This window comes from Arachis stenosperma, chromosome 1 (genome assembly GCF_014773155.1).
Source record: "Arachis stenosperma cultivar V10309 chromosome 1, arast.V10309.gnm1.PFL2, whole genome shotgun sequence".
NCBI lineage: Eukaryota > Viridiplantae > Streptophyta > Magnoliopsida > Fabales > Fabaceae > Arachis > Arachis stenosperma.
In genome coordinates this window covers 2,646,774-2,716,859 of record NC_080377.1, presented here as the reverse complement: position 1 = coordinate 2,716,859, position 70,086 = coordinate 2,646,774, and the positions used below count along the sequence as shown (strand labels likewise).

Genomic DNA, 70,086 nt, shown 5'->3' with positions numbered 1-70,086 from the left:
AGTTATTTTTCGGAGTGGATCATCGATTCTATCCCAGATATTTATATTCTAACTTCAAAGAACAAATTTTTAAAACTCAAACTAAAGCGTTCATAATGTATAATTGACGACAGGATAACATTGAATCACTTTTACAAACGTTAGGGATACAAATAGGACGATTTAAACGTTAGGGACACAAATAGGATTTACCCCAAACGTTGGGGACAAAAACGATACTTTACTCTTAATTTATACCGATTTAAAATTTAATTTATTAATTTTTTTGTTAAATTGATTTGTTCGGTCTAATTTTAATAAAAATAATACAATTTAATTAATTATATGTATTAAATTTTAATTTAAAAAAAATATTTTTAATATCTTTATCTAAGTGACTCCCTATTATTTATCATTATAAGAAATGTGCTCAAAATCATCGAATTTACTCTCAGATATTATTTGACAGTGTATGTGTAATGAGAAATCAAAAAACAAAAAGAAAATAGTAACATAAATAAATTTATAATACTAAATTATTCTTAAAATATATTTATCTATGTTTATCACTCGATTTTTTTTATACTTTTTGACATATTATTAAAATTGAGTTTGTATTAAAATCTAAGTTTAAAAAGCAGATGATTCGAGTGACTTCGATCTAAAAATTATTTTATTTATTTATTTAAAAAAATTTTACACAAGCAATTTTTTTGTTTAGAGAACTACTTAAGTAAAGATATTTTTAATAATTAAAATTTAATACATATAACTGATTAAATCATATTATTTTTGTCAAAATTAGATCAAATAAATTAATTTGACTAAAAAAATTGATAAATTAAATCTTAAATAAATTTAAATAATATTTTTTATAAAAAAATATTACAATATACATCTATTATAAAAAAATAACTAAAATATTCGTTATATATCAAATTCTTTATAATAATCAGTCAAGTTGTGCAACAACTTGAACTACCTACGCTGCAAGTAGTAACTATACCACCAATAATAATCACTTTGTTCTTGTAAGAGTATTAATTGTAGGATACCATGGTGTAGCATTATTATTATTATTATTGTTATTGCTGTTCTGATCCAATAATCCAATAATTCAGTATTGATTAATATTAGAGCCGCCTGTGACATCATCTTGATTATTGTTGTTCTTATTACATCGATTTTATTGTCAGATATTATTTGACATTGTATGTGTAAATGAGAAATGAAAAAGCAAAAAGAAAATATTAACCTACATAAATTTGTAAATGCTAAATTATTGTTAAAATATATTTATCTAAAAAAAGTATTTTACTTTAAAAAAGAGAAAACTAAAAAACATTGTTAGTTAAAATAAAAAGGCTCATTTTTCTGTGTTCTTAAATAATTATTTAACTATTCATTATTTTTTATTCATTTGTAAAATTTTACTTATTATAATATGTGGTGTAAATATTTTTTTTAACCAAAATAATTATCAATATAGACAAGATTATTTTAATAAAGAATCTTAATATATTAATATATAGATAATATACATTTTTATCTTAACAACTTTTAGAACACTAATAATTTTAGTTATATTTAAAAAATTAAGTTTAATTTGATTATTAACTACTTAACTAATTACTTAACTAGTGTTAAAAGTTAACTATAATTATTTATTAATTTTTATTGAGTTGATTTTTTATTTCTTTTTAGTTTCTATGTCAAAAAACAAATTTAACAAAATAATTATAACTTTTTATTATAAACTCAATATTTTATCTATAATTTTAAATTTTTTAAAACAGATAAATAATACATAAATATTTTAATAACGATGTCTTTATATAAAAAAATATTGTGAATTATTATTAAATAATTCAATCAAATATATTTATTTAGTCAAATATGTCAATCCGATATATAACATGATTTTCATACAAAAGCGTTATATTAAAATATCTAACTAAATAATATAATAGCCAACAAACTATAACTTAAATATTTTCATAAGAGACATTTGACCTTTTTTTTGCCTATAAAAATCCATGTAGAATCTATCACCCATTCTACACCGAAGACTAGTAGGCATGCATATAATAATTGACAAATTATAGGAAGAGTTTTAAATATATCAAGAATATCAGTGTTCTAATTATTTTAATTATTGATCTAAATTATAAAAAATATATATAATATAAAAAAATTTAATTGTACTGAAAACACAATTCTTCCAATTATTTTAATTATTGATTTCAATTAATATATATTATTGTTACGGATCTGACCCACGGATCCCGGACCCATGTCCGAACCCGAACCCGGCTTACCGGGTCAACCCATTCTCATCTCTCTAGAAAGCCCCACGCCGGCTCTCTAGAGCTCCTAACCAACTTTTGAATTTAAACGCCCCTCTTATCTTAGCCAGATAAGATAAAGATAAGATATTCACCATCACTTATAAATAAGAGGACCCAGGTCCCTCCAGGTATTCATTCATTCCACACACCTTATACCTCTTAGATCTATTCTGACTTGAGCGTCGGAGTGTCTTTGCAGGTACCTCCCCTCCGCTCCATCGGGGCCGTCCAACATCCGATCCGACCCGCAGGTTCCCGATCCTCCTCTCAACCCGTATCAGAAGCATTCTGTACATTGGCGCCGTCTGTGGGGACCTGCAACAATCAGACCGGATGGAGGGCATCCTGGAGGATAACCCATCAAGCCAGGACGACTCCCAACCGCGTCGTCCGATCTCAGAACACCATGAAGCCACAAACCAAGCAAAAATAGCAAGCACCATCCACCACGCAAACGAACACGTCACGACGGACCCACAACATCCCGAGAAAACTAGGGACAAAGCGGCACAAATCATCCAGGATCTCTGTCTCCGGGTCCAAGAACTTGAAGGCAAGCTAAACAACCGAGAAAAACACAATAACGAGCATGGAAGCCAGGCAACTTCCAGGTCAAGATCCCACCATGGAAGGTCGCCAATCCGGCAGCACAATAGGAGAGATGATCGCAGCACCTCACGCAACCGCCGACGCGAGAAGTCGCCTGAACGACGATACGACAAAAAACACCATCGCAGCGATTTTCGGGATCTAAACCGTCAGCATGATTCAGACGAAGACCGGAGATACCGAAGCACAAAACGCACGAGAAACGACCATACCATAATGGGAGCTACACCCTTCACGGAAGAAATCTTAAGAGCAAAACTCCCCAGAGGTTTTGACAAACCCACTGACATGAAGTACGACGGAACCAAAGACCCTCAAGAGCACCTAACGGCCTTCGAGGCCAGAATGAATTTAGAAGGAGCATCCGACGCAGTCCGATGCAGAGCCTTCCCAGTAACCCTTGCCGGCCCAGCGATCAAATGGTTCAACGCCCTCCCGAACGGATCCATAACTAGCTTCCACGACATCACAAGAAAATTCATGGCCCAATTCACAACCCGAATCACCAAGGCCAAACACCCCATCAGCCTGTTAGGGGTCACACAAAGGCAAGAAGAATCCACGAGAAAATACCTCGACCGCTTCAACGACGAATGCCTGACAGTCGACGGACTCACGGACTCCGTCGCCAGCCTCTGCCTAACTAACGGACTCATGAATGAAGACTTTCGCAAACATCTCACCACCAAACCAGTGTGGACCATGCACGAAATCCAGAACGTCGCCAAAGATTACATCAACGACGAGGAAGTCAGCCAGGTCGTCGCTGCCAACAAACGGCAGCACGTCGCCACCCAACACGGCAACCCGACTCCCCGTCATAACGCACCACCCAAAGAGAACCAACGAGACCACCTTAAACCGACCCACCGACCACCAAGAATAGGAAAATTCTCCAACTACACTCCCTAACAGCACCAATTACTGAGGTATACCACCAAATAGCAGACCGAGGCATCATCCCCAGAGCCCGACCACTCAAGGAAAGGACTGGAGGAAACAAAACCCTCTACTGCGACTATCACCGCGGATACGGCCACAAAACACAAGATTGTTACGATCTTAAAGACGCTCTTGAGCAGGCCATACGAGACGGCAAACTCCCCGAGTTCGTCAAAATCATCAGAGAACCAAGGCGCGCCGACAGAGACAAATCACCAGAAAGAGAAGGGCGCAACCCGAGAACCCAAAAACCACCCAGGGAAAACGCCGAAGAAGATCCGACCATCATAGTGAACGTCATCACGGGCAAGGACGTGCCAAATAAGTCAAAACTAACAATGAAAAAAGACCTCAAGATAATGGCCGTCAAAAACCACGACCCAGTCACCTTTGCCGACAGCACGATAACCTTCCTACCCGAGGACTGCCAGAACGGCACCTCGGCCGGAGATGCCCCCTTCGTCATATCAGCCCGAATCGGAACAGGACTAGTAAGAAGAATACTCGTGGACACGGGTGCCGACTCCAACATCCTCTTCCGAGGAGCCTTCGACAAACTCGGGCTCCGCAACGACAACCTCCAAACGCATCGCCACGGCGTCACGGGCCTCGGAGATAACTTCCTCAAGCCAGACGGCTCGGTTACTCTCCCCATCACCATAGGAACGAGCAACCAGAGAAAGACGATCCTATCCGAATTCGTCGTCCTAAAAGACTCCACAGCCTATAACGTCATTCTCGGAAGAAAAACAATCAACGACTTCTCGGCAGTCATCTTCACCAAATACCTTCTCATGAAATTCAAAGCCGAAGACGGCACCATTGGAACTATCCACGGAGACCGAGAAATTGCAGCCGAATGCGACAACAATAGCTTAGCCCTAAGGAAAAAATCCCAAGACGCGGCCGGAATATTCCTTGCCGACCTAGACGCACGGCTTGACGGCCAACCTAGACCGGAACCAGAAGGAGACATGGAAAAACTACAAATAGGGCCAATCAAAGATGAATACACATTCATCAACAGAAACCTCCCACACGACCTCAAAGAAGAACTCTCGCAACTTCTGAAACAAAACAGAGACCTATTCGCATTCACACCAGCCGATATACCCGGAATAAGTCCCGACCTGATGTCTCACCACCTGGCAGTAGACCCCCTAGCCAAACCCGTGGCGCAAAGAAGACGGAAGATGTCACCAGACCGAGCCGCCGAGGTCCAGAAACAAGTAAAAGCCCTACTCGAAGCCAACTTCATCCGAGAACTCCCTTACACGACCTGGCTAGCCAACGTCGTACTAGTTAAAAAGTCTAACGGGAAGTGGCGAATGTGCGTTGACTACACAGACCTCAACAAAGCATGCCCAAAAGACGCCTTCCCCCTACCAAACATCGACGGACTAGTAGATGCAGCATCCGGACACCGGTACCTCAGCTTCATGGACGCATATTCCGGCTACAACTAGATCCCGATGCACCGACCAGATGAGGAAAAGACAGCATTTATCACCCCAGACGGAACCTACTGCTATAAAGTAATGCCCTTCGGCTTGAAAAACGCCGGAGCCACCTACCAGCGACTTGTTAACAAGATATTTCGCAACTTAACCGGAAACAAAATAGAAGTCTACATCGATGATATGCTCGCCAAAACGGAATCCGGTGAGCAACTAATCGACGATCTAAAGGTCATAATGAACACCTTGCGAAAGCACCAAATGCGACTCAACCCAACAAAGTGCGCTTTCGGAATGGAAGCAGGAAAATTCCTCGGATTCATGATCACACAACGCGGAGTTGAGGCAAACCCGGAAAAATGTCGCGCCGTCCTCGAGATGACAAGTCCCAAGAACCTCAAAGATATCCAAAAGCTCACCGGCCGACTAACAGCACTATCCCGGTTCCTCGGAGCCTCGGCACAAAAGGCAACCCCTTTTTTCAAACTTATGAAAAAAGGGATTCCGTTCAAATGGGAGAAAGAATGCGAAGAAGCTTTCCAACACTTCAAAAAGGTCCTAACAGAACCTCCAATCCTCGCAAAACCTCAAACAGGGGAAACACTATACTTGTACCTCTCCATAACGGAAGAAACAATCGCAGCAGCACTCGTCCGGGAAAACGAGAAAAAGGAACAAAAGCCCATATACTTCATAAGCAAGGTGCTACAAGACACGGAAGCCCGTTATTCACGACTAGAAAAACTGGCTTTCGCACTCCTCTCGGCATCCCGACGACTACGACAATACTTCCAGGCCCACCCCATAACAGTCCGAACCGACCAAACGGTCAAACAAGTATTACAAAAACCCGACCTAGCAGGAAGAATGCTAGCATGGTCCATCGAGTTATCCCAATTCCAGATCAGGTTCGAGCCCCGAAACGCCATCAAAGCACAAGCCTTGACCGACTTCATCGCCGAAATGACTCCGACCAAGCTGACACCCGAACCATAGAAACTGCACGTCGACGGCTCATCAAACTCCACTCACGGAGGCGCCGGAATTATACTCGAAAACCAAAATGGGATCACAATTGAACAATCAATAAGATACGACTTTCCAGTATCAAATAACCAAGCAGAATACGAGGCCCTTTTGGCAGGCCTAAACCTAGCTCGGGAAGTCGGCGCCAAGGTAGTCGAAGTTAACACCGATTCCCAGGTGGTATGCTCCCAAATCAACGGGAGCTACCAAACCCGGGACCCCCTGCTCCAACAATACCTCAAAAAAGTAAGTGAAACAAAAGAAGGATTCGAAAACATCTCCATACATCACGTCCCCAGGGAGCGAAACGCCAGGGCGGATCTACTTTCCAAGCTAGCCAGTACTAAGTCTGGATACGGCAACAAATCGCTAATCCAGGAGGTCGTTAAGTCGCCTTCCGTATCAACGGAAATCAACGCACACCTAACATCCTCAAATCGGGAATCTTGGACATACCCGATCTTGCAATATCTCCGCGACGGAATCCTACCACCAGATCCGAAAGAAGAGAGGAAAATAAAAAGAGAAGCCGCTAACTACACCATCATAGCAGAACAACTATACAAACGCGGATTCTCGCAGCCCCTACTTAAATGTGTAGAACCCAAGGACACGAAATACATACTCCGCGAGATCCACGAAGGCTGCTGCGGTCACCACATCGGAGGAAAAACGCTAGCCCAAAAAAATCATCAGGGCCGGCTATTTCTGGCCCACAATCATTCGAGATTCCATACAACTCACAAAAAGCTGCGACAAATGCCAAAAGCATGCCAATATCCACCAAGCCGCCCCACACCAACTCAGCGTTATATCGGCTGAACGGCCATTCGGCAGTTGGGGAATCGACCTCGTCGGGCCCTTCCCCACGGCACCCGGCCAACTTAGATATCTCATCGTCGCCATAGATTACTACACCAAATGGATTGAAGCCGAACCCCTGGCCTCCATCACGGCAACCCAATGCCGGAAATTCGTCTGGCGACAGATCATTACTCGGTTCGGAATTCCCGAAGTCATCATCTCCGACAACGGAACCCAATTCACAGACAAAAAATTCAGAAAACTCTTAGAAGGATTGCACGTATCCCATCGCTTCAGCTCGGTAGAACATCCCCAAACAAACGGACAGGTGGAATCCGCCAACAAAGTTATCGTCAAAGGACTTAAGAAACGACTTGATGAAGCCAAGGGATTATGGGCAGACGAATTGGGATCAGTCCTATGGTCATACCGAACAACACCCCAAACGAGCACGGGAGAAACACCCTTCCGACTAACATACGGCGTAGAAGCTGTCATCCCAGTAGAAATCTGGGACCCCAGCCCCAGGAAAACGGTTGTAGGTAACGACGAAGAAGCAGAACGAGATCTCATAGACGAAGCAAGAAGCATAGCCCACGTCAAAGAATTAGCACTCAAACAAAGGATCAGCCTAAGGTATAATCACGGCGTTATCCGACGAGAATTCGCGGACAACGACCTCGTCCTACGACGAAACGATATCGGCCTCCCGACCCCAGGAGAAGGAAAGCTCGCACCCAACTGGGAAGGACCATACAGAGTCAAGGCCGTAATAGGAAAAGGAGCGTATAAACTCGAACGACTAGACGGCAGCGAAATACCAAGAACTTGGAACGCAGCCAACCTACGAAGATACTATACTTAAAAGAGTCCCCCATCACCTTTTAAGACACCATTTGTTTTTTTTATTTATTTCCTTTATTTTATCTTTTAGAAACTCGGGTACTCTTTCCCTCACGAAGGGTTTTAACGAGGCCCAAACTATTCAAATAAAATCTTACAAGCTATTTTCACTTCATCCCATTACAAATCACTACCGTTCCTCAAAACACGGAACGAAGACACGGCCATCACTGGAGGACTGATCACCCTTCAGGCCGAACGTACGGATATCCAAAAAACCGACCAAACGAACGGTTACGTTGAAACAAACAAGTAATGCGGAAAGGCCCGAACGGCAAAATAAACACCACGAACGGATCATGCAAAGGCCCAGACGGCCGAAAACACTATTAAACGATCCCCAAAAGTCACGGCCCTTGGCCATACCAAAATATTCAGCAAACTAACAAGTTCAAAAATAAAATACAAGAGGAAACTACTCAAATATCTACAATCCGCCCATCACGGACGGTCTTGAAGGCGCCCGTCACAGACACATCCACACCAGGGGCCAACACCAAAAACTGCGCCTTCATCGTCTCCTCGGTAGCAGCAATGGCATCCCCAGCATCAGCCAACAAAGCCGCTTTCTCCTTCTTCAGGGCTTCGACCTGAGCCTTCAGAGTTTCTGACTCGGCGAGGAGCAAGGCAGCTTGAGAACTTGCATCAGAGGAACGTTTCCGCTCTTCAGCCAGTTGAGAAAGAAGCGAAGTCTCAACACCGGCAAGTCGGAGAATCTCCGCCCCGGCATCCTCTGAAGACTTCGCCGCTTTCTCCTTCGCAGTAATAGCAACCTTGAGCTCCTCCTTCAATTTGGTCACATCAGCCTGAGCTTGCCGAAGCTTCTTCTCCAACAAACCCGCTTGGGCCATAACGGGCTCAGCTTTTCGAACAACCACAGCTGAGCGAAGAAGGGCACGGTAAACCGACTCAGCCTGGAACGAGACGTCACAGCCATCAAAAACGACTCCGTTCCAGGCATCAAATGCTGATCAATGAAACCCGTGGCGTCGAAGCGTCGGTCCATCACACTAGGGACCAAGCCCTCCCCTTCAAAAGTATCGCTACCCGGCTCCTCGGCCCTACCCCTCTTCCGAGAAGCCTCAGTACCCGTCAGCACGACCACCTCAGGCGAACCGGGAGGAACTTGAGCCTCATTAGGCACCTCCGAGGAAACCACCCCCTGAGGAGCAGCTTGAGAATCCACAGCCGGATTCGAAACAGGAGTGGTAGGGGACGACGATCCCTCCTCCCGAACTAACGCGGCCTTCAACCTCGCCAAGGTCGTCAACCCGCCAGCCATCTCAACTGAAAGAAAAACAGAAGAGTTTAGAAGAGTTACCAAAAAAAAAAAAGGGGGAAAGGAACACACCAATATATGTCCGACAGGCCTCGGGATCCCCTATAACGTCCCGAGGATTCAACGGACGCTCGCCAAACAAATGCCACAAAACACTGGCAATATCCTTATCCTCCCGGGACAAATCGTCATAGGAAATCTTAGTCAAAATCGACGGCCCGGCGCCAAAATTCCAGTACGTCGGAAACCGGCGCTCGCCTTCCAGAGTAAGCCAAAACGGGCGGTGCCCCTCAACGGGACGCACCTTAAAATACTCCCATTTAAACCCATGAAACGAATCTTCAAACAACCCGAAGATCCGGCGATGGGGCTGAGCACGAAAAGACATATATCCTTTCTTGTGCTTCCCCTCCTTAGTCGGAAGAGTGCACAAGAAAAGGAAGAGGAAAACGGGAACCGAAGCCGGGAGCTCGAGGTACTGGCACACCAACTCAAAACACCGAACAGCCGCCCAGCTGTTCGGATGAAGCTGAGACGGTGCCACGGAACACCGACTGAGCAAACCCTGAACAAAAGGCGAGAACGGGAACCGCACACCGAGCCGAGTAAACATGGACTCATAAACCCACATCCAGTCCGGCACGGTGGGTGAACGGAGGTTCAAGTAGCAAACGCGCTCGTCGGCATCAGGAAGGACGAGCTCGTATCGCCCCTCCTCCTCACCACCACCACAAATCGCCCCCTGATCGCGGAGCCGTTGGAGATCATCCTCCGTCATCCGCGACGGAACGCCCCATACATCACTGGTTACCCAACCGTAGCGATTGGGGACGCCCCTGGAAGGGGCCACCGGGGCACCCACACCCTCATTTCGCCGACGCTGCATACCTAAAACAAGGGAGGAGCACCACCATCAGCCTACCAACTCCACACAATATCAAAAAACAAAAACCTAAACACCACTACAGTCAAAGTAGGAAACGGCGGTGCTCAGCCCCTTCCCCAAACTCGACAGAAATACCAAAACACAGCAAAACAAAAAGGAAGCAGATAAAACAAAGCATGGCAAGAACAGAAAAAAGCACACACAGACAAACGCACGAAAGAAAAAGCAAAAACAGAATATACCAACCTGGTAAATTCAGAAGAAAAACTCGAAGGAAAATAGGAAAATGAGGCAAAGCAGAGCAGCACCAGGGACCAAAAATCACCAAGAAGTTTTTTAGAAAATGAAGAGTTCCCTTTTTGAAAAGAAACGGACGAGGGAATAAAAACCAAAACGGTTTCAAAAAGCAAAAAGACACAAATAGCCCTGGGCACAATGAATAAACTCACGGGGGCAAAAAAGGGAAAACCCCCACCATAAATGCCCCATCGGAAAAGTAAACTAATCAATTACGCCTCGAAGAACGCAACAGACGCAACAGGCATGGTAAGGTCACGTCAAAGACCAAAGATACGGTCAGAACGAAATCCTTTACCTAAGCAAAATCGAGGAGCCGGCCTCATCACTAAACGAGCACCCGACCAGCGCCAAAGACGTAGAGGAACGCCTCGAACTCTTAACGACACACCGAAGTCATTCGCTCCGTCGCTACGGGGGCAACTGTTACGGATCCGACCCACGGATCCCGGACCCATGTCCGAACCCGAACCCGGCTTACCGGGTCAACCCATTCTCATCTCTCTAGAAAGCCCCACGCCGGCTCTCTAGAGCTCCTAACCAACTTTTGAATTTAAACGCCCCTCTTATCTTAGCCAGATAAGATAAAGATAAGATATTCACCATCACCTATAAATAAGAGGACCCAGGTCCCTCCAGGTATTCATTCATTCCACACACCTTATACCTCTTAGATCTATTCTGACTTGAGCGTCGGAGTGCCTTTGCAGGTACCTCCCCTCCGCTCCATCGGGGCCGTCCAACATCCGATCCGACCCGCAGGTTCCCGATCCTCCTCTCAACCCGTATCAGAAGCATTCTGTACAATTATATATATTTTTTATAATTTAAATCAACGTTTAAAATAACTGAAATACTAATATTTTTTGTATACTTAAAACTCTTCTATAATATATATTAATTAAAATCAACGGTTAAAACAACTAGAATACCCCCGTCGTAATACACTTAAAATTTTTCCCAAATTATATATATAAGTAGCAGGACAAGTGTATACAAATGTTGTGGCATGATAAACACAACTTTCATGTCTTAATATAATTGATTGCAAGTGATCCAAAATTCGTTGATTCCGAATGGCTTCAACTTCCAGGCTGCTTCTTGGCACATCACCATTTCCTCATCCTACTCCATCATCATCACTTTCCATCACAACTGGTACCACTTTTTCCTTTTCTTTCTGTTTAAATAAAAACTCAAGTGTAATTATATTTATTAAATAATAATTTAGTCAAATTTATTAAATTATTTAACAATAATTATTAATTTTATATGAATTTAATTACATGTGAGTCTTTGTTATATGTACAACATAAAATTGGGTTGGTTGTTTAGGTTCAGTTGCAACAGCAAGAGGTTTATGGCACAAGAACAGAAAAGTCCATAACTGGAACCATTCTTACGAATTCATTCATGGAGGATCCACACCTCATAAACCCAAGAGACGAAATTTTTTAATAAAAGCAACTTCAGAACCGTATGATACAGAAAGCATTTGGATCAAGTCTATGAAGGATATCATGCATACTGTCCAAAACTTTACTGTCTCTTATTATTTAATTACTGTGGTTAGTTCACAAATCACAAGCAACCTTAAATGCTATACTACACACTTGTTAATATTGTCCATTTTCATAATAAAGGGTATGGGTGGGTTCGGTTGGAATAGTTGAAAACATTTTTTTAATTAATATATGGAAAAGTATAGGTGAACAATGAAAATATTAAATAATGTAAATAATAAATATATCGGATGTTTATTTTATTAGTGTATGGATAGTTATTTTAATATTAAAATTTAGAAGGTTAATTTAGAGGTGTAGTGTGTTTTTATTTGATTGGTGGTTGTTCATATTGTTCAATAAAATCATTGTCCCCTAGCATTTTCTTTAATATATTTATTTAATTAGATGTTATGTTAAGGGCCCGTTTTAAAAACTTTAGAAATAACTTTTTTTTTTACTTTTGACTTATGAAAAATAGTAGTATTAATATCTGGTACAATTTTTAAAATCAAATTACAACTTTCTAAAAAGCTATTTAGGAGTTTATATAGAGAAGTTAAAAAAATGACTTCTCTCATAATATTTTTATTTTTCATCACATTTCTATAAAATAAACACTTTTAGAGTTAAAAATCCAAACACAAAATAACTTATTTATAAATTACTTTTAACAGAATCATTTATTGTTTAAATTATTTTATCAAAAAGAGCTTAATTAAGTTGGTTATCGAAACTGAGCCTAAGTAACCAATGATTTTTTTGAACAATATAAACAATGGACTTTTAAATTGGCTCAATTCAAGTAAAACACGCTACACTTTAAAATACTCACCTAAATCTTAATATTAGAATAATCATCTGCACATCTAATAAATTAAACATCCGATATATCAATTATTCACATTATTTAATATTTTCATTGTTTACCTATATTTTTTCTTTATTCGTTGCGTTGAATGGCTCAGAGACTTATGAGTTTAATATTTTTTTTATGTCCGGTCAGTTAATGAGCATATGTTCGGCATCGGTCCTTGCAGTGGAAAATTTATCAGATATATCTCCAAAGTTTTTTCTTGGCTTATTCAAGGTGAGCTTCATCCTTCTATATCACAATTATTGTTTATAAGTTAGATTAATATTTAATTAGGATCTTAATTATGTACACTAGCCAGCAAAATCTCTTATCACTTCACCCTTCCTATACCATAAATAATATCATCTTGCATTCAGAAATAATTTATTGCCTTTTTTTATTGATTTTCCATTCTTTTACAAACTTACCATCAAATTGTTATAATTTTACATACATTTTTTTTGTATAACTAAATATAGTATGAAAATTGAGGTATTTTAATAATAAATTTGCAGAAGGATGATATATTGGTAAAAAAATATAATCACAATTCATTATCATATTTTGATGTCTAAAATAGTATATCTATCAAATGTTTTAATCTTTTATATTAGAGTCAATAGTTTGATTTAAAAAAATATGTCAAATGATTTTATATTCACATGAAAGTTTATAGACATGATCAATAATATATAAAGTTCTCTTACCAAACCAAATATTTGTTATTATTAAATATATCTTTACAAAATTCAAATTTGTCATTCTTTTAAAAAATATAGTAGTTGAATGAAGAACAACTAACTACTATTTTACCATTTAAAACAATACATTAAAATAATTAAAATGTTTCAGATTTCAAGTGCCAAATGGTGAGAAAGGTATTTCTTTTAAAAAAAAAATTCTTTATACTACTTATTATATATATTTCTTGTATTTTTTTTATAATATAAAAGCCAATTTTTTCTCACTTATTAATGACCAATTTTGAATACTAAAAATAAAAACAATTGGAAGTCATGATGATGCATGTTTATAATTATCTTTCTAATATTTAAATGAGCAAAAGTCGACTCTATATGTTTTTTTTAAATAATAAAAAATGAAAGAGATTCAAGGTTTTTTTATATAATGAAGAGAATAATTAGAAAAATAAATTATGAATCACAATTATTTTTCTTTAGTATTTTTACTTTAAATACAATATTTTTATTGGAACGCTTCTACGAATCTTGATAGGGAGATGAAAACAACCCCAAAATAATATGTATATTACTTTGTAATATTTCTTAACTTTTTTTTTTTGTGAAAATTTAGGTACAATTGTTTTCACGTGAAGTTGATAGCTGAGAGCCATTAGATAATTTGATTAATTTGACTAAATTTTTATCTAACAACTCTCAACCATCAACTTCACGTGAAGTCGACTACACTTGAGTTTTCACTTTTTCTTTTCTTTCTTTTCAATGATTCTAGAAGATGAAAAGTTTTTTTTCTCTTAGAAGATATGATTATTAATTATAACTTCAGAAGTGTTTTATTAATTAACCTTTTTTTTTTCCTCAGTATATCATTCCTATCATTTTCATGCATTGGTATGTAGTTGGCGTAAATCAATTATCTGATCCTGAAACAGACAAGGTATGAACTTCTTGGCCTTTTGAAATTTTAGATTTTGTAATTTTAGTTTTGTTGTATTATCAGCGTAAATTGTATATCCGATTACATAATATCATATTAACAAAAATAAATATTTTATATCAATCATGTAAATGATAATTTAAACGAACAGATATATTTGGACGATAGTATAATCTATTTTTCACTATTAATGCATTAAAATATTTTTTTACATACACATTCTAGCTTATTACTTTGTTTATGGTATGTCTTACTTTTCTATACTAATTAATGTTATATGTTTTATTATTATTATTATAGATTAACAAGCCATATCGTCCTTTGGCATCTGGAAAAATTTCATACAAAACTGGAGTCATTATCTCTATATCATGTTTATTTATGGTACGTTATAATTGATTTATTACTTTTATCAGCATATCAATGTCTATCATATCTTCTAAATTAAATTTCAATTTCAGTACAATGTGGCAATATAATTTCGGATAAAGTATTATTCCTTATTATACTACAAAAATTAAAATACTATTTACTGATTTAATTTGGCTGATGAAAATTAAAATCATCTCTAATTTTTTTTATGTTTAAAATCATTTTTAATGTTGAATTTAGTTTTCAAACAAAAATATCCTTATATTTATTACTGGTAGTTATAAAATTTTTATAAAGAGAATAAAAAAATATATTGGTAAGAAAGGCGCAAATAGCTTTACTCTTCACAAAAACATAATATCATCATCTTCTTCGAAAATTATAAATTAGAATTTATTTTAATTATTTTCTTAACCTTTGTTTTTAATCTCTCATTGATTGGTGAGATTTACTTGTATCTTATAGTAATATTTTTGGATTACGTCGAGCCGAATTTAAGTAGATTTAGATCCGACTTTAAAAAGAGGTCTACTTTAACCTGATTCGAAGTGACCCGAAAAAAAAAATCGAATTAAATATCTACGTTATAATTATAATTATAAAATAAAATTATATTTATTTTAGTTACCTATCAAAAATATCTACATTGTAATTATAAGATATATAAAACAACCAATTTGTACGTATAAATTATCTCCAAACATTTTTTTTTACAGAGTTTTGGACTTGCGGGAATATCAAGATCAAAGCCATTGCTTTGGTGTCTCCTGATCTATTTTGTGGGAATGACAGGTTATTCAATTAATGTAAGTTCATTTTTGTATTGATGTAAATAAAATTTTATTTTTAATTATTATTATATTTATTCTCACATATACTTACATTTACTTATTATTAAAGGTCCTATGTAAACATTTGAAAGGCACTAGTGATTTTTTTTTATATGGGTGATAAAGAAGGGAGACAATACAATTTTTTTACAAAAAATTTAAAACAAGGATCAGAGGAACAAAACTTGAAGGTTGGTCGGAAATAATGGTGATATCACCTCTAGTAACTCGGCCATAAGCTGCAAAGACATATTTCTTTGTAGGAGGTTAAGAGAGGGTTAAATTTAGAGAAATTGATCCTTTTTATTTTTTTTAATAATTAAGAGATTAAAATATAATCTTTCATCGTTAATTTTATAAGTGAGACGAACAAAAAAAAATAAATAAATAATAAAAAATTAAAGATCACATTTTATTTTTTTAATTTTTTTAACAATTAAGAGAATCTATTTTTCTATGTTTAGTGTCCACTCTCATATTACTCTAAGAGAGAATAGATGATTGCAAAATTCTTTTGAGTTTTATTGTTAGTTGGTGGTGATGTATTCCATGCTATCAAAAACTTCTTTAACGAAGAGAATTCTCAAAGGTTTTAACTATACCTAGGTTAGGCCAATTAGTTTATCTACCGTCTTTTAAAAATTATATTTAAAATTATAGCTCATATAGATTATAAGGCTGTATGAAATTAATTAGTCCAAATCAAAGTGTATTTTTGAAGGGCCAACTAATTTCAAATAATATTTTGATAGCTTATAAAGGTATGCATCTTTTAAAAAATAAGAAAAGTCTTCAAATGGAAATGGATTGATTTATTATGGAAAAACTTAGTCTAAAAGTTTTTAGACTAAGTGGATAGGTTGAATTGGTGAATTAGTCACATCAGTTTCTTTATCCATAGTTGCGGAACATCAACTCTATGATTTTTTTTTCAAATTATCTAGAGGTTTTAGTTAAGGAGATTCTCTATTCTAATATTTCTTTTTATTTTGTGCAAAAGAACTCTTTTTTATTATATAAGATAGAATAAAATAGACTAATTCAAAAAATTCAGTAAGAGGTGTCCTATTATCAACTATTTATTCTTTACCAACAAATAAATTATTTTTCGAAAGGTTTTTGAGAAAAATTAGGATTAAGTACGATTTTGGTCACTAAGGTATAAACCGAAAATTTTTTTCGTCTTCAACTTTTTTTGTATACAAAATTGTCCCTAAGGTTTAACTTGATTTTAAAATTGTCCTTACTTTAAGGACCAAAATTGTACGGAAATAGCGGCGAAAGCAGAGACAGAGATAGATCGTAGATATCTTCTTCTTCTTCTTTTCTTCCTTCTTCTTCTTCTTCCCTTCTTTCTTTACAGGAACAGAAACACGCTCTTTTTCTTATTTTTTTATTTTATTTTATATTTTTTTTGTTATGGGTAATTTGAACCAAAATTTTAGGATTTAAAGTAAAAATGACGATTTTAAAACTTGATTTTAAATCTTAGAGAGAATTTTATATGAAAAAAAGGTTGAAAACAAAAAATTTTTTGACTTATCTCTTAGAAACCAAAATCTCACTTAACTCGAAAAATTATGATAAAATCCTTCAATTATTAGTAGATTATAAAAAAATTAATAGACAAAAATTAGATCTATACAAGTCAGCAATTTTCTTTAATAATAACACCCATAACTGCATCCGGATGCAATTGACAACCATGATGAATATTGATCATATTGGAGTTTTGAATAAATATTTAGGTCTACGATTTATTGTTAATAAATCTAAAAAGACCCCTTTGAATCTAATTAAAGAGCAAATCCAGCAGAAAATTTAAAGTTGGCAGAGAAATCTGACCTAAATGAAGGCAAACATATTTTTATTAGAACAATAGTTAAAGCAATTTCAAATTAATACTCTCTTTTGTCTTAAATGGCCAAACTCATCTATTATCTATTATATATTTTTAATTTTATAATTAAAATATATCATATATAATTTTTTTATTATAATTGAAATTATTTTTTTTCTAAAATTAAAAAATTCTCCTCTTATCCTTATTAATTTTACAACTAAAATGTATTATATATCACTCTCTTATTGTAATTGAAATTGAATATTTCTCTCCAAAATTAAAGAATTCTTTCCTCCTCTTTACTAATTTTACAACCGAAATGTGTCACATGTTACTCTCTCATTGCAATTGAAATTAAATATTTCCCTCTAAAATTAAAGAGTTTTCCCATCCTCCCTCTTCCTTTCTCTATTTCTCTCAATCCTTCAACCACTCTATCTATTTTATATATCATTATCAATTATCAATATCAATAACTAATTACTAATTTGACAATCAAAATATGTAACATGACATTCTTTAATTAAATTTTTTTATGTATTATATATTACTATCTAATTTAATAATCAAATGTGTCACATGACACTCTCTTATTAAAATTGAGAGAAAATGTTTTTTTCAAAATTAATAAACTCTCTTCCTAAATTCTCTCATCTACCTCTCTCCATTTTTTTTATTTCTCGCTACCATTTTTACTCTATATATAATTTATATTTTATATTAGTAATCTGACAAATCAAAATATGTCATTCAATATTTTTTATAATTAAAATAAAAGTTTTAATTCCAAAATTAACGAACTCTCACTCTCATTCTTCATCTTTATCTTTTTCTCTTTTTTCTCTCATTCTCTATTTTTTCTATCTTTCTGTTCTACAGAAAATAAAATTAACAAAATAATATAATTCAAATAAAAAATATTATTATTATTATATACATATTTTTTTAATTTTTTATTTAGTTTTAATTTTTTATGACTTATCTTTTTAATTTATATTTTTATTTCTCTTCTTTTTAATAGTTTATTACATATAATTTAGAGATAATAGTAATGTTATAATTAAAAGTTAAAATTAAGATTCAATTATTTAAAAAAAATAATTTTGAGTTAATTTTATAACTATCAGTATAATTTTTTTATGCTAATATATAATTATATTTTTATATACATAAAGAAAAAAATATTATTTTTAAATAGCAAATATAAAAATTAATTATTTCTATTTGTACAACAGAATTAACACCTAATTAAATATAAAAGTATACACATTAAATTATTTTAAATTTTAGATAACGAATGTTAAAATTAATTATTAATAAAAAATTAGATCTTTTCATATAAAAATAATAACTAAAAATCTTATTATTTGATTTTTTATCTACAGATACGTTGATTTCTTTAGCCAGAAACTTTTGTCAATCTATAATTTTTTTACAAAAATAATTTAATTTTATAATTTTTTTATGCCATACATAATTTATACTGTCAGAACAAATAGTAAAGTAAAAAAAATACTAGTCACTATCAAAATTTCATAGTAATTTTTCACAATATTGGTGTTGTGAGAAGGGTAGAAAGAGGTGCATGATTTGGATTAGTTAGGAGAAAATAATGAGACCCAAAAAAGAGGAAAGGCTAAGTATTAAAAATTTGTGAGCTCAAAATTTATCTCTTCTGGGCTAGCAATTTATCTTTTATGGTGATGAATACATATATTATTGCTTGTTTTTATATTATAACTATGTTATATCTAAAAACTTTCAGTTGCCACTATTAAGATGGAAGCAATCTACAATTCCTACACTATTGTCAACTGTACCAGCTAACTTAATAGCAAATATTCTTGCACCTTTTCTTCATATCAAGGTATTACTTTACATAATTATTATGCTCTCTTTAGAGCCATATAACTAGTTTTTTCATGTGCATTGTAAAAAAAATTTCACATTTTATTTTCGAAGCAATGTTACATAGTTAGTAAATAACTAAATATTATTATTTTTTGTCAATATTTATCTAGCAATAGTTTGTATTTATATTTACAGATATTTTACATATAAAAAGTATATAATTTGTACCTATATTTACTAAAATTTTATATATATAATTATATGAATTAATATAGTTTACATCTATGTTTTTTAGAAATTACACACATAAATTAATAAAATTTATTTATTAAAAATAATTTAATATTTATACTGGCTAAATGATAGTAAAAAATATTAAAAATTGCTAGTCCCAAAAATTTTAAGTTAAAAGTAGTACAATACTAGAGTTAATGCCTAATTCAATTTTCAAATGTAGCAAATTGGTGTTCAAAGAAGTCTAATATATCTGTGTTCAAATGTAATCTTTGTTTGTAGACCTATGTTCTGGAGAAGACAACTATATTTCCAAGATCAATAGTCTTTGCCAGTGTGGTCATGACCGTTTACTATTTAGTGATCATGTTGTTACTAAAGGTAATAAACTTATATATATTAACACTAATAATATGTCTTTTGCTTTAATTTTCTCTCTTAATATACAATATTTGTTGGGATAAAATAGGAAATACCTGACCTTGAAGGAGACAAAGGAACAGGTTTACAAACTTTGTCGGTACACTTTGGTCCAAAGCAGGTATTTTCTCATCTCTTGCAATACCTCCTCATTATGTTATATGAATTTAATTTTGATACATTATTAGTATAAATCAATTTTATACCGTAGTATTTAGAAGAGAAATAGAAATTAAGAGATTATAAAATTAAGAGATAGAAATTGAAAGACAGAGACGAAAATAAATTTTAGTATTATATTTGGTGTAAAATGGGAGATAGAGATTAAGATAAGGATGAAACTCTAATTTAATTTGCATAAAGAATAAAGTTAAAATTAATTAATTGAAATGTAGATATTTTAGGTATAAAATGTTATTAAAGTTTCAGTCTCTGTCATAAAAAATTTCAATCTCCTGTGTTCCCACTTTTTTGAAGTATTATGAAATACTGAAATTTTAGAAACAGAAACTGAAATTTTAATACTAATCTTTGGACCAACAAAACATAATACTAAATTTTAGTCTCTCAATTTTCGTCCCAGTACCTCAAAACAAATACTACCTACGTATATTCAATTATATAATACTACATTAAAAAGAGTAACTTTTTTTTATATTAACTGCGTAAATAATTATCTAAAAAACAAATATAATTAAAAGATTATGTAAAATATTTTATACTATTAATACATTAAAATTAAATTCTATATAATATCATGCTATCATATTTCTAAATTCCTTTTTTATTAATCTTGTTTTAGGTATTCTGGTCATGTGTTATACTTCTTGAAATGGCTTATGGAATTGCCATTATCATGGGAGCAACATCTCCCTTCTTATGGAGTAAAATTTTCACGGTAATGTGCTATTCACTTGTATAACTTATAATTTTGGAGGTCTAATATTTATTTTTCTTTTGAAATTTATTATTGTTGTTGTTTTTTCTTGGGACATAGATTGGAATTTTATTCAAATAACTAGAAGTTTGGTTAATGTTATTGATAAATAAATTTCCATTTTCTTTATTTTATCCACTTTCAACAACAAAATCTCATTTTTCCCCATAATTTCAAAATTATCTCCTTAAAGGCTAATGCTTTATTTTCAATTAGAATACTTCAATAAATTTCAAAATTTATTATTTTGTTTAACTTAAGATTAAAAATGACTAGTCGAGATGATAATAATTAATAGATATCTATGAGTTTGATCCCCTTCTCCTCCTTTAAAAAAATATGCCCTTTTTTTTTGCTTTATTTTCATTACAGATCTCCATTTAATAATTTAGAAAACATCTCTATCAATTTGCCTTCCTTTTCTTACCAATAGTTAGATTGAATAAATCTTTTTTTATTATAGAAAAAGTATGAATAAATAATTTCTAATCAACTAACTTTAAACAACTAGAATTAATAATTATTAATTTTATATTTTTTAAAAAATAAAATTTAAACAATTACTAATTAATAATAATTTAAAAAAAAATCAAAATTACTAATTAATAATGAGTTGGCTAGTAGTTGGCTAATTGGGTATTGATTACCTAACGGAGTTCTTTAGGGTTATTATAGAAGAAACTGGATAAAAAAATAAAAAATATAATAATTTTCTTTCTTTTAACTTCAAATATCCATTTGCCCTCTTATTTATCTGGGGATCATATCATCTAGTACTTAAACTCATGTCACAAGTGCTTCTTTGGGGAGAGGGGTTTTCCATTCTCCTAATATTAAAAAAAAAAAAACTTTGTGGACGAAAATCACTTTTTAACACATTTATATTTGGATAAAGTATTATTTTAGTACTAATATTTAGGTTAAATTCTAATTTTATTTTTAATATTTAAAATATCTTATTTTCTTTTTAAATATTTTGTTTCGTCCTATTTTAGTTTTTTTAGTCAAAATTAAAATTGTTTCTTCTTTTTTTTATTCTGTTATTTTCATTCTCAAATCACTATATCGACCAGTATAATCACTATAATTATAATTTTTGTTAATATCTAAAAACTCACAATAGATGAAAGTGTGTTTTTAGCAAAAAAAAGTTATTATGAGTAGAGGACTAAAATAAGACGAAAGAAAATATTTTGGATAAAAATAAAATATTTCAAATTTTAAGAACAAAAATAATATTTTTTTCTTTAAATTTAATAGCTATTTGAGGTAGAAGTTCCACGAAAAATATTTTATTTTACAATACCTTATAAATAGATAAATTGTTTTATGTTAGGTTAAGTGGCCTTCCTCAATCTCCTAATTTTGCCAATTAAATAGTAAAATTTTAATCCTATGTAACTCCTAAAATATATTAAAAGAAATGTTTTGAATTATATATATATCTGTTATAGTACATATTAAAATATTAATTTGAAATACTTTGGACCTTACATTTTTTCATCAATTCATTTAACACGAAAAAAGGAGTTTAAGACTCTAATTTACTAACCAATTATTTTAATTTTCCCATGTAGACGTATGTACTTTATTTGAACCTCCATAATCATGTTCACTAATATCAAGTGAAAATAGGATTACTTCATTATTATTGTAATAAAGTTTTGATTGTATTGTATCATTCAATTTGTTAGGTCATAACACATGGCATCATGGCTTTGATCTTTTGGTATCGTGCTGATTCTGTGGATTTAAAGAACAAAGATGCTTCCCAATCCTTTTATATGTTTATCTATAAGGTATGCAATAACTTTACACTCTAAACAAATATGAGAAATTAGTTTTCTAGGTGAAGCCAATATGTTTCATAATGGAATTTACATGATGATAAGTTGACCATATATTTTTAATACAATTTTTTTGATAGAATATTTTTCATACAATTATATTAGGTGTATATAAAAATCAATTATTAAAATTAATTATTAGTGTATAATACACATTAAAATATAAAATATATATTAAAAATATAACCGTACTAAATATATGTTAAAATTAACCACCAAAATTAGTCAGCAGAATAAAATACACATTAAAATATAAAATATACATTAAAAATAAATTAGTTATACATGTATTTTATACAAATATATTATGGCTAATTTTAGTGGTTGATTTTAATATGCAAATAATATTTTTTCTAATAATAAATTAAACTGCATACATATGTATTAAACAGAAATACATAAATAACTAATTTAGTAACTAATTTTTAATGTATAAATATTATTTTTTTAATATAATAATATTTGAAAAATAATAAAAAATTTGTTCAACCAATCTAAAATTATTTTATTTAGTATTTATTAAATATTACTAGAATCTGTTATTTGTTTGGAGAATAAAAATATTTTATAACAAAAAAATATTAGCAAAAATAGCCAAAATTTAATATTTTTTATTTTATTTAATATATTCTATAATAAATAAATATTAAATAAAATAAATTTAAGTTATTTAAGCTGATTATTTTTTGTCCAAATAGCATTAATATTTTGAAAAATAAGTAAAAAAGGGATTTATGGTTTAGCGATTTTGGTGCTATGATGTTTAAATAGACAAGTACTTTTATATAACTACTCAATCAATTTAATTTATTACATGATTGAATGATGCTATCCAAAAGAGATCTATCAACTATCATGCCTTTGAAAGTCAATGTTGATCAAAGTTATGAATGCATGTGAATATGATTATTGCTAATTCACATGTTTTATTTTATTTTTTCAGCTTCTTTTTGTGGAGAACATCCTTATACTTTTCGTGAGATGAAGATGCACAAGTATTATTAATACAATAAATAGTGCAAACTTTTCTATATGCTAATAATCTTGGTTAGGTTGATTATATATTCATATATATAAACTTAGTAATTATCCTTTTACATCAATTAATAGCTTTGCTTTAGTATCAAATGGAAAATATTTGGATGTATGTCTTATAATTTTGGATAGGAAAAGTTTCATCATACATGTGCATAAATAAAAAAACATCTAAAGACAAAATTCCAAAAATTCATTGCATGCATGAAACTAGCTTTTCGATCAAGAACAAATACAAATATAATGTGAACTACTTGAAAAACATTATATAAACATCATATATAGGGAGAGTCATGAAGTATCAAGAGGCACAGTTACTAACATTTTAAGAAGAAATAATTGTTAGCTCCAAAAACCCAAGCCCAACAGAGAGCGATTTTGAATATCAATAGAGATAAAATGGAAATAACAAATTTCATTGAAAATTATTAACTATGGGCTCAAATGTGTAGGTCACAAAAATGGGCATTAGATTCTGGTGTACCATACACGAAATAAGCCGAAAAGTGTGTACCACACACAAATTGAAACCAAAGTATAAATCCTGCTCTAGCGAAAGTGATGTTACAACTCCAATCCACTCTTCTTCTACTTCATCTTCCTCTTCGTGAAGCCCACTTTTATACAACTTGATATCATTAATTTTTGTTGTGAAAATGGTTTCTAAACACATATATGTGATCATATGTTCGAATAGAGAAATTTCTCATACAACTGAGGGTATAACATTTATGTGTGATGATCCACTTTGGATAATGATTCTTCTGTAATCATTTATGCAACAATTGTGTGAAGTTTTAAGATGTCGGTGGCAGCTCATCTAGTTCGAATAATGCGGAGAAAATTTGAAATTTTGGTGCGGCTGAATCCATTCCCTTTTCGAAGATTGGTGGGCTCATAGTCCCCCTTTTAACGCCCTCTTGACATTGAAATAGAATGCAGAAAATCTTTACGGACGTCCCTCCCTCACCACCCATGTTGCATCCCTCGAAGGTATTGCTGACGGATTGGTAGATTCGTCTGATGAAAATGAGATTGAGGATGATAGCGACGAGGAAGTAGAAGTTGTTCCTGAAACCCAATCGCTTCATGGCGAAAGAGTTATCCCAACACGGGCCAAACCGGTAAGTATGATGGGGGTAGGCGGTGTTTCCAGCAGCATTATTGTTGACCACTTTCATGCACTGAGTCTTGGTGCAATGAACTCGACAACTGCGGAAGACATACCGAGCAACTATGCTTTGACCGGTGAAATGGAGCTGGAGATTGGCTTGAAGTTCTTGAATAGAGAAACAACGATGCTTGCTATTAAGAACTACAACATGCGTAGAAGTACAAAATACAAAGTGGTAGAGTCAGATCAAACTTGGTATGTATGTCGATGCAAATTTTTTGGTGACCAAAGTCGTTTGATGGTAAAGGTTGCGAAGATGAGGGCTTCAAGATTTTAGGAAATTCGAAAATACCACGGACCTCACAGTTGTTTGGCAACTGCGATGTCGCATGATCATGCTCAACTTGATAGTAATGTCATATGCCAGCATATATTTTCCATGGTTCAGCCAGACGCGACCATTTGCGTAAAGGTGTTGCAAGGTTCTGTAGAGTCAGTGTACATATACAAGGTGTATTATAAGAAGGTTTGGCTAGCGAAGCAAAATGCAATAGTCAAAATCTATGGAGACTGGAATGACTCATACAACCAGCTGTGGAGATATTTCAACGCGTTGCAAACTTTCATTATTCCAGGTATGAAATACACGTGACATTATTCGGTTTTTGACCTTGTTTGTGTTCGTTACTCTGTTTTGATAACTAAGCGTAATTGTGTTAGGTACAATTGTCGATCTACAAACCCGACCATACTACGTGGGAAACACGCTTGACCGTGACAGTGTCATGTTTCATCAAGTATTCCAACCTTTTTACCAACTTACTTGTCACCCAAGCTCTATCAGCCATGTTGCTGCTCAAATTCCTACCACAGTTATGCTCTCCAATAAATGTCTTGATTTAAAAATTTAGACTCTGACTATTATGAGAGCAAAACACCAGTCATGGACAACCCTCTTCAGCACACCTTGCTCTAATCCTCTTTGGCTCATTCTTCAAATACATAAGCTCTTTTCCCTCATATACAAAGTAATCCTTAAGTGCTTGCTTGAACATTGCCATGGTCTCAAAGTATTGTCCAACCTAAAACTGAACTTCACCATACTCTGCATCCTCATTGAAATCAGGATATCTTGCCTTATGCTCCTCATCTGAGTTAGAAATTGGGGAATTAAATGCCTCAGACTCATATTCATATGGCTTTTCCAGGTCTGAGTCCAATTCCTCAGCCACTGGATCTGAATTGGGCTTATCCTTGCCTCATCATTTGGGTCAACATCACCTGACCCATTACCTTGATCTCCACTAGGCCCACTGTTTGGCTCATTGTCTGCTTCTTGTTGGGATAGAACATGTTTTCTTTTTCTTCCAACATACCTCTTTGCCTTCTTCTTCTTAGTCCTAGGAGACATGTCCTTATCACCAAAACTACCAGGTGGCACATTCTTCTTTTTAGGTGTCTGTTGTCTAACACAACTCTTCTTCCTAGCACCCTTTCGTCTAGCATCCATTGCCTTTTTCATTCTCACATTAGGCTGCTTCTTCCTCATACTCTTCCTCTGTACATTTACTTCCTCATCACTACTACTACTATCAGATTCTAATCCAGTTGGAGGGGATTTTTAGGGTTCGTCTTCAGTTGTTTCATATCCGTCATCGGAAGAAGGTGAATCTACCTCAACAACATCAGGCCCATATACTGGTTGACTAACATCATGCTCAAAGTAAATAACCAGCAAATCCGACTCCACATTCTCCATCTTTTTATCACACATTTCATTGATTTCCTTATCCCCTTTGAGAATATGCAACCCAGACTCTAAATCAATGAGCAAAATGATGCCAAGCAAAACGACGTCGCTTTGCTGAGTCTGCAGGGGCTTATTTGTCCACATGCCTACAGAGCAATTCACGTTTGATGATCCAATGCCACGTCACAGGCTGCACGTTACACCTCAGCATTTTCCGTCGACTTTGAACGGAGAAACCAACTCAAGGGCTAATTGGTATCACGGAGTAAATGGATAAGAGCCGATTTAATAATTTATAAACGTTAGGGGGCGTGTAGTCAATTTTCAAAATGGACAGAGGCCGGAGAGGCTATTTACTCTATAGAAATGCTGTGTCAAATGGATATAGTTTCATGTATCGACGAGCGAGAGACAAAAATTGAGAAGCGTGAAAAAGAAGTACAGAGGCGACAATGATGTTAGTACTATTGATGCACATGGTGTGAAAATAAAAATAGTTTAGTGTTGTAGATTAATTTTAATTATGGATCCCATAATAAAAAATAATAGCGGATCATTATTACATGTGCTTTATTATTTTTGCTGGTAGGTCGTTCCATATGGTCTTCTATTCGATTTTTTCTTAATCTGATTCCAATATTATGAAATTTATTTGTTCTCTTATAGTTTTAGCAAGACTGCACACTAAAAAAATACAAAATTAAATAAATAGCTCCTCTATTTTTATATACAAATTCACTTAAATATACCACATTATATATACATACATAAAACTAAAATACAATTATACTTATATTTAATTAAAACACAAATTTCTGGAAAATTACTACTACTTCTACATCAAAATATCATCAATTATATTTATATTTAATTAATTATTATTTTCATATTTGCATTCAACTTTATTTTTAATATCAAATTGTAATTTACTATAACATTTTTCTTAACTTAATTTATAACTATGTTTAAATTAAAATAATCAAAATTATTCTATTTAGATACTATCACAATATTATTAAATGTGACATTTCATACTTGCTCCATTCTTTTTTTTTTTATTCATTGTAACTTTTAATAATCTTTCTTTTCATTTTGCTTTCGTTCACTCTTATTTTCATCCACATCTCTAATTAAACAACTCTTCTTTTTATATTACTTCTTTTTTTTTGGTATTATCATATTACTTCTTTTTATTATATTTTTCTACCAAAATTATCTAACACAGTTTATCTATATGATCCTAACAGCATTGTTAACTTTTTGTTTTCGTTGTTCAAGTCTTATATATTTTTTTTCATTTAAATTTTTTACTTCAAATGTGTACTTTTTTTTTTTAGTTTTACTTTCTTTTTTTTAAACTCTCTTTCTTCAACTCAAACCACAAAATAAATTTTTCTTCGCTTATATGAGCCTAATCCACTTACCAATCTATCAAACAATAGATAGCCGTGGTTTCATCTCCGAGTTGGCCTCCTCCCCGCGTTTCACGCCGATTTCCGTCCCAGGTGGCGCCTCTTCTCCACGGTGTCATCCCCTCCACCTGGCCCCTTTCTTTCGGTGATGCATGTGCTCCTACAGTAGTCGTCAGCCACTTTCACCTTCTCTCTCACGCAACCTACCTTCGCTTTTACCGAATCGTTCACGCAACCTCCTTTCTCTCTTTCCCTTCCCTTCTTACCCTTCAACCCCAAGAGTGATCTTCTTCATTCCAATTTAGTGTTGGCCAAACTGGATAGGTACAGAAGATACTGCTACAGAAACAACAACAAGAACGATGATTCTCATGGCCACCATCACTCTTCGAGGCCTCACTCTTGCTTCTCTGATTCTCCGATGACGTACCACAACTCTTGTCTGAGCCCCGTGCACTTTCGCTCTGGCGGCCAGGGCTTCCAAAGCCCGCCACGTCGCTCTCCCAATAGGACTGTAGGTTTCCACGCAGTCGGCCCCGGCGACGGGTTCGGACCGATGAATGGTAACGGTTACGGAGAATACTGGTTCAACACTTACCAGGCTCCTCCTCTGTAGCTGTCTGGTCAAAAGCGACGATTTCGAGGAGTTTCGCCAGGTGAGGTGCTATACTTTTTCACTGTGATTTGGATCTTGGTTGCCCCTCTCCTATTTTGATTTTTATCCTTTTTTACATTTTTTCGGTTCTTTTGAGCATAAGCTGTCGTGCTGAGCATGATAATGGAGAACAGTGGGTTGAAGTCATTTCCTGGGGGTCTCGAGCTTATGATTATCATAATTTTCTGATCATTTAAAATTTTCCAGATTTGAGATCTGAAGTCATTTTCTGGGGGTCTCGAGCTTATTATTATCATAATTTTCTGGTCATTTAAAATTTTCCAGATTTGAGATCTGAAAATTGCGAAGATAAATGATCTGAATTTTAGACTGTTGGGTATAGTTAATTGGGCGCTATGGACTGAATTTTACGAGACAGGATATATCATCTCTTTGGTTTTTGTGTAAACAGGTAACATTTCTTCATTCCCTTCTGCTGTTGGTTTTCACCATGTTTTTCTTTCTGAGTTTATATATGATCTTTGATGTTTTAATCAGAAGAAAAGGAAAATCTTAGTGATGCTATAGAGTTTGATTCTCTTATTACCAATCAAGCATGTAATCTTTTTCGCCCTTCTGAGGTACGTTTGTAAAGATGCTTTGAGTCTATTTTGTGACCTAATGATCTACTTTTTCTTTATTTGTATGTAAATTAAGATAGATTAGAACTAACTAACAAAAATCATACAAACAACAATGCACCAAAAGAGAAATCAAAACTGAAGATAATAAAATGAAACGTTGATATATTGATATGGTTTTTCCGCTTTTTTTTTTATCTCGAAATGAAACTGCAGATTCCCTAAAGGTGGTTTTGCTGTTAAACCGAAGTTTGAATGCTTAAAAAGTTGCTATTGTTGAATGGGTATGAAAAAATTAGCTTATTATTCCTGTTTCTACAACAACCATGTTAACATGTCGCTGCACTTTTTTCCTTGCTGTTTGCATCTATGAATTCTTAAAATGCTCATTCTTGTGTAAATAGATTATGTTGCTGGAGTGGACAGATGACTTGGAGGCTTATTTAAGGGTTATGGTAACTCGCTCAACTATAGAATGGGATTGCCATTACTTGAAGATGTTGTGCAGTCTATGGAACAAGCTATTCAAGCTGAAAAAGGTACTTCAGATGCTGTAATGTTAAGTGTGTATTATATCTTCTTGTGCATGGCATATTCATTAAATGAAACTTTTGAGGCTATGAAATTTATGTATGGATTAGTCTCTTTTAGTTAATGATATTTCATCTATTAAAGATTTTTAAAAAATAGCTTTTGATGGTACTAGGGAATTTGAGAAAGGTTAATCAAGTCCTAGGGAATTTAAAAACTTTTCGTGCACTAAAAATTCTGCTAGAGTAGCTCAGTCAGAATTTAGAACAATTCTCCTAAATTTTGTACTCAAAATACAAGAACGTGAAAAACTGAAAAGCATTTGATATTCATACGGGTGAATATATTCATATATTTCATTATTCTATTAGTTCTTCATTTAATTAAATTTTCTTTATTTTTGGCAGCCTAGCTACTTACTCTTTCTCAAATATATAACATTATAATTCAGATTTTAGTTTTTGTTTTTTAACCAAAAATTGGGAATGGATCGACCTGGAGGTGGTGCAGTGAATGTTGGTGTTGGAATGGATATGGCGATCATGCACGAGAGTGAAAGGTATGAACTTGTTCGTGATATTATTCTGGCAATTTTGGGGTGGCAAGGCTTATGAGAGGTAAGCACACTAATGAGCTTGTTGCTGTCAAATATATTGAGAGAGGTGATAAGGTTTGAGCTTCGAATTTCTTTCTGATTCCTCTTTTTATTATTGTCTATTAATTGTTATTGCGGGTCATGAACTCATGATTTGGCAGTTGAGTTATTGACTTTCAATTTTAATGTCAAAGATCATCCCTTTTTTGCTTATTTTTGTAACTTGAAAGCTTTTGTTGATTTGTATCATAGTTTTAAGCTGAGATTGCTCTACAATCAGTACGATTTTTAAAGATTTGCTGGTAAATGCAATTGATATTGGACATAATTAACTGATCTTCTTGTGCTGTTGACTGTTGAGTGAATTGATGTTAAGTTATTAACTTCAATTTCTCTTAACAGATAGATGAAAATGTGAGAAGGGAAATTATAAATCACAGATCGCTGAGGCATCCAAATATTGTTAGATTCAAAGAGGTCTGCTATCTGTATACTCCTAATGAATTGTTTTATTTATTCCTACTTAAGCTGTAATTTGATAAGTTATCTTACTGGGCGAGTATAGGTCATCTTAACCCCTACACATTTGGCTATTGTGATGGAATATGCTGCTGGGGGAGAGCTATTTGAGCGAACATGCAATGCAGGACGGTTCAATGAGGATGAGGTTCTTATCTACTACTGTTGTTGCCAATATATGTTATATAATGCCTATTATTAATTATTTTTCGTTTCAGGCGCGCTTCTTCTTCCAACAACTTATCTCAGGGGTTAGCTACTATCATGCAATGGTATGCAAGTTTGGTACTTTTGTGCATTTGTTTCACAGAATATATAGGCGAGAAGTCTAACCTGAATTTCTCTGTTTATCTTCTTTAGCAAGTATGCCATCGTGACTTGAAGTTAGAGAACACATTACTGGATTGCAGTCCAGCTCCTTCATTAAAGATATGTGATTTTGGGTATTCTAAGGTCGGCCTCTTTTTTCTTGCTGCTTTTATCTATTGAACATCTTCAGTTACTTGAAATTTTAGTTTCCTCCAAGATCAAGCAAATTTCTTTCTCTGCTAAAATTTTTGATATCTATAACACAAATCTTTGTTGTTTTTCTTTCGCAGTCCTCAGTGCTACATTCGCAACCAAAATCTACAGTTGGTACCCCTGCATACATTGCTCCGGAAGTTCTACTCAGGAAGGAATATGATGGCAAGGTATTTTGCTGCTGTGAGGCCAAATAAATATATCACTGAAATTCTAATCATTCCTAATTGAGATCTATTTTTTTGTTCTTGCTGATTTTTGTTTATTTGTTCTTGCTATTTTTTAACATGGAGGGTCCGCTTCCACTGTTATAGGAGATATTGTTATGTTTATGTTTGCCTTCTCTTTATTAGCTTTGCCTGGTAGATACCGTAGCTCATTTAAATTTCTGTTCTGTTTTATTGTTTTAATGGAACTATGGAAGTGTTTCTTCATAAAATTCCCTCAATACCCAATTAAGGGTCCTGTTTAGAGGCAAACTAAAAAAAATATTGGTTTTAATTTTACACAGTGTTAGTTTGAATCACACTTGTTTTACTGTGTAACATGCTTAATCACCGAATTAATCCAAATATTCCGGTTTTTTTAGGAATATTTCTCCATTTAGGCTAAATATATATTTGTTCACTGTGATTTTGATCTTGTTTTCCCTTCTATTTCGATTCCCTTGCGATCCTATCCTAATTTGTCTTCAAATTTTGATTTTTCCCCTCTTTTGAAATTTTTTCGGTTCTTTTGAGCATAATTGTTGCTTTCTGTGTGTCATATTTCTTTCAAATTCACTTTCATTTTGCAAGTAATTTGATTGCAAATTTTTATTTGAATGCCTCTTTATTGCAGGATTATCACTGTTTCCATGTTCCAGTATTAGAAACTATTGAGCAATTTGTTGACATCCCTAGATGCTTATATACGGTATGAGATAATGACCTAAGGAGAATCATTTTACATTTATGTTTTCTACTTTTCTTGGTGCTGATTGTCATTAGTTTTTTTTAGGTCAATCCAATTGCTGTAAATAGCAAGTACTGTAATGTATTCACGGAGAATAAGCAAGTTGTTTCAATAATTTCTACTGTAGATTTTGGAAAGGTTTGTCATCCCTATCAATTTTAATTTTCAAATGCCTGAGTTCATAACTAGGTCCTGCTCAAAATTCTGCCACATGAATTTATTGGAGAATATTACTTTGTGGATAACAATTCCCTTTGTTATTTCACCATTGGCTGGGTTGCGAAAAATGTAAAAGCTTACATTTCTTACCTTGAATAATTTATAAATAGCCATCATCCTAGGATTGAAACTACACGTTTTTGTGTTCACAACAAAGTTATCCCATAGCTGCGCGCCTGATATTTAGTGTTTTTTTTAACCTGTATCTGTGAGTAATATATGATTTGGATTCAGGTGGCATTTGTTGCAATAGGAGCTACTATGGTCGGCAGCATTACTTTTACAAGGGAAAAGGGTGATTATGTCAAAAAGGGAGATGAGGTTTGCAAGTTACAGTTTATTACTGATGTCTCATTTTTCTGTTGCTTGAGAAATGATAAATTAGATTTTTGACTGTTGTGTCTAAAAACTTTTTTATTTGAAATTTCACTTGCATCTATTAAATGGTCCTTGAATATTGTGGATATTACATATAACATGATGAGTGAGATTTTGAATTAATAGGATTGTTACACTTAACATTTACAAGCTGTATCAACACTATGTTGTTTTTGCTTCTAATCAACATTTATATACTTAATATACAGTTTGAAGTTTTTAATTATATGAATACATTTTTTTTGGGGTTTGATAATTGGTTCAACTCTTTGAATACATGCAAATTATGCATGAGGTGAAGTCCATTTTGTTTTGATTTGTTCTCTGCAGAATTCAATAGCAATTGATGAAGATCTTCTAGCAAATAATAGGAGATCACTATAGACCTTGGTTTGTGTGGGGATGAGATTGGGCATCTCTATGAAACCATCCTGAAATCTGATTGAATAGGTAATGATTTCACCGAATCACTGAGCCAACCTTCCCTCTTCATGGATCTGCTTGAATAGGTAATGATTTCTTTGAACCCTAGCAGCTTTGCTTTCTTCTTCAAATTTCGTTTCGTCTGCGGTACGAAACTCTGTCTACGAGCTGTGTTCTCCTGGAAGTTTGTTCATCGCCGTTCATCTGGGTTACTGATTTCCCAATTTCCCGGTAAGATTCAAGATCTCAGATCAATCAATCAGGTTCATCGAAATCTATTATCCTCTTGGTCCTTTTTCTTTTCCTTGATTCTGTCGATCTTTGTGATGAATTTTGTCATCGGTTCGACGATTGATCTAGGTTTTATTGTGTATGGTTCCTGAATCCCTGATTGTGCAAATTCTGATCATTTTTTGTATCTGTTCTATGGTTAATCGAGATTTTATTTTCTAGGGTTTGTGAAATTCCTAATCTTGCAAATTGTGATCGTTTTGGTATCTGTTCGATGTTTAACCCACATGTTTTGGTATGTTTTATACGTTATTTCAGATTTCAATGTCTAGGGTTTGTGAATCTGCTATTTTGCAAATTGTCTATCTGTTTTAGTGGTTTTCTGGTTCATGTTCTTCACTTCATTCTTTGGAATTTGTTGCGAATTTGATTATGGTTTCTGATTAGGGTTCATCTTCATTTCATTCTTTGGAATTTGATGTTAATTTCATTATGGTTTCTCCTTTTGCTAGCTGTTGAATTGTTTGTTCATGTGGTTTGTGCATTTTATAATTTTTTTGGATATTTTAATAATTATAAAGATGAAATTTCTACTTACGTTTTCTTTTATGGATGATGGATTTGGTTGTATGAATCATTGTCAAGTATGGGGTTTGTACCTAATCTACTTCCTGAGTGGTGATGTGAAACATGTGATTAGCAGAGTTTCTCGAGCAATGTGAGTTTATAGACTCAGCCTATGCTATTCAAGTTTTGCATTCCCATTTCCATTTCTATTCACATTGGAATTTGTGCTTGGCTAATAATTTCTTTTTGAATGACAGGACCAACCTAGAGAGTTCTCTAAATAGCTATGTTGTAGCAGGTTAGAATGATAAGGAATGTTGAAACAATTTAAACCCCCAACACTAAACCTTTTTAATTAGGTGTTATATGGTTTAATTTCATTTTTATATTGTTTAAATAAAAACTATTTCGATAAAAATATATTCTTTTTCTGCAGACATATTTATGTTCTGCCATATATTCTTCATTGAAATGTATGAATCATTATCAAGGTATGGGGTTTCTACCTAATCTATTTCATGAGTGGTGATGTGATTGACAGAATTTGATTGATGTGTGTCTAGAATTTTATTCATATTCAGTTGATATTTTGAAGCTATGCTTACCTAATACATTTACCAACTCTCATTGCTATGAGTAGGATGAGTACTTGGGGTAGTTGATGCCTGTCATCCCTATGATCTAATGATATGTAGGTGCACTGTACATGGTATTGTGTGCTATCTTCGTTTTGGGCCCTATTCCATGAATTCTTCAAACTTTGAATGTTTTTTTTTTCGTTTTTTTTTGGTTAGATTTTCCTGATGTGATTAGTTCTGCCTAGGCCATGGAATAGAGATGCATATGGACTAAGAGTTTCTTTTCCCTCCATTTCCATGTTCAATTTGAATTAAAAAAGGTGACTATTGTGCCATGAGTTCTTCTATAAAAGGATGGTTGGGGAACCACACTCAATGCAAGCATTTTGCTGTCTTTTATTTTCTCCTAAGCTATGTTTATTCCACATCTCTGTTTATAGCTTACTTTATTTCATAAAGTCTGTTATGCTTTTTTTTTTTCTGCGATGCCTCCTCCATTTCCATTTGATATTATTTCCTGGGAGTCTCGAGCTTATGATTATCATAATTTCCTGGTCATTTGGATTTTTCCAGATCTGAGATCTGAAAATTGCGAAAATAACGATTTGATCTGAATTTAAAGCTGTTGGATATTTAGGTTTACTTGGTGTGTGTCTTATTTCGTGATTTTTCCCTCCATTTCCATTATTACCAACTGAGCAACACAAGAGAACAATAATCACGTCACTGAACTACCATTATAATGAGAAGAAAGCTTTAGCATAAATAACTGAGAAGATTGTAGCCCAATAAATAACTCAATGAATTGAAACAAAATATCCATAGAAAAGGGACAAAAGTGGAAAGCAATTCTTGGAGTTCCAGCTGAACTCTTCTGCATGATTGATAAAACTTTGTAGCTTTTATTTTATTTTTATCTGGGTCAAACTTGATAAATTTGATAGTTAAAGGGGTGTTTTCATTTACTATGGTATGTGAATTGATTGAGATTCGGGTTGGAACTATTCCAAAATCCAAAAGGCACTGTATTTGAATTTGGATGGCTTGATTTGTTGGTTTGTTGCCTTTTGGATTGATGCCTTTTTTTTATTTTGATTATTAGTTAATTCTGTGTTTTGAGAATCAATTTTATGCTTATTAGTTTGTAGGAATTCATCATTAACATTAATTAAAGCTATGTTAGTATATTTTCTAAGTTCTTCTTATGATTTGATACATGATGAATAGATCACTCCCAATTTGGATTGCAGAATAGTTCAAGTACCGCTAGAGGATGGGAATGAACAAATGGCACATCGAAAGAAGATCTAGCTTTGAAGCTGAGTATCCTTTGGCAAGAGAGTCTTCAAATGTATCTGAAACTGGCTCACTCTCCTTTGTTGTGCTTGGTGCTTCTGGTGATCTGACTAAGAAGAAAACGTTTCCGGCACTTTTCCACCTGTATCGGTAGGTTGGTGCCTTCCATTTATAGAGCAATATATCAAAGTCTTTGGATCATGTCTAATTGGCATGTTACATAGAATTGAGGTGAAACTAAAAAGGAAAATTGATGAAGAGGATCACCATACTATTTATTCGTAATTTGTTCTTTTTGTAGATGGAATATTTTCTAATAGTTTTTTACCTTTTATTGAAGGATTTGTTTCTTATACTTGGTGAATTTATTTTCAGGGATTCCTACCACCAAAAGAAGTTCATATTTTTTGGTTATGCAGGGACAAAAATCTCTAATGATGAACTGAGAGATCGATTGCGAGGGTGAGGCTTTCTGTAGAAAGAAAAGTGCATATTCTTTTTTCCAAATATTTATAAAATACCGAAAGGGAAAAGATGGGAATCAGTTACAAGTTTCCCTTATATTCTAGAATTGAGAATATATAAATGCAGTGAGATGAGTTTATGGTTGCAATTGTTTCCCTTGAATTAGCCAAAAGAATCTTTACTATACACTCTTTTCTATGATAAGCATTTCATGAATTCTTGTTCCCGGGTTATTTCATGAAGTCATTCTATCTCATTTTTTCTCTTCCATTTAGATCAAATACGTAAGTGAATTTTCTAGAGAAAACATTCTGCTTTATTTGCAAATTGGCTTCTTGAAACTTAGCTTATTACTCTAAAGATTTTGTGTCTACTGTAGAATAATAATATTTGTTTTTTAGTATCTATTAATTGAAAAATGGAGTTTATATTTCTATAAATTTTCTTAGGCTTCATGTTTGATGGGCTGGTGTGGTTTGAGTAAGATGTATGCAATTCACTTGAGTTCTGGTGGACTTTAACTCATTTCAAGTATTGATTCATAATATTGAATAAGATGTATAGCTTATAATCAATTTTATGTTTTTTTAAATAGATAGTCACATGGGCTGGTAACATGAGGTCTATATATTCTCTCCCATTCTCCATTCTCTTGACTCCACTTCTCCACTCTAACTCTCTTTAAATTATCAAAGCTTTGGTAGATATGGGTTAGATAGTTCTCTCGAATGAGCAGAGCCATTCTCTAAATGGTTATAGGAAGAGCTGTTGGTATGAAGAAGAGATTGAAGACAACTTAAGATGGTGTTTTGCTCTTAATAAGTACATCTTTTTAATTACTCTTCTTCCAAATTCTTAATTAGGCAACCAAAATGTATCATGTCTGCTGTTTAGAGAAACCACATTACAATTTAGTTTCCTTAACTGCTCAGAATCAAATGAAGTTTTGCTTCTCATGCTTTTCTCATTATTACCTTGGTACCTTTTATCTCTGGATAAAAAGAAGCAAGAATATCACCAACAATTTGGTGATTGCAACTACTTCTCATGTTAGGAAAAAATAGAAGTGATCCTACAAAGTCATAAGCTCTTTTTCAAAGACACTATTATAAGATTACTTTCTTTTTCTATCTTTGTGTGTAGTGTATTGCATACAGGAGCTAGCCAATAGTAAGATATTGCACTGTTGGACACAAAGACCTTTGAAAAGTTGAGCCTCTTGGATCATTATATAAAAGAATTAGATAAGCCTTTATGAAGAGGAAACTAAATTTATGTGGTTGTTGCAGGCATTGGTAATTGATGGGAAGGTTCAGAGTGCTGAAACAGATGAATTTATCTACCATGATTGTCTTGTTCATCCACCAGTCCTTACCATCCTAAGTAACTCCCTCCTCTATGTTCTTTAGGAATCTAATTTCATCCCCAATCCCATGTGATTTACATTGAACTTTTGTTCATTCAGCCCAAAGAATGTTTTTATTATGGGGGGAGGAGAAGGATCCACTGCAAGGTAACTGCTGAGGCATAACACCATTGACCAAGTTATAATCTGTGATATTGACGAGGTAAATTAAATTAAAACCTCCTAAGTACTAAGTTAACAGATAATTAATATACATGATGATGGAGCCAGATTATTAACTAATTCCGTTTTCATTGATGCTTGGTTTTATCACATCAGGAGGTGGTGGACTTTTGCAAATCATACTTGGTAGCTAATGGGAAACTTTCTATGATCCAAGACTTGAGGTCATCATCAATGATGCCAGGTCTAATAATAATCAAATAATAAACTCTTGTGCTTCCTGGATTATTGATCATCGACATAATGGCCTATTGACCTTGGTCATATATAACAAGTTTCTATTAGCTAGGAATGAATAAATTCTAACAGAATGTGTCATCGTGAATTAAAGGGCTGAGCTAGAAGCTGGAGAAGAGAGGTATGATGTGATAGTTGGGGACTATGGAGGCCTTTGTTATAAACTTTACACAAAATCCTTCTATCAGTTCACTGTCAAACCAAGACTGAAGGAGGGTGGCATATTTGTGACATAGGTACTATAAGACCAATGTCCATAACATGAATCAAACATTTATTAGAGGAAGCAAAATTAAAGTGACATTTATATATTGTCCGGGCAGGACCTGCTAGAATATTCAGCCACAATGAGGTCTTTTCATTGATCTACAATACATTGAGACAGGTTTTTAAGTGTAAGTAATCTTTTACCCTTCTTTATGTAATGCTATTTTGATTTAATAGTTTCCAAATTAAAAAGTTGACCACTTTTGCAGATGTCCCATCCTATGCTGATATCTGGCGATGGGTCATGGTAAAGCTTATTACTTTATCATAATTTTCAAGAAATTGTTTTGTATGTTATCTCACAATAGGAAATGGACCTCATCATATCTTAATCATTCTTTTGCTCTTGGAATATAACAGGCTTCAGATTTTCCATTAGAGCTGAATGCAGAAGAGATATACTTGAGAATGAGACAAAGGATTAAGGGGGAAAATAGATATCTGGATGGCAAAACATTCTCATCAGCCTCAACATTGGGCAAAGTTGTTCGCAATTCGTAAGTGAAATGAAATTATAAGTTTGTAACTTTTTCCTCTCTCAAATATCTATTGTTGACAAGCATAGCCACTATTAACAGGTTGGACAATGAACTCATGTATACACAGAGGAAGCTGCAAGGTTCATACATGGCCATGGCAAGCACGCTTAATTAACCAAGCTTGACAACAAGTATCACAACATATAAAGAAAACAAGTGAAATCCCATGTTATGTTTTTGTTTGATTTTTTTTTTCATGTGTTCCCTTACTTAGCTTTGTTCTTTTCTTTTATTTTTCATTAAAGATGTTCTCTGAAACACTTAATGAAGATTTTTATGATTAAAGATTATTAATGAATTAAAGCTGAATATGTTTGCAATATTACTTAGATTTTTTTATGACATTTATGTTTTCTTGAAATACTTATCCATCACAAACGAATCTAAGGCTAAATGAGTTTGATTTTTTTTTTTTTTAAGATTGGATCCTTTTTGTTAAGCGCAAGAAGAGAAAATGGATTGTATTTGGTTATTTTTGAAGCAAGATTTTGCAATGCTTTAGCTTTTATGTTAGTTAGATAAAGGGAGTAACTTAAAATATAGATTAGTTTATTTAGTCATTTTCTCATTTTACATTGTTATCATTAGTTAGTTTATGATAATGTCTTAATTAATGTAATTTAGTATTATACTAATATTTTTTAGGATTCTTTTGAAACCAATGAGATCAGTATAGTATTTTTGTCTCTAAACTTATTTAATTACTACTTTTAGCTTATTCAATAAAAAATTCAGAATCAATTCAAGAATAAAGAAGTTCATTAGAGTGCACAAAATGAGTTAAATAAATACTATTATGAGAAAATTATCTTTTTTATATAGGGTTAACATTTTTTTTTTAATATCTTGGTGTAATTTTTTTTCATAGTAATATGATCTTGTGAATTGTAAGTGTTCTTCTATTGATACTTTAAAATTTTTATATTATACTTTGCCTCACTTTTATTTATTTATTTATTTTTATTCTTCCCTCTTACTTTTGCAATTCTCTTAAATTTTATTTTTTATTTCTACCAAATTCTGTTTGGTATAAGTTTTTACTACTATTAGCAACATTTGGATTTTCAAAACAATTTTTGGTTTACCATGAGTTTTGGAAAAAAGTAAAATGTGGCTATTTTGGGTACATTTGCTATGCCAATGATTAAAAAAAGACTTTCAAGGACCATGAGGTTGCTATCAAAAGCAAAGGTCTTAGTTTTTTTTTAATTATTATTATGATTAGAAAAGTTTTGGTTTTGATTGGTTCTTAAACTTCATGTTTTTAGAGTTTTGGTAGAGGTCTCAGTTTTTATTTACATATAATTTTTTTCTTTATCATATTGAATTCTCAAAAATTAATGTTGTACTAGAATTTGTTGTAAATACTCTTCAACTCTGATTTCAGTAATTTCTTTCTCTTATATTAATTTATTTATTTGATAATGTATTGGATAAATCTTGCTCTCCATATATAATTTTTTTTTTTTTTAAAAAAATTGGATTATGGTATCATAAACATTTTTGGTATTTATCTTTATCTGAATTTTTTCATGAAAAGAAATTGACAATCAAATTTAGCTTTTTTGCCTTTTTTTTATTTTTCTCCTTCTATATAAAATTATGGGGTCGTAAATTACTGTTATTTTAATTGCAATCTATTGGTATATGGTTACATTTATTTATCAATTGTGGTTTTTTAGGATTTTTTTGGATGTGTGTTGAATTACATAAAACTATAATTTTGTTGACAGACTGAGTGCTAATTTATTATATACATAAAAAATATATTTCCTTCCAAAAAATGTTTATTTTTTATGTTTGTATTTAGAAATTTATTTTCTGGGGTCATATTGAGTTTATTTGATTTTGTTTTCGTTTTGAACTGAAATAGAAAGTTGAATAGAAGGTATTTCATATTTAGAAAAAGCTACCTGAAATGTGAAAAATCATAATGGAAGTTCATGATTGTATTTTGTAGAATACCCTGAGCATGATGTTCATGTGATTTTTTTCAAAACACGGATAGATTTGGTTTTTTAGATTTTTGTTTGTATTATTACCTTTTGTTTTATTGATTTTTAGCTATAAATAGTTTTGGCTTAAAATTTTGTTCTACTTGTGAAAAGATTAATTGGAACCTTTTGTTTCGATTCTTTTTTGTGGCCTTTGATTGCTAAAGAATGAACACTGTGTTATGAGAATCAAATCAAATACTACGATGATAAGTTAAATTTTTTCTAGTGAGATGATTGTTTTATATAAATTATGTTGAATTTGTTCTCTTTTATGTGATTTATAATATTTATTTTTTGATGATTAGTGAAAGTACATGTTTACTTCTAATCCTCTCTTACATGCTGCTTAAAAAAGTTTGGTTTCATTGAGACATTTGTTTTGTTGGGTTACTTTTCTATTTAATGTTATTTTGTTTTGTTTTTCGTCTTGGTTATTTCCAGGGGCGGAGCTAGAAGAAATATTAGAGGGGGCAAAAAATATTTACACAATAAAATAAGACTAAAATAAAATTTTAAGGGGGGCTAAACTAAAATTTACATATAATTTACATGTAAAAAATTAAAATTAGGGGGGCCATTGCCCCCCTTTCCTTGTACCTAGCTCCGCCCCTAGTTATTTCTTTATTTATTTTTTCTTGATTTTATGTGAATGATTTATTTTATCTAAAATGTTATCTATCGCAGGAGAGCTTTTAATTTCATTTTCTCCTTATACTATGCATCTTTATTATTATTTTTCATTGGTCTGCAACTATTGTTTTGTGGACTTGTGGTTACTATTTCATTACTTGAAATTGTTTGATTATATTTTTAGGAGGCAGCTATAATTCGGTTAGACATGAGTGAATAAATGGAGCGACATACAATGAGCAAGTTGATAGGATCGCCAGCTTACTGATTCTCAGGTTTGTGAATGTTGCTATGAACCTTAATTTACTAAATATTTTTACATGAATCTCCCATTTCTTCGTTTCCTGCATTTTCTCCAAGTAAACAAGCTACTGGTGTCCTCATTTTTATATTTATTGTTTTGGATCCGACAGGGTCGGCGAATTTCATTTAAAAATGTATTGGTGTTGATGACTTCAAATATAAGGTCTAGTGCCATTTCTAAGGGGTGTCATAGCTCCATACGTTTCTTGATTCAAGATGACAAGAAAGTATCATATGGTGGCTTGAAATCGATGGTAATTAAAGAATTGAGAAATTATTTTTGTCTGGAATTGCTCAACATGATAGATGAAGTGGTAGTGTTTCAGCTCCTTGAAAAGTCACATGTTGCTTCAGTTTTGGTTGAGTCTAAATCCATCAATTAGTCTTACTTCAAATTCTAATTATTTTCAATTTTCACTTATAACCACCCTAAGGATTTTAACTAAAACTAATATCTCTGCATTTTAGAAACTTAGTGATGAAAAAATCTAAAGCTGTTAATAACTACAGGCCTTCTTTTAATTAAAAAAATACTAAGGTTTAAAAACTAAGAAAGGATAAACTGTCTTTCAGTATTTTAAAATTACAAATTAGTCATTTTGTACAAAATTCATGTATATAAAAGGGAGGACTAATATGTCGGCTTTCATTTGATATCTTTTGTATATTTATGATTATTTCTTTGTTATTTTTTGTGGGACTTACTCTCTTTTGTTTATTTCACGATTGAATGATTTATTTCTTTTTATTTTCTGTTTCTGTGGTGGTAAATATTGGAAATTGTTATTAACATATAAGATCCATGTTGATTTTATAAGTATCATGAACATTTTTTTTCTGATTTTTTGGACCGAAAGGAATTTAGTCTGATTTAGGTTTTTGCCCTTTTTTTCCTTCTAATTAAAATTGTGTGTTTTAACTTACTAACCGGATTTCATTTGTATAATAAGCACCGTCGTGAATTTTATACATAAATATATATGTACACTGCTTGAATTTTACTTTGATGCTATTTTAAATTTTTTTTTTTAACTCACCCGTTCTTCCATTCTAGAGCAGCTTATGGCTTGGGAGAAGTTTTTTGAGAAAGTTAAGGTAAGTAATACTACTACTTGCTTATCTGTAAATAATAGGATCCGCGTTGTTTCATCTCTGATGTGGAATCCTCCCCGCATTCCACGCTGGTTCAGATCCGAGGTGGAATTTTTTTCGGGTTATGAAATTTTCTTTTGACGGCACACTTGTTCAATGTTGATTCGGCCACGAAGGTGACAATTCTCCAGATTTCCTCCCACATGTGGCCGATTTTAGGGATTTGGTGCTAGCGATGATGATTTCTTCGAATCCTAGATACTTGGGTTTTATCAATTTTTGTTTTTAAGGCATATTTGTCACATGGGAACATAGTTTCGGTGGCAGAAGCACTGTTCTACTTTGAATGGAAAAGTTATTCATTATCAGTTGTTGCTCCAATACGCAGTATGAATTCAGATTTACAGGGTTTAATTAATCAGCTTCGTAGGTTTGCGACCCTTCTTTCTCCTAGCATTGTCGGAAAAGTTATTGAAGTCAAAGGAAGTATGTGAGTTACTTGATGCCGATTCTCCTCCTATCTCCCTTTCCCTTCCTTTTTCCCCTTTCTTTAAATTTTTCTCAAAAACTCAGTCGCCCCCTTCATCCAATTTCGCAACCATTGATGCAAACCTCACTATCCCAACGCTTCATCTTCAACCTCTCGCTGAAGTTACTTTAAGGAAACACTAGATCTCAATTTCGAGTCATTTCGTGCATTCGCCTTGCGTTCAGTTGCTTGATGTCCCTGTCATCAGAGGCAATCACAGGGAGCACGGGCAACCTGACGCGGTGACGAAGCTGGTTGGGTTTCCAAGTGTCAAAGTGAAGGAGAATGATGTGTGCGTGAAGATGATATATGCCACCATAATCTCTTACGACTAACAGAATACAAGGCGTGTATAGCCACCATAAACCCTTATGACTAACAGAATAGAAGGCGTGTGTCCCGGAAGGCCAGAGCACCCGCAGTTGGTGCCTACGAAGGCGTCGGAAAGGTTTACTCCATCAGCACCGCCGTCACCTCTCACTCCCGGTGATTGGGTCATTCCTTTTCCACCCTCCTTTAGTGCGGTGTTTTCTTTCTCCTTTCCTCAATTTTGATTCAGTTGATGAATAAATTTCGTTTCATCTTTTCTGTTTTGAAAATTTAAGAGTTTTTTTTTTCATAATTGAATCTAATTATTTTTCATTATAAAATTAATAGTTTAACTAAAAGGATTTTACTTTTTCTTCGGGATGAAGCAAAGAAGGTAAGTGACTATAGTATTTGGGATAACAATTGCACCAAATTGTTTCTCCACAATAGACATCACAAGACATTATTATCATAATTATGCTGAATTTAAACACTTAATGTTCTGAATTTCACAAGATTTATATTTCATTGGCAATATAATTTTCAGGTGTTGTCCTTTTTCTTGTTGTTATGATAGAAAGATTAGATCCCTACATGAGAGAACTCCGAATTAGAAAAAAGAATGTTGTGGTAGTGAAAAAATTGGAGGCAACTAAAGTATTGAAAGAAGAAAGAGACAGATTGAAAATGGAACTATACATCTAGAATCTAATCCCAAGTCTAAATAAAAGATATGGTATGTATTATGTAAGCACTTCTTTATTTGTTTGATTATAAGCTTTGATCTATTCTTTTTTCTAATTTATATTCTTTTGTATAGTCAACTGAATTGCACATTTTTACCGATATTTATCCATGTTTTGAAGCTAAAATATGGAAGCTAAATTGTAAATTTAAATGGCACGAAGACTGTTTTCAAAAGTTTAGAGTTCTTTTCACCATTAACAGCTTTCAAAATAAAATCAAAGAGGCTATATTTTTTCTCTCTAGAGTTATCTTTTTTTTTAAATCTTTATGGTATTCGGACTTAAATCTACTATTTTGTAATATATAGTCTGAAAGTTATTTTAATTGCTGTGAATATATTTTTGTTACTTTTTGTGGGTCTAAAAATTAATTAAATATATTGGATCCTATTAATATTCACTGATCACTATCAATTACCTACTACTGTTATTTGTCATTTTCATTGTTCATTGGCCACTCTAAAGAGGTTGTATGTGTATTTCTTATATTGTGTTCATTGATATGTGCGCTGAATGCGCAATTTCAAATTCCCAGAGGTTGTTTTTTTTTTCTTTTCTTTCCCAAACAAAATAAGCTATCTATCTCAAAATTCAAATTTCTCAATTAAGATGTGTGTATAAATAGAGAAAGTATCCCTTGGTTGAGTTATGGTCATCTCACCTCTTTCTAACTAATTGTGTTGTTTTTTTATAAAGTTTATTTTAATATTTGTATTAGTTAGATTTTAATTTTAATTCTTAGGATCACCTTAATTCTAGAATTTTTTTAAAACTTGAAGTTCAATTAGTTGAAGAGAATAAGTAGTGTCAAAAGTACTACATCTTTTCTACATGTATCTGATGATTTTTAATTAATAACCCCTTACGTTAATCATTCATTGCCAACAATATTTCTTTTTCTCATATTTTTCTTTTGTTCAATGAAAAATTCAGAATCAATTTCAAGAATAAGGAAGTTCATTAGAGTGCACAAAATGAGTTAAATAAACACTATTATGAGAAAATGATCTAGGGTTAAAATTTTTTTTCTTAATATCTTGGTGTAATTTCTTTTTTCATAGTGATCTGATCTTGTGAATTGTAAATGTTCTTCTATTGATACTTTAAAATTTTTACATCATACTTTATCTCACTTTTATTTATTTATTTATTTTTATTCTTCCCTCTCACTTTTGCAATTCTCTTAAATTTAATTTTTTATCTCTACCAAATTCACTTTGGTATAAGTTTTTACTACTATTAGCAGCATTTGGATTCTCAAAGCAATTTTTTGTTCACTATGAGTTTTGGGAAGAAGTAAAATGTGGCTATTTTGAGTACATTTGCTCTGCCAATGGTTAAAAAAAGATTTTCAAGAACCATGAGGTTACTATCAAAAGCAAAGGTCTCAGTTTTTTTTTTTATTATTATGATTATAAAAGCTTTGGTTTTGATTGGTTCTTGAGCTTCATGGTTTTAGAGTTTTGGTAGAGGTTTCAGTTTTTATTTACATATAATTTTTTTTTCTTTTTCACATTGAATTCTCACAAACTAATGTTATATTAGAGTTTGTTGTAAATACTCTTCAATTCTGCTTTCACTAATTTCTTTCTCTTATATTAATTTATTTATTTGATAATGTATTTGATAAATCTTGCTCTCCATATATAATTTTTTTTTAAATTTGGATTATGGTATCATAAACATTTTTGGTATTTATCTTTATCTGAATTTTTTGCACAAAAAGAAATTCACAGTCAAATTTAGCTTTTTTGCCTTTTTTTTTTTAATTTTTCTTCTTCTATATAAAATTATGTGTTGTAAATTACTGTTATTTTAATTGCAATCTATTAGTATATGGTTACATTTATTTATCAATTGTGTTCTTTTATAATCATAAAGTATACCAGAATTGATGAGGACTCATCACCTGATGTGATGGTTCTATCAGGGTCTGAACCATCTGATGATGAGTTTTCATCAGACGGTGTTGAAAACAATGATCAAGATGGGACACTGGTAGGGAATAAACCGCATAATCCGATAGATTTTTCTGGTGTAAGCAATTTATCAATGGAGGGCAACGAACAAAGTAACGAGACAAATGAATTGTCTGATCATAGGTAGTGCTAAATGTAACTTTTTTTCCTTGTGTTTTGGATTTTAATATCATGGTATAGATCGGTATTTTTTAATGTGGTGACTAACATGTTTAAATTATCCTGAACTAGATATACTCCAGAGGTTTATTATGAAAAGACCATCACAGCTTCGGATCTGGGTCAATCTAGACTGGTAAGTTGATCTCAAAAGAGTGATTTCTTTTATTTTTTTCTTGCAATTGTGTATGAAAATATTATGTTTATCTTAACTATGAATTATTCATTGCAGTATTTGGCTTCGAAATTTGCTGCATATCTTAAACTATCTGGAGATGGTTCGATTTGGACGATCACTGGCCCACGTTCCAATGTAGAGAAGAATCCAATGTAGAGAAGAATGTGTTCTTTTTTCACTTACTGAAAAGTGGAGGAAGAGGTGGAGAATGGAAGTTTGGGGTCGGGTGGAATGAATGTTGTAGACTATACAATTTAAAGGAGGACGACAGCATTACCTTGAAACTCGACTCGATACCTAACCGCCAGATAGACTTGTCAATTCAGCGATGTTAGGCCTCCTATGTATAACTCTATTTGATAGATATTTTGAACTATATGTTAACTTGTTTTGGACATGTTTTGTTTTTTGATTAATGAACAAATTTATATATGTTGTAAATATTTTGTTTTGCTATCAATAGGTATCTTGACAATCTATATTTTTAAGATTATGCATAATAGAAAACTACATCTCTGTTGAACTTTTTTTTTCTGTTTTTGTAGTGTCTAATAATTTTTATTATATTTTATTCTCTTACAAAGCATGTTATACTGTTCATTGACATATTGAGTAATTGTTGTATTCTATTGTTTTATTTTAATGCAGTGATAATTTTGTTATTATCCAAATTTAATACAATATATCTATCTTTATAGAATATATTTTAATTATATTCTTAGTATTTTTTCTTTTAAAGGACTTTAGATTACATGAAGCCCGTGCATTGCACGGGTTATCAAGCTAGTACTATATACATGGACTTTATTAAAAAAAACTCAACCCAACCTTATGTTAATAATTATTACATTTTTAATTATTATTAATCCAGTTAACCTCCAATAAAAAATTATGACACTCTATCACATGCTACTTGCTGAACTGTCTGTACACATTCTGTATATCACTCTAATGGAGCAGAAATTATTTAAAGTTAATATGTCTTTATATATATTCGAAGCTGATTATATAAATATTATAAAAAAATTATTTATTTTGTAATATATAAATGGTTGAGAATAAATCTTAATATTCTTAAGAATAAATTAAAAATATGTTTTATCATTATACATATTCTTGGAATAAGTTCTTAATTTTTAAAATAATATTTGTTAATTACTATAGTGTTTAAAAGTTATTATTTAATTATTAAAAAATTAAATAATTAATTTTAAATTTAAAAATATTAAAATTATTTAAAAATTATTATAAAAAATAAATTAAATACTAAATAAAAGATATAGAATTGATTTTTTAAAAAATTCTTAATATTAATAAAAAAAGAATTTTTTGATAATTAATATAATAATTAAATGATCATTTAAAAATTTAGGATAATTTTGTCAACGAAAATCTATTATTTATGACTATAAAATTAGTTTTTTCTTAATAAATTTATCAATATTTTAAATATTTTTTAATAAAAATGGTAGTTTAATCTAAAAATGTTATAATGAAGAGGAGGGGTGGGGAAACCCTCTGGTGGCATACTTATTCTTTTTTCTCACTCCACCGCCTCGGTTTTGCCATCAACGAACACACACCGACTCTCTTCAGCAACGCGAAAAAACAGAGGAGGGGTGGTGGAAACCCTCTGAAGCAGAAAAGAAATATGGCAATACTTTCGTTGTTGTCGTCGTTAGAAGCAGATATTTCTGTACCCTTGCTCTTGTCCACCGTGACCGTGGTCTCGGCCACTGCCACAACCTTGTTATTAATCTGCAAGCCTCGCCTCATGCGCCTCTACTCCCACAAAAAGAACCTCATAAGACTCCATCATGAAAAACCTAAAAGCAATCCAACTGCCAAGATTCTATTTGTTTCCCAAATCGGAACCTCAAAAGCCCTAGCTTCGTGCCTCTGCGATTTGTTCGAGTCGTTCAGCGTCGTTACGGAGCTCGTAGATGCCAGGGATTACGTGCCCGAAGCCCTACCCAAGGAGAACCTTGTCGTCCTCGTTGCTTCAACTTCGGAAGTTTGGAATCTCGGACAAGATTTCATCTCCACTGACAACTGTTCTGTCGGAGCAAAGATGTTCGCCGGTCGGATCGTCAATTACGCGAAGGGCTATAAGTTTGGATCGTTAGTTGTGAATGCTTACGGTTTCAGTGCGTTTGTCGCCGGCAAAGGGGCTTCTGGAGATGACACGAATTTGATGGCTAAGGCTGCCAATCATATTAGGGATTTGGGGGACTGCTGAATTGAACGGGGATTTTGACAGCTGGTGGGGAAGTGTTGTTGGGGTTTTGCAAGGTGCTGTTTCGGGAGGTGCTGCTGATGCCATGTGCGGGGAATATGATCCTGAGGTCGGTTTCTGCATCCTCTTATCCTTATAAACTTAACTGGATAAGTATGACGTTTCAATTTATCATCAACACACTGCAAAGCTTTCTATTTAATAGTTAATTGCTGTAAACTTATGGTGATTTGATTCTGTCGTAGATAATATGATTGTTTCCCTAATTCCAGGATGTTGGTTCTTCTGATCCAAAGCTATCCATGACGCAGCGCTTATACCTGTTTGTGGAAAATATAAATCTTCAAAGAGATCATGTTGGGCCAGCCATCACGCGAAGGATGTTAACTATAACTGAGGCCAACTTTATTAAGAATGGCACTGTTGATCTTGAAGATGGAGGTCATGTAACTGCCAAATGGCCTCTTAGAGATGGTCTATTGGTCGATTATCCATTACCATATATGCAAGGAGTTTGTTCTGTCGGTCACAGCTTCTTCTTTGCTGGTGGTAGTGACCTGAATATTATTGACCCAGAATTGTGTTTGAATTGGGATGATCAACACCCCTCAAGGATGTGGTGCCTCAAGTATGAGGGTTCTAATTGGAGTTGGAAGTTTTGTGGAAGCATGTTCTGCCGCCGATATAGACCCTTAGTAGTCCCCTATGATGGCAAATTGTACATCTTTGGGGGTACTCAAAGTGCAAATTGCTGGGTTGATATTTACAGCCTAAAATCAGGTCTATGGGAAACAAGGGAAGTGCCCGAAAGTGCTCTCTTGTCATATTGCAGGAACCCTGACTCTTACTTTCTGTGGGAGGACAGCACCAAGCCTCACAAGAAGACCCACATTGTATTGTATTCTTGTGGTGATGAACATCTCATGTCATATGACGTCAAGGCTAACAATTGGGAATACCTTGATTGGAATTTTCCGCCAGTTCCTGAATATTGTCCAAGGAAACTTGTTCGTTTGGGATGCAGTCATTATCTTCTGATTGTTGACTTCGCTCCAATGTGGCATATTTATGATTTATCTAAGATGAATGTTGTGGAAACGGTGGAGGTGGATGGTTTGGACAAGACCGCAGAAGTAATGTATATTTTTTGTTGCCACAACACTAGCGATGAAAGTTTGATTTATATGTTCATGGAACCTGGAAATGTTTTCGAGGGAGAGCCATCTACTAACACTGGTTCTGGGGTTGTTTCTTATGCCAGAGTCAAGCTCCAACTCAAAACTTTTTCTGCCAAGATTGAATCCAAGGGTAATTTTAACCTTGGTGATTATGTAAATCTTTATATGTGAGTATGCCCATCTTTCTCTCTTTAAACTTCTTGACCGTGTTCATTGAGCTTTGATATTTACTTCTTTATCTCTGGACACTGGACAGGTTTGCTGTTGGAGATGAAGACCAATAATTGTAAGAAATTCTTTGTTTAAGACGTTGAAATTAAAGAAGAATATTTGCACAGTATCCTAAAATTGAAAACTCCCAAATCCTGAAAGAAAAATTACACCTTGTATGGCCATTATTTTTTAATATTTTAACTAATGAATATACTCACCATAAAATTGTCAGAATCTAGCAACAAATAAATGTATATTCAACAAAATTAATGCTATCCAATTTTATTGAAAATGTGCTTAAATTTAATGATAGGTCTGCTCATCTTCGCTTATTGGTTTTACTGATCTGTATATTTTTGCACTTGGTTCCAATATTCCATTATGTTTGAGGGTGCTTCTTGTTGGTGGCACTCATGCCTATGAAGAAGGAAGGAATGCAAATTAATTTGTTAATTGCTATTGTACTCTTGATTTTCAGGTTTCAATCTTGACCTCCAAACTATCAATGATGATGGGGAGTTAGAAAGCGACCAAGATTAATTGTGTTAAATTTGTTTAGTGACTAGACATTGGTTTTTATTTCTTTCTTTTTTATCTTGTTTGACATTGTATGTTTCTTGTGTTTTTAGTTTATGTTCAGACGTGATCATAGTTGTATAAATTTTAAAAATTAATCTTGTTTGTTAGATTCGAATAGTTATCGGGGTGGGGTTTTATACTTCTTAAAGAAGGGCGGGTCAAGTGGGGAAAAACATGGATATTTATAGGGGTGGGGATCTTTTTCCGTCATCTATTCCTGATTAGGAAAATGCCTCTTGTTCTCATCCCATCTCTGTAGATATTAAATTTTTAAAAATATAAAAATCACAATTATGATAAAATTCTATACAATTTAACTCAATCGTATCAAATCAAACTTAATTTGAACACATTCAACTTTAAATCTAATTTAATATTATTCAATTAAGTCTTTTAACATACAGATTAAAATAAAGGAAATGGAAAAGTTTTCAATAAAATAACGAGTTAATAATCAAAATCGTTTTGGAAAGATACCTCAATCTTTATATTCGTCTTCGAAAGATAAAGTTAATAAAAATCGTTTCTGAAAAATAACAAACATAATTACATGTTGGGTGATATATTTCGTTAACTGTTTGCATGACATACTATCAAAATGACGCCATTTAGGACTGATTCAAAACATTGCAAAGCATTACTCCCTCTGTTAACAACCATTTCTCTCTATTTCGCTCCAAAACATATGGTCTCCCTCAAGTTATGCCCTAAGCCTTTGACCCAACATTTAAACCATGCCATCAACCTTCGTCAGTATTGGAAGACAATTAAAACAGAAGAGGTATCGGTACTGAATACAGAGCTGATCATCTCCTGGAGCAACATCGATAGTGGAGGAAGCCATTGCGACGATTAGAGATAAAGATGAAACATTTTTCTTGTTTTTTGAGTTATTATGTGGCTTGATGTCTTCCTAGTGGCGTGACTCATGTGTTCCTCTGAGTATGGGTAGGGTTTGGGGTAACTAACGATTTGTATGATTGTTCTTATATGATATGAGTGGGTCAGAATGTTTTGTTTTTATTGGCTTTGTGATGATTTTTTAGGTAGGGGTGTTTCATTTTAGTGATGGTTCTATTCGTTTGTTACGTGTTTGTTTTGGGTTTAGGGTATGTTTTGGTATGTTTTTCTATGTTTGTTAATGAAATTTTCGTCAATGTTATTGTAGATGGAGGGTCCTCTCATGATTTTTGTGTTTCACCATGGTGGAATGTTTAAAAATTCTGTTGATGAAAACATGATATATGAACATGACAAAGTCACTCTTTGAGCAGTTTATGAGGGTTGCTAATTTCTATTTCTTGGTCATTGGTGTCTTGGCAATGACAAAGCTTGCTCCATACACTGCTGTCAGCGCAATCGTTCCTCTCTGGGTCATCGTTGGGGTGACCATGGTCAAAGAGGGTATCGAAGATTGGCGTCGCAAGATACAGGTGCTCTGTTACCCTATTGTGATTGTGAATTTTATTTTATAACGTCAATAACAATTACAATTCCTTCAGTTTGTTGTCTTAAATCCTGCTGTGGAAGTTTGTATTAGATTCAAACTGAATCATGGTCTCTTTTGTGTGTTTATATTTACTATTTATTTGTAGTTTAGAGTCCCTGTAAAATCTATGGACTATAGGACATTTAACTCTTGAATTGAAGATTACCAGGAACTTTTACAAAGATTATGGAATATTTCGGTTATAAGAACTGAAAGATTCTATTTGACCTTAGTACTAATGAAATTGGTGAGAGAAATGAAATGGTCAATTTAGACGAGTCATGATCTACGATGGACAGCTTATTCAATATAATAAATTCTAATATCTTTTAGATAATCTCTTGGATTCAGTCTTGTACAGTTTTCTATAAAAAAATTGTGGTAAGCAACATTACCTGCCAAAACAGTGTCTATATATATTTTTATTAGGCCATGATATGTATCCTTAAGTTCAGTGCAAATTTAGTCATGGTCTATTTAATTTTTTTTACTTGTGTAATATAATATTTATAATGGAATCAAACAACTATGAAACGGGATAAACAACTAGACATGTTGCTTGAGGATCATTTAGCATTTAACTAAAGATTATAATTTCTGCATTGTCTGTCTGATGATCATTATGCGGTATGGTCTGGGAATAGGAAAAAAGTTAGTGTTTATGGCATTATGGCAAGCTATCAAGTTGATATATAATTTGGCTAATGGTTAATTTTGCAGGATGAAGTTGTAGCTACGCCACTTAAATTACAGGTGATTAAAGCGAAAGTAAGAGCTAGATTCTCCCCTAAACTTACTGCAGCTACACCAGTGGCTATCTCAGCTAAGACCATCAAAGAGACAAGTTCTACAACTGCTAAGAAGCTGGCCAACTTTATGATTTTTGTGCCTATTCCAGGCTTTAAGAACCCAAGAAAGAATGATAAACTACTTTGATTAGAAAGCAATGTATGGGGCTGCTTTGGTTTTTTTTTTTTTTTTGTACAGGACAAATGAAGTACCATATTAAATATCGGGCCTGCTACACATACAAGCATACAAGCAACCAAGTTGGCCCAGCCCAAACACGAAACACGCGCACGAAAGAGAGATAAGATGCCGCGTCCAAATCACGCGCTCAGCATTCGAACGGTTACGTATGAGAGACTCTTCCACTTCTTCCACTTCTTCCATTTCTCAAGGCACTTTCAAATCAACGAAACCCTCTCATTTTCGAGCGAAGATCAACTTTCAAAATATAGAAATCGTAGTTCGAAAACTGCATCAAAACACCATCAACCTCTCTGTGAAGAAGAATCTGAAGAAAAAACAAACCAAGAATACTCAACGTAAGTGCATTAAAATACTGTATATTTTACTTTTCTTCTACGTCGTTCTGATAGGGTTTACTGTTACTGTTGCTTCTTTGTTATACGTCGTTCTTCTGAGTTATACGTCGTTCTTCTTAGTTCTACGTCGTTCTAAGTTCTCCTGCTATTTTTGTTGATTTTTGGGGGTTTATTCCGTATATTCAGGGGTGTAAACTGCTTAACCTTGTAATGTGGCTTTATATTGAAGCATGGCTGAGTGATATCTGTCTGATATCTATATGGATGTATCTGAATAATATCTATGGGTGTATGTCACTGTAATCAATGGGTGTATCTTGTTTGAGATCTTTGGGTGTATCTCACTGTTATGAATGGGTGTATCTCACTGTTATGAATGGGTGTATCTTGCGAATATCTGGCTGTCTTGACTCATATATGGGTGTATCTTACTGTTATCAATGGGTGTATCTTAGTTGTTATCAATGGGTGTATCTGAGTCATATATATATGGGTGTATATTACTGATGTCTTTGGGTGTATTTTTAGTTTCAGAGAAAATGGCAGCAAGAAACCAAACCAAAGACCTCAAATGTGCCACACATCTCCTGAATGATAAGTTCAGAAACATGACTGAGGAGAAGAAGGCCATTGTCAGGGATCTTGGATTCGGTGGGTTGATGCACATCCCACCACTGAGGGTGGATCACCAACTCTTGAGAGAGTTGGCAAAAAACTTCAAACTTGGGGAGAACAAACTGAGGACAGGATATGGTTCTTTCCATATAACCCCGAAAAAAATAGGTGATGCGCTTGGCATCAATGCAACAGGTAATTAGCTCAAAATTATAGATGTATATTAAGTTGTTGCTTGGGTGTATATTAACCTGATGCTTGGGTGTATCTGAACTGACTTGGTTGCTTTGTTGTTTTCCTTTTTGTAGGAGATCTATTTCCTGAGAAAGTTGACTACAAGAAACTTTCTGAATCTGACAAAATAATTTATAAAAGATTCCAGGGTAAGACCCTCAAAAGTCTTACCGATGAAATGATGGAAATCGGCGTTGGCAACGAAGAGGAACGCCTGATATTCAAGAGGATATTCATCCTCTACATACAGATGGCGTTCCTTTTGCCAACGACGATAAACAAAATATCGCCGGTGCACCTGGTCCCGATTTTTGAGATGGAGGGCATAGAGGAGAGAAACTGGGGGGGGGGGGGGCATGTCTTGACCTTCATGATCAGGGGCATAACAGACTACCAGGAGAAGAAGAAGAAGGCAATCAATGGCTGCCTCTTCGCCCTGATGATAATCTACTTTCACCTTTCAAAAAACAAACGCAACAACAGGGGTGAAAGACCACCAAAGCCATGGATTGCCAACTGGACTAAGGAGCAGTTGGTGAAAAGAATGAATGAAGAGAGAGAGGAAACTTTGGTGAGTAATCATAATAAGTTAGTGTACTTTATTTACCCTAATGGTGCTAACTAAAATATCTCATGTTTCAGGGGATTCTGAATTTGGCAGAGACAAAAGAAAAAATGAGAAAAAAAGAAAAAAAACAAAAAGAACAGGAAATAAAAAAAACAAAAAAAAGGAAGGCGAGCTCAACATCGTCTTCGGAGACAGAAACTACCGAGAGTGACACTTCTACCTCTGAGTCTGAGGCTCAAGAAGACTCGGAGGATTCGGGAATTAAACACCCCGGCAAAAAGGGGAAAAAGTAAGTACCATACTTGGGTGTAATTTCTTTATAGGGTTTGGGTGTATTTTGCTTGTCCACGTTGGGTGTATGTAGCTTATTAAGCAGGGTGTGTTTCTTTTGCTGCGTTGGGTGTATATTGTATACTCAGTTGGGTGTGTCTCATGAATTCAATTGGGTGTATTTTTAGTATGTTCTAAATGATGATTGTTTGCCTGCAGAATGGACTCAAGAAAAAGAAAGCAGAGGGAAGAGGAGTCGGATTCTGATTCAGAATCTGAATCTGAACCAAGTGACGAGTAATGTCCTGAAATTATTACTCATTTCTTTTGGCTTCGTTATAAAGATTTCGTGTATTAACTGAAGCGTCTGTTATTGACTTATAGGAGCAAAGAATCATTGCCTGCGGAGAAGGAGAAGAAAAAGAAAGAAACAAAAACAACTCCAAAAGAGTAAGCACTTCTTTGGATAAAATTCTGTGATAAAATTAATTTTTTATTTCTGATTGGTACTGTTTTTTTTTTCCACCCAGAACACCACAAAAAAAGAAAAAAGTAGTTGTGGAGGATTCACCTCCTGAAGAAGATCAATACTTTGACGGGTACAGTACCTCGTAAGCTATACTATGGTCTATCATCGTAATTATTTTTGTTAACGTCTTATTTTATGAATGTAGTGAGACATATGAAATATCGAGTGACGAACTCGATGAATGGCTAGGGGAAAACGTTCGTAAATCTGCTGCAGAGGGGTATGTCTTGCTGTGCTGTGTATTTGAGATTTTGGTGTCTTTTGTTTGCTAATAATTGTATCTTGTTTCGCAGGGACAACCAGCCTGACCTGGGATCGACAGAAGATCGCTATGTGTGCTCTGAAACGTAAGAAGCTTTATTATTTAATAAAATCTTGTTATGTATTCTGTGAAACAATATGGGTGTATTCTGTGCATCAAGTTGGGTGTATCTTGTTCACTAAGTTGGATGTATATTTGTTTTGAATAACATGAAATCTGTTTAGACTACCGGCTGTCAACTTGGGAAGTGATGATACTTCCTCTCAAAGACGCACAGAACAGAGTAGTGTAACCCTGCCGTCTCAGAGCATGTAATTTCTCTTTCAAATAACCGTTACTTTTCTTCTTCTAATAACTTCTACTTCTAATTCTGTATATATTTTTTTTAGAAAAAAAAGCCCTTTATTATTTTATTCAAGAAAAAAAAGGCAGCAAAAAAAAGCAAAAACTGCAACTATGTAAGTTCTCAAAAAACAAAGCCCGTCTTCTTTTTGAATTGTTCGGGTGTATTTGTTGACCTTCTTTGCGTGTATTTTAGGTTGACTCCGGACGATTCGAATATGATGGTTGTTAGGGAACAAACGCCGTCGGAAGCGCTTGCAATGTGAGATATGCAAGAATATTTCAACCTTATAACCTTAATATTTTCAAATATGTTGTTAACCTTTCATTTTTATTCTTGTTTAGAGTCCCGATCCAATTTTTTGTGCCGCCATCCCAGCAAACAACCACTGACGCAGATTCCGAACCAACCCCTATGCTACAGATTGAAGGGGCTAGAGAAACGTAAGAAAATAGTATTGGGTGTATATTTGCTTAATGTATGGGTGTATATTTGCTAAGAGTTTGGGTGTATACTCTTCCTGATCGATTTTGTGCAACTGTGCAGCACTCCTGAAACCCCCAAACAACATCAAGAAACAACACCCAAGCTTCCCCCAGCTCCAACAAAAATGTAAGTTAATTAGACTAGAATCAATCCTTGCTTGTCATCCGTATATTCTTATTCTTACTCTCATTCTTATACATACTGATGCAGTCATCCAGACGCCGAGGGCGTTGCTGCCCTGTTGATGATGGCACGGACAACAAGCTATGTTCCTAAAACAGATCTGCCGATGCCATCATTCAGCCTCGGATTGACAGATTCAAGCCAGGAGGGGGCGTCGACGCAGGAGACAGAAAGGGAAAAATCTCCAGAAACTGCAACTATACTGGAACAATTGGACAGTTTGGTCCAAAAGTTAGCAAAGGGAAAAGACGAAAGTCCGCAAATTCGGAGGGAGACTGGGGGAGAAAGTTCTGCTAAGTTTGAAACACCGGGGGGAACAAATCAAATTCCGGATGATATGAAAGAAAAGTGCTACATCTGGGGGACGAGACTGAAGGAGGATGCAAAGGGTGATACTAACGAGTTTGAGGAGATATGCATTGTGACTGGCCAAGGAGAGTACATTTTGATGAGAACGCACCTTGCATCCCTCCAGGCAAACAGTGATATAGAATGTCAGGTAATTTTAGACTAACATTAATGTTTTTACACCAAAGTCAACTGCAATGGTTATTAATTTAAAATTGATTTCTAGGTTGTATCTGCCATCTGCCTCATCCTAAACCAGAAAAAGGAAAAGAGGTTTCATGCACAAATATACTGTCTCCCCCAGATATTGTGGTAAGTGTTACTTCTACGAACTTTGGGTGTATTTTATGCATTGGTTTGGGTGTATTTTTTTAGCTTAGATTGGGTGTAAGTTGTTTATGTTCATGTTTTCATTTCTTGTATTGCAATTCTTGCAGAGCATGGCACTTTCTGATCACCCAAAGGGGGAATTCATATCTCCGAAAACGAACAGAGAATTCAGGGTGGAAGCCTACCCCAATTTCATTCCCTTCATAGATAGGAAAAAATTAAGTTCGCATCCATATGTAAGTTTTTGTTTCGTAAATTTGTTAGCACGCTTATTTACTTATATGCCAAGTAAAATAACAGACTGTTGAAATGTGGCAATCTTTCAGATTTTTGCTCCTGTTTGCCACTCGGGACATTGGTGGTTATGGCTGATAAATACAAGAACGCGAAAATGTCAAATACTTGACCCGCTGCACAAAAAAGCTCCAAGCCATGAGAGAAAGGACATTAATAAATTCACTGTAAGTTCCCTCTGTCTTCTTTACTTTAATAGATACGTCTGTTTTGAAAGTTGAGTTGGGTGTATATTCTATATTCAATTGGGTGTATATTCCATATTCAATTGGGTGTGTCTTGTCAATTGACTCGGGTGTATTACTGACTTGTTTTGGTATTTAAGGGATATGTATTTTCGAGATTGATAGCATATGCCGGCGGGAAACCTCTCGAGAAAGGCGAAAAGGAGAAGGAAATTAAAGCCCCATATGTTAAAATTTCAGGCCAAAAAACAAGGTATAGATTTGTGACTCTGAACCTTAAACTTTCCTAAATGAGATTTGTAATTTATTTTCTTCGTTTTCAGCTATGACTGCGCTATTTACGTAATGAAGTGGCTTGAGTTAATAGAGCCGGAAAACATTAAAAAGGGGAAGTATGAATGGGATAACTGGACACAGGTAACTGTCTTTAGAAGTATATAACTCTGTATTACTTTACTGAATTAATATTTCTGTTTAAACATAACATACTTTTTAATTGTAGGAGGAGGTGGACCACTACAGAGTGGAATATGCTTCCCGGATACTATTTAGTGAGTTGAATAGACAGAGAGATCAGGCAATTAGAGAGAGTAGTGCTATAAGGCTGTCGAAGCCATCCTCTGTATTATTGAGTCCGTTCTGTCAGATTAATTCTGAGGATATAGAAACTGGGTAGTTTGTAAATTGAACAAATGATGTAAATGTTTGCCATTCAATTTATTCAATGTATATTTTTCCCATAGTTAAACTATCTGTGCTAATAAACTGTCTGTGATGTATTTAAAAACTGTATTACAGGTGGTAAAACATAAAGCAAAAAATCAAGGCATACGCATATTATAAATTGTTACACCCAACGCTAGTCTAATAATACACCCGAGGTTGAGTAATAATATACACCCAATTGTCTGTGCAGTATTCAAAATGAATGAATTACAACTACTAAAATATGAAAAAAAAAACATCAACTGAAAAATACGCCCATAACCTGTGAATTTTTACAGCTTTTGTTCTATATGTATCTATATATGTGTCTATATGTAAATTGTCTATTAACAAAAATACACCCAAAGGTAACAGGGATTTTACACCCATACTCCCTATAACTATACACCCAAAGAGTTATCCCCTGCTGCTGGTACCCTGAACTGATAATTTATAACTTGTCCCTGGTATTGGCTGCTACTTGAATGCGCCGCTGATGCAGCATCAAACAGGTTTATCTGAATATAACACTCACGCATTAGCTAAACAATTAACTAGAAAAATAAACTCAATCGCCACAGATTTAAAGAACATCACATTTACCTCGCTTAAAACTTTTGTCTTCTTCTTCTTTGTGGCATTTGCAATCTGTTTCTCCAGCTTTGAACCTAGCCTGTTTTTTGGACGTCCTCTTGTTCGAATCCTTGGCGGGCTTTGAAGCTCGTTAACGGATTCCAAGTTGGCGTCTTCGTGGGATAAAGAAGATGTCCCCTTCCTTTTGGCTTTTACTGCTTCCATCTCGGCCATGACGTTGTCGTACGCACGGTGCAGAATTGCAGTCAGCTCCTCTGATTCGGAGGCAAATTCGCAAATATTTTGCGAACGGAAAACAAGTTGGTCGAACCTCTTGCTTCTTGGCTCAATTAGTGGCTCGTCGTGGCTGCTCTTGATGTGTGTGTGTCGCCTCTTTACCTTCTTGCTCCATCGTTCCAGTATGTACCTAGGGGACACTTGGCTTACTTGTTCGAAGCTTAACACGCTTAGTGCGTGACGGCACAGTATCCCTCTCGACTCGAATAATAAACATTGGCATTTTACCTCGGCTGCAACTGAGTCGTAGGTAACCGCGAACTTGTCCAATATTGAGCTGGAAACTTGTTCTCCAACTTCGTATACTGAATAGCCTAGAGCAGAATTCTTTAATCTGGTGATGCAATTCGCCTTTCCTCTGAATTGGGCTTGGACTTCCCTAAACTTTGCTTGGGTGTACGCATCTTGAAACTGAGTTTCGATGGGGGATTTGGTTGCACATGGTATGACCGTATGAAAATCTGCAGCATCTGATTCTCTCTCTGCTTGCTCCCTGCTTCCGAGGCAATTATCGTACTGTTTGACGAACTGAATGAGCGAGCTGTTACGGGTGATGTACTTGTTAAAAAATGAATGCATGCTCTCGCTCCTTTGTGTGCTTCTCATCCCTGCCCAGAAGTGGTGGTCCAGATAGATAGGAACCCATATGTGACGGTCTTCGTACAGATCTGCATAATACACCCAAACACACACTGTAAAATACACCCGAGAGACAGTACAATTTACACCTCTGCTGCAGAATTTAAAAACACATTACCTGAGAGCCACTTGTTATCCGCAAGACCAAAATTCACCAGAAAATCGTTCCAATTCCTATCGAATGAGTCTTTGCTGTGAGAGTTCCAAACAACATGGCTCATTTGTTGTTCGACATCGGCGTGTGCCTTGTACCCGTTTAATTTGCTTGGAATCTTCTTCATGATGTGCCAAATACACCAGCGGTGAACTGTTGTTGGCATACAGGCCTCTAAAGCCCTTTTCATTGATGCACACTGATCGGTGAGAAACCCTTTCGGAGCGTTTCCTCCCATGCAACGAAGCCAGCATTGAAATAACCATTTGAATGATTCAATTTCTTCGTTCTTCATCAAAGAGCATCCGAGAAGTGTTGACTGGCCGTGGTGATTCACCCCGACAAAAGAACCACAGACCAAATTATACCTGAAACGAAGTGCCATGGTCCAGAATGCAAAATCATTAGGTACACCCCAACAAATGCTTATAATACACCCAATGACACGGCCAATATACACCTCTGCTGCGGATTAGTAAAAATAAATTAATTTAGCATCATAAAAAGGGACAGTTTGTTACCTGTTTGTATTGTAGGTGGTGTCGAATGAAATGACGTCTCCGAAATACTCACAGGCCGCTCTGCTTCTTGCGTCGGCCCAAAAGGCCAGCTTAATCGATTGATCCTCCTCGAGTTGGAGCTCGAAAAAGAAATTCGGATTCTTCTGTTTCATCCTTAACAAATATTTCCCGAATTCTTTTGCATCTTCTTGTTCGGAAACATTCCGCACTTCCCTGGTAATGTAATTCCTCACGTCCTTTTCGATGAAATTTAACTCGCGGTGACCCCCGGCAGCCGCAACAAATGATTGGTAGGTTTTGCTTGGTCTGATACCGGCCTCGTCGTTATTCTCTATCGTACGACGAATGGACATGCTTAGTTCCCTGTGCTGTTTGAGCATCTCTGCTTTGCTTGGACAGCAGGGGTGTGAATGATCCAGCACAACCTTTGAAATGATCCAAGCACCGACATCCTTCAATGTGTGTATATAAATTCTTGCAGGACAGTTTAAACCGGCTGTCGGATTGGTCTTCTCGGTTGGAGATATTTTAGATTTCCATTTTCCCTCTCTGCTACATGTAATCAGTTGATTCTTAATCTCGTTTCCCTTCCTATTTGTGCACCGAACTCTTGTAGAGAAACCTGCAGCCTTGGCGTAGTTCCTGTAAAATTTTCCGGCATCTTCAAGGGTCCTAAAGGTCATTCCGACCTTCGGAACAAGCTCGTCATCAACAACAGAGAGAGGCTGCACAATAAACCGTGTCAGAACTGTGAATACACCCATAGATATGATACAAAATACACCCAATCATGTCTTATATGATACACCCGAACCGAAACAACTCAACTACAGAATGACCTTTAAAGCCATAAACTGTGAATACACAGACTGCAGAATACACCATCTCAAAAACTAAAAACACACACATCATGTCTGATATAATACATATAATACAACTGAACAACAACAACTCAATTAAAAATAACAAAAAACCAGTAAAGTGTATATACACCCACACTAATAGCTAAAATACACCCAAAGAAGAGATTGATCTACACCCGAGCGTCTGCTATAAATTCCAGATAATTAAACAATGTTCAGCAATTTTTAAACTACACAATGCTATACAAATTACTGTAAATCAAACCTCAGGAACTTCGTTAGATTCAAATTCATAATCCACATCGCCTGGATTCAGCGCAGAATCTGAGCTTGAAGGATCCATTATCTTCAAAACGAGTTCGAACTTTGATTTCAGAAAACAACAAATCAACAGAGAAAACGAAGCTCGAGTTGCAGAGAGAGAAAAACAGAACGTAAACGAAGAACATACCAGTGAGAAAAGAAGAGGAAAAGATCGATGGAGAAGAATGAGCGAAAACGCGCGAGAAGAAGAACAACCAAATCTCAAAATAACGAAAACGAAGAAGGAAACAAATATTTTAAATTTGGAAGTTAGATATACGCGGCATATTATATAGCGCGTGTGATCAACGTAGCTGGAGGAGCGAGTATTTTAAATTTATTATTTAATAAACTTGTAAAGCATACAAGCCCTAATGGCTTGTATGCAGAGCTTTTCCGATTAAATATTGTGGTTATGTGAAATTTGAAAGTTGTATGTACCATTCTCTTTTGGTGTAGCCTTCATTTTTAAGATTGGATACTTTATAAATTTGTTGTGGTACTTATCTTTAAGACAAACAACAACAACAACAACAACAACAAAGCTTTGTCCCACTAAGTGGGGTCGGCTACATGAATCAAACGACGCCATTGTGCTCTGTCATGTATAATGTCTACAGAAAGACCATTTACATGTAGATCTCGTTTGACCACCTCATGGATGGTCTTCTTAGGTCTTCCTCTGCCTTTCGCCCCTTGTCCATCTTCCATCTCATCCACCCTCCTGACTGGATGTTCTATCGGTCTTTTTCTCACATTTCCAAACCACTTGAGACACGATTCAACCATCTTTTCCACAATGAGTGCTACTCCAACTCTCTCCCTTATATCTTCGTTCCTTATTTTATCCAATCGCGTATGACCATTCATCCATCTCAACATCTTCATCTCTGCCACACTCAGCTTATGTTCGTGCTCCCCTTTAGCCGCCCAACACTCCGCACCATAAAGCATAGCCGGTCTTATAGCGGTGCGATAGAATTTATCTTTAAGTTTTAAAGACACTTTTTTGTCGCATATAAAACCAGATGCACTCCGTCATTTTGACCAACCTGCTTGGATCCTATGATTTACATCATGTTTAATCTCTCCATTATCCTGTATGATGCACCCAAGATACTTAAAACTTTTAACATTTGGTAGGATGTTTTCTCCAATCTTCACCTCTATATTAGGGTTTTCCCTTCTCGGATTGAACTTACATTCCATATATTCCGTCTTGCTACGGCTTATGTGCAGACCTTACACTTCTAGAGCTTCTCTCCACAACTCTAACTTCTTATTTAGGTCTTCTCTTGACTCTCCCATAAGGACGATATCATTGGCAAAAAGCATGCACCATGGTACTTATCTTTAAGACAATGTGACAATTAGCCTTCAATGGCAGCACAATGTTATAACTACTTACTTTGATTACTTACTCTGTTTATGGTTTAATCTTATAGCAACAGTGATAGTAATTAATTTGCAATATTCCACAATGCCAGTAATTGAGAGTTCGGAGTTAATCTTAAACAACACTAATCAAACATCTATTCTCATTCAATCCATCACACTCAATACACCATTACATTTCAACAGAATTGTGTTTACTTGGAAATACATATCAAACAACAAAGAATCACATTAATTATAACTATCACAAACATAAAAATTATTAACAGTTTCAAAGATCTAACTTAATCTTTTAGACTACCCAATCTCCATGCCACCTTCACCCTCCATTCATCATAGTCACTTTCAACTTGCAAATCAGTTCTAGAATCTTTCTTTGCATCACCTTCAACCACTGCTTGATAGTCATCATCATCAATCCACTTAAAGTAATTACAGTGACTATCCTTTTGCAAATTGATAAATCATAGAAGAAAACAATGAAAAAACACCCAATAACACATAACAAGATGGAAAACCTTGAACTTTTTCAACACCACTCACCCGGTACCTTGGAAATGCATGGAATAATCTATCTGGGTTCTCTGCTATCCCAGATTTTTTTATCACAGCCTTCAACCCGCAGAAACATGATCCCTCATGAGTCTTCCTACTCATTCGCATTGAAGCGCTGGAACCATTGCTGTCGTACGACGGAAACGACACACCACCACTACGACCTCCATTTCCCGTCTCCATCCTCCCGGCGACCCAACAATTCCAAGTTCTACCCAACTATATGGCCATATGATTGTTGACCGTGACTTATTTATCATCGAATTTAGGATTAGGGTTCATCATCCAAGGGATTAATTTGAATTGTTTTCACATATTTACCTTGTCAGCAACAATAGCGTACACGTAGGCGTCGTCCACGTGGGTAGTTAACGAAACACGTCATCGAATGTTAGCCACATCAGCGAAGAAGATGACGGAAGGACGAACGTGGTCATGTCCGTCATCTTTCGAGGACGATTTTGATTAACTTTATCTTTCAGGGATGAATATGGAGATCGGGGTATCTTTCAGGGACGGTTTTGACTATTAACTCATAAAATAACATAACAAATTTTGGACTCTTGGTCGATGATTATAATTCGGTAATAGTATTTTCTTAATGTTACGAATTTTCTTTATCTTCTTAGAGGTTGGTTTTCGTTTTCTCTTTTTTGTGATTTCTCATTTTTGTTTGCCTGGGACTACTGGTTGTTTCTTCTAAGATTTTTTTATCTTGGTCTTTCGAAGAATTTTGCTTTTGCCGGCGTGAAAAGGATCGTCCGTGTTTTTGCTGTTTAGATGTGCTCTCCCTTTTTTCACAATTTTCTTCGAGGTTGGTTTTCGTTTTATCTTTTTCGTGAACTCTCATTTCTGTTTACATGGGACTGCTGGTTGTTTTTATTGAGGTTTTACCTCCACTATCATTGTCCTTTTTTCGTTTTGTTGAAAAAGGTTTGCTTTTTTACTTTCTTGCGAGTTTGATGCTTGAAATGTTTAAGAAAGTTTAATGATGAAAGATCCTACAAGACTTCTCTTTATTATTATGGCTGTTACCTTTTTATTTATGTATTGTACTGCCCCTAATGATGTTGCTTTAATGCAGCGATGGTGCATAAGAGAGGCACTATTTGGCTGCACTGTAGAAAAAATTTTGGAAAGAGCAGCTTTCTTTTGGTTTGGTTGATTTACTCGACCTGCTGTGTACGAGGTTCGACCTCTTATAGTAACGATTTTCTTTTCTTTTCCATTTGTAGGTGTAGCCTTTATGTCTCGTAGACTCGTACTATTCTTACGAGTATGTCAACCAAAGTCCCCCCTAGTCTTCGAGTTTAAGTAGACACCACTGTCCTTTCTTGTGTTCCTGTGACTGATAGGGAGTATTGTGAGAAATTTTATAGGCATCATAGCATATATGAGAATAAGGAGGATGAGAGGAACTATGAATTAGAAGCCCTCTATAAGAACCGAGATATAATTAATCATTTAATTAAAATAAAATAAAAATATGATTTAGGTGCCTGGATTAGGTTCAAAATTTAGAGATATTAATTAGAAAATATAAAGATAAAATTTGGATTCAGTGAATTTTTTCGAGCGGGAGAAAGTACTTTTCAACTGAAAGATACGTAAAAACGCGTACCGATTTAATTGGACTGGCACTGTGAGTAAGAAAACAAATATAATTATGAGTAAATAAATTTAGGAAATTCAATTATTAATTTGAAAGATAAAAATAGATTAGAGTTGCAAATCGGGCACTAATTCTAAAGGTTCTGTCTAAAGTTAGGCCAAACGGACAAAAAACACTAACGAGTTGAATCGGGTCTAAGTTGGGCCAAACCTAACTTATAAACACACATTAAATGAGCATTTCAGCTCATTCACTCACCAAAGAGGGTGAGGGCACACTGAAATTAGAAGGGGGGGGGGGGAGAGAGCTCCATGTCACTATTCATTTCCTCCTTCAAAACTCCATAACTTTTGATCCGGAACTCCGATTGATGAGCCATTTGCGGCCACACGAATTTTGCGTCAGACTCTTCATTTCTAGCTAAACAAAGTTGATAAGAACTCAAATCTCACACTCCAATTTTTTGCCCTATGTAATTCTGTGATTTTGGGTTTTGATTTTGAGAAAATTTTGTGATTTTGGTTGTTTATGTGTGATCTAGTTGTGGATTATTGTTGAATTTTATCCCAATTCACAATGAGTAAGGTAAGAAAGCTTTATACCTTTGTCATTTGTGTATTTGGAAATTCTAGGTATTGATCTTTATGAATTAATTGTGTATAGCTTGATAATTGTGATATTGGGAGCAAGTGGAATTTAGTTGGTGGCCTGATTGAGCTTGGTTGTGATCAATTGGTGGTTTTTGTACATATTGAAAATGGACCAAAGTATAGTTTCAATTTTCTTTATGTAATATGTAATATTTCGTGACACTTAGGATAGTGGCTTTAAGATAAGATTGAATGATGTGGTTGTGTGATTAATTGCATGTAAATATTATGGTTGATGATGATTTTGATGAAGGTTAAAGAAGTTGTATACGGTGGAGTATGAATATTGATTATTATGATGATTGTGATAATTCGACAAATTATGATGTTAATAATGGGTAATTATTGATATGTCGATGATTGATGATGTTGCTATTGATAGATGATGAGAAATTAGACAATTTATGATGAGAAATTGATGATTGAGGTAAAGGATTGATTGAGCATGGCTCATGTGGTTGTGAAATGTTGAATGTTGTTTTGTGCATGTGAATTGATGTGGTGAGTGAGAGTTGTAGTTGTAAAATGTTAGTTGTTGTTATGTGTATGTGAATTGATGTGGTGAATGAGACTTTATGATGGGAATTATGAAATTAAATGCACAAGATAGTTTTGGTATGTGAGTGGAATGATTTAAAAGTGAGAATTGTTATATTGAGGTTTGGTTTAGTCCAAAAAAAATTGAGTTTTGCAAAATTCTACATAAACAGATTTTCTGGCAGCAACTTTGAAAGCTTTTTGAGAATGATCTAACCATCACAATTCAATGGGATTAGTTTTTATTGACTCTTTGTGATGTGTAATCAATCTTACAAAATTTGGTTAACTTTTAACGGTTAGATTAGGAGATATGAGTTTTTGAAGTTTGTTTCTTCAATGCTGATTTTCTGCTACTGCATAATCAAACCAGCAACTTTCTAAGCTTATATCTCCCAATCCTGAGTACATTTTTGAGTGGAACCAAAATGAAATTGAAACTGAACCTATTTTCTTGTTTATATAAAAATTTCAGATTTTAATAAATTTTGTAGAAGTTGTGCTTGTTTTAAAAATAGAGCTCTTAGTTGTGTTGACAGCAAAACTAGTTTTTGAAAGCAAACTTGTAATTAGTATAACTCTTTCCAGAAAAATAAATTTTTTATGGGACTTGATGTGATTTAAAACTCTATAAGTCCAATTTATTTCTGGAAAATTTCAGATTCATCAAGTGAAAATATGATTTTTGGTGAATTTTCTAAGAACAGGATAGCGTGCTTTCTTGGTGCAGAAATTTTCAAACCTGAAACCCTTGTTTTGCTGAAAAATGGTTTTCTTCACTTTTTCAAGGATTCTCTAGCTTTCTAAATTTCTTTAATTAATGTTTAAGATTTCTATCTAGTAATTAGATCCTAAGACTATTAGAGGTGAGTTAGTAAATTAAATTGATGAATTTCTGTTATAAGTTTAGAAGACGATGATTAGGTGGTGCACGAAATTGACTCCGCAATATTCACACAGATAGACCGGCAAGTGCACCGCGTTGTCCAAGTAATACCTCAGGTGAGTGATGGTTGATCCCACGGAGATTGTTGGTTTGAACAAGCTGTGGCTAGCTTGTAGATCTTAGTCAGACGGATAGAAAAGATGATTATTTTTGTAGAAAACACATAAAATAGAATTAAATAAATAAAACGTTACTAGATAGATGCGAAAGCAGTGATGAGAGAATGGTTGAGGCTTCGAAGATGCTTCTTCCTTTTGGATCAACTTTTCTTACTGTCTACTCCAACTTCTGATGATTCATTCCATGGCAGGCTGTAGATGACTAACGCCAGGTCAGTGGTCATTAGCCTCCTCTGCTTCAGATCAAATGTCGGGTCAGCGGTCATCCAATCTGAACGGGGGTGAAGCTCCTGTAGTCCATTTCCTTGGTGATCCTACTCAAAACACCACAGACAAGGTCAGATCTTCTGGATCAGGGAATGCTGCTTCTTGGTTCTAGCCTATACCACACAGGTCCTAATCGCCCCGCACCTCGACTGCATAGATGTCTCCAAGTACCCAACAAAGCCGTGGATTAGTCGTCTAAGAGATGTATAATCAAGCTTGTGGTTCAATACTATCCCGTCATGGACTTGCAAGAACCCATGTAGAATAAGGATGATTGTCACCAGTCATCCCATTCATAAGGTTGAAGAACGAAGATACATATTAGAATAGAATCAAGACATGATTGAAATAGAACAATGATATTATTAATCCATAAAAGTTTGCAGACAGGAGGTTAGTGACTCATAGCTTACAGAAAGTAAAGTAAATGAAAATATGGCATAAGGTAGAAGATCCTAAACATGGTTGATCTTCTCCTATATATACTAATCTAATAACTAGGAAGTACAAAAATATGATAGAATGGTCTTGTAGTGCGAAAATCCACTTCTGGGGCCCACTTGGTGAGTGTTTGGGCTAAGCTAAGGGTGTCTCCACATCCTAGGGTCCTTCTTGGGCGTTAAACGCTAGGTTTGGACTCCCTTTTGGGCGTTGGACGCCAGCTGCTCCCTTTTGGGTGTCCAATGCCAGGAATGGGGTGAAGAGCTGGCGTTGAACGCCAGCTTTGAGCCTTCATTTCCAGAGCAAAGTATGGACTATTATATATTGCAGGAAAGCCCTGGATGTTAGCTTTCTAATGTCGCTGAGAGCGCGCCATTTGGATATCTGTAGCTCCAAAATTTTTCTTCGAGTATACGGAGGTCAGATCTTGACAACATCTGCAGTCCTTTCTCTGTCTCTGACTTTGACTTTTCCAAACCTCTCCAATTTCAGCCAACATTTACTTGAAATCATCATAAAATGCACAAGCTCAAAGTAGAATCCAAAAATGTGAATTTTACACTAAAACCTATGAAAATATAATAAAACTTAAACAAAACAT

At 34.3% G+C, this 70,086-nt stretch overlaps 5 protein-coding genes and 1 pseudogene across 8 annotated transcripts; all 6 read left to right on the top strand.

Moving 5' to 3' along the window:
* Positions 1-11,507: 11,507 nt before the first annotated feature.
* LOC130943313 (naringenin 8-dimethylallyltransferase 1, chloroplastic-like) lies at positions 11,508-24,079 on the top strand. Of its 2 annotated transcripts, XM_057871143.1 has the most exons (12): positions 11,508-11,688; positions 11,866-12,098; positions 13,039-13,122; positions 14,452-14,526; positions 14,827-14,910; positions 15,615-15,704; positions 19,337-19,438; positions 19,939-20,037; positions 20,126-20,197; positions 20,879-20,974; positions 22,708-22,812; positions 23,804-24,077. In XM_057871143.1, exons 1-12 carry the CDS (start codon positions 11,607-11,609, stop codon positions 23,843-23,845), a joined length of 1,164 nt encoding a protein of 387 aa, XP_057727126.1. In that variant the 5' UTR covers positions 11,508-11,606; the 3' UTR covers positions 23,846-24,077. The 2 variants fall into 2 exon arrangements, with proteins under 2 accessions (XP_057727126.1, XP_057727134.1); XM_057871151.1 differs by lacking the exon at positions 14,827-14,910 and having other exon boundaries at positions 23,804-24,079.
* Positions 24,080-28,171: 4,092 nt separating this feature from the next.
* Positions 28,172-39,638, top strand: LOC130965097 (serine/threonine-protein kinase SRK2E-like; annotated as a pseudogene).
* Positions 36,198-39,431, top strand: LOC130965535 (thermospermine synthase ACAULIS5-like). Its single transcript, XM_057890296.1, has 6 exons — positions 36,198-36,370; positions 38,605-38,729; positions 38,834-38,905; positions 38,987-39,024; positions 39,138-39,274; positions 39,356-39,431. The coding sequence occupies exons 1-6, from the start codon at positions 36,198-36,200 to the stop codon at positions 39,429-39,431; spliced, it is 621 nt and encodes a 206-aa protein (XP_057746279.1).
* A 7,191-nt stretch (positions 39,639-46,829) lies between the features above and the next one.
* Positions 46,830-47,498, top strand: LOC130963404 (uncharacterized). Its single transcript, XM_057889527.1, has 3 exons — positions 46,830-47,024; positions 47,133-47,196; positions 47,293-47,498. The coding sequence occupies exons 1-3, from the start codon at positions 46,840-46,842 to the stop codon at positions 47,392-47,394; spliced, it is 351 nt and encodes a 116-aa protein (XP_057745510.1). The 5' UTR covers positions 46,830-46,839; the 3' UTR covers positions 47,395-47,498.
* A 1,262-nt stretch (positions 47,499-48,760) lies between these two features.
* LOC130967257 (uncharacterized) lies at positions 48,761-51,561 on the top strand. Of its 2 annotated transcripts, none has more exons than XR_009081313.1 (4): positions 48,761-49,583; positions 49,747-50,819; positions 50,909-51,230; positions 51,344-51,561. XR_009081313.1 is itself a non-coding variant. In XM_057892078.1 (4 exons), the coding sequence occupies exons 1-3, from the start codon at positions 49,560-49,562 to the stop codon at positions 50,934-50,936; spliced, it is 1,125 nt and encodes a 374-aa protein (XP_057748061.1). In that variant the 5' UTR covers positions 48,761-49,559; the 3' UTR covers positions 50,937-50,938; positions 51,344-51,561. The 2 variants fall into 2 exon arrangements, 1 of the variants encoding a protein (XP_057748061.1); XM_057892078.1 differs by having other exon boundaries at positions 50,909-50,938.
* Positions 51,562-55,458: 3,897 nt separating this feature from the next.
* On the top strand, positions 55,459-58,843 carry LOC130967243 (uncharacterized). 2 transcript variants are annotated; one of them, XM_057892062.1, is made up of 16 exons: positions 55,459-55,681; positions 55,753-55,967; positions 56,168-56,245; positions 56,333-56,398; positions 56,479-56,547; positions 56,623-56,697; positions 56,771-56,824; positions 56,964-57,050; positions 57,129-57,197; positions 57,278-57,343; positions 57,427-57,525; positions 57,629-57,694; positions 57,779-58,250; positions 58,326-58,411; positions 58,537-58,665; positions 58,756-58,843. In XM_057892062.1, coding segments are annotated over exons 1-15 (1,704 nt in total). In that variant the 5' UTR covers positions 55,459-55,480; the 3' UTR covers positions 58,538-58,665; positions 58,756-58,843. The 2 variants fall into 2 exon arrangements, with proteins under 2 accessions (XP_057748045.1, XP_057748052.1); XM_057892069.1 differs by lacking the exon at positions 57,129-57,197.
* The last annotated feature ends 11,243 nt before the right edge of the window (positions 58,844-70,086 follow it).

Coding starts and splice junctions, on each gene's coding strand:
- LOC130943313 (XM_057871143.1), top strand. CDS start 11,607: ATGGCTTCAACTTCCAGGCTGCTTCTTGGCACATCACCATTTCCTCAT. Junction 14,911..15,614: donor CTATATCATGTTTATTTATG/GTACGTTATAAT, acceptor TTTTTTTTACAG/AGTTTTGGACTTGCGGGAAT. Junction 20,038..20,125: donor TGATCATGTTGTTACTAAAG/GTAATAAACTTA, acceptor GGGATAAAATAG/GAAATACCTGACCTTGAAGG.
- LOC130965535 (XM_057890296.1), top strand. CDS start 36,198: ATGGGAATGAACAAATGGCACATCGAAAGAAGATCTAGCTTTGAAGCT. Junction 38,906..38,986: donor ATTGAGACAGGTTTTTAAGT/GTAAGTAATCTT, acceptor CCACTTTTGCAG/ATGTCCCATCCTATGCTGAT. Junction 39,025..39,137: donor ATATCTGGCGATGGGTCATG/GTAAAGCTTATT, acceptor GGAATATAACAG/GCTTCAGATTTTCCATTAGA.
- LOC130963404 (XM_057889527.1), top strand. CDS start 46,840: ATGGTTCTATCAGGGTCTGAACCATCTGATGATGAGTTTTCATCAGAC. Junction 47,025..47,132: donor AATGAATTGTCTGATCATAG/GTAGTGCTAAAT, acceptor ATCCTGAACTAG/ATATACTCCAGAGGTTTATT. Junction 47,197..47,292: donor ATCTGGGTCAATCTAGACTG/GTAAGTTGATCT, acceptor TATTCATTGCAG/TATTTGGCTTCGAAATTTGC.
- LOC130967257 (XM_057892078.1), top strand. CDS start 49,560: ATGTGCGGGGAATATGATCCTGAG. Junction 49,584..49,746: donor GCGGGGAATATGATCCTGAG/GTCGGTTTCTGC, acceptor CCCTAATTCCAG/GATGTTGGTTCTTCTGATCC. Junction 50,820..50,908: donor GATTATGTAAATCTTTATAT/GTGAGTATGCCC, acceptor GACACTGGACAG/GTTTGCTGTTGGAGATGAAG.
- LOC130967243 (XM_057892062.1), top strand. CDS start 55,481: ATGATCAGGGGCATAACAGACTACCAGGAGAAGAAGAAGAAGGCAATC. Junction 55,968..56,167: donor CCCGGCAAAAAGGGGAAAAA/GTAAGTACCATA, acceptor GTTTGCCTGCAG/AATGGACTCAAGAAAAAGAA. Junction 57,051..57,128: donor ACCCTGCCGTCTCAGAGCAT/GTAATTTCTCTT, acceptor TATTTTTTTTAG/AAAAAAAAGCCCTTTATTAT.